At 39.6% G+C, this 72,089-nt stretch overlaps 2 protein-coding genes and 1 non-coding gene across 4 annotated transcripts; 1 reads left to right on the top strand and 2 right to left on the bottom strand.

The window, feature by feature from the left end:
- Positions 1-8,675: 8,675 nt before the first annotated feature.
- Positions 8,676-14,291, bottom strand: LOC112167331. 2 transcript variants are annotated; one of them, XM_024304340.2, is made up of 10 exons: positions 13,431-14,291; positions 12,867-12,997; positions 12,686-12,748; positions 12,459-12,548; positions 12,108-12,273; positions 11,403-11,592; positions 10,170-11,008; positions 9,209-9,823; positions 9,070-9,135; positions 8,676-8,962 (listed from the first exon to the last, which is right to left on the bottom strand). In XM_024304340.2, exons 1-10 carry the CDS (start codon positions 14,001-14,003, stop codon positions 8,855-8,857), a joined length of 2,841 nt encoding a protein of 946 aa, XP_024160108.1. In that variant the 5' UTR covers positions 14,004-14,291; the 3' UTR covers positions 8,676-8,854. The 2 variants fall into 2 exon arrangements, with proteins under 2 accessions (XP_024160108.1, XP_024160109.1); XM_024304341.2 differs by lacking the exon at positions 12,867-12,997 and having other exon boundaries at positions 13,431-13,656.
- A 19,064-nt stretch (positions 14,292-33,355) lies between these two features.
- Positions 33,356-38,436, bottom strand: LOC112166678 (ABC transporter G family member 12). The gene is made up of 9 exons (XM_024303556.2): positions 38,004-38,436; positions 36,809-36,888; positions 36,062-36,523; positions 35,858-35,980; positions 35,314-35,445; positions 34,628-34,912; positions 34,278-34,550; positions 34,070-34,177; positions 33,356-33,964 (listed from the first exon to the last, which is right to left on the bottom strand). Exons 1-9 carry the CDS (start codon positions 38,218-38,220, stop codon positions 33,608-33,610), a joined length of 2,037 nt encoding a protein of 678 aa, XP_024159324.1. The 5' UTR covers positions 38,221-38,436; the 3' UTR covers positions 33,356-33,607.
- TRNAT-AGU lies at positions 36,624-36,697 on the top strand. The gene has a single exon. It is a non-coding gene; the product is annotated as a tRNA-Thr (tRNA).
- Positions 38,437-72,089: the final 33,653 nt, after the last annotated feature.

Below are 72,089 nucleotides of genomic sequence, written 5' to 3'. Positions count from 1 at the left end.
GGAATTCGAGCACTTTCTGGATCTTCAAGGAAGTGAATGTTTTCACTTCTAACAGCACTCTGTTGTGTATGAACTTCTTCAAACTGTGGCATGCCATTTTCATGGAGCTCTTCTGCTTAAGCAAACAGAGCTGAGAACATTATGCCACTGTTTCTTTCTTGAAAGGCAAATAAGATGTTATCTAAGATTGCCTTCTGGTGGTAAGCAAGTCTCCTGCCAGTTCTGAACACAAGATGATCAAATTTTTGAAGTTCATAATTAAAAACATTTATTACTCCAGTTGGAGTTGGTTTGCTTTTTGGCAAAGCAACAGCCATCAACGGTCTTGATGAGCCTTTACCGTATGCCGTTTGAGACGGGCTAGCCAATCCTTTACCCTTAGATTGATCAGTTGTGGCTAGTCCTTTTGGACTTAGCAAAAATCTTTTGAGGACTTTTTCTTTGCGATCCTCAGCAGGTTCATGTTCCTTCCCAGGTCTTCTGCTTCAGGGATTACGACTTTCGTCGTCATCTTTTCGACTGAACATGGCTAGTTCTCTGGTCAAGGCGTCTGGAAGATAGTTCTTGTTTCCTGCAATTAATTCAACATTATAATCATATTGGTTAAGAAATAATTGCGAGTTTGCTAATCTTCCTCTGTCAGCAGCTTTATTAAGTTTAAAATTTTTAAAATTCTTTACTCTAGCACAATCAGTGCGGACAGTAAAGGGTTTTCCAAGAAAAATTGGAGAATTTAAAATCATTTTCTTGACAGCCAAAATTTCTTTTTCCCCTGTGGGATAAGTCAATTTTGCAGGGCTGAATTTGCCACTACAAAATTTACGGATCTTTTCAATGTTAGTTCCAGGCGTTTTTGCTAGAACAACACCGGACAAGTAATTATCACTCGCATCTGTCTAGAGGATAATTTCATCATTTTGCTCTGGTTGTTGTAGAGGAGGGAGGTTTTTGCAAAGACTTTTTATCTGCTTCACAATTTTTTCATCATCTTCTGTGAAGTTCCATTTTCTTTTGGAACGGGTTTTAGGAGATAACATTGCTGTTAGTCCTGAGATTTTGGGAATGAAATCTCTCCCATAATTTATGACTCCTAAGAATCTTTCTAGACTCTTGGCATCAGGAATTTTATCAGGGAATTTCCAAATCTTCTCAAGGATGTGAGGTTGGAGTTTTATTACTCCATTCTTGATGTTTGTTCCTAGGAAATCAACTTCATCGAGGATAAATAAGATTTTCTTTTCTCCTAGGATAATTCCATGCTGAACTATCAGCTTTACAACCTCGTGGAGGTGTTTCATGTGTTCTTCTCTGTTTTTGGAAAAGACGAGGATGTCATCAATGTAGATGACACAGAACTCCGCAACAAATTTGAAGATGTTGTCCATCTTTCTTTGGAAGATTGAGGGAGCTTGCTTTAGACCAAAAGGCATTACTAACCATTCGTAATGGCCTTGTGGTGTTCTGAATGCAGTGAGAGGAACACTCTCAGGATGCATCTTGACTTGCCAGAAACCCGATTTGCATCGAATTTCGAAAAGACTTTAGCTCCTCTGAGTTGGTTGATCAGTACTCTTACTTGAGCAATTTGATAACCGTCTTTGACAGTCTTCTTGTTGACATCTCTGTAGTCAATCACCATTCTAGCTTTTCCTCTGAGGTTTTCTGCGTGGTTTCTCACGTAGAATGCTGGAGCATGATGAGGGCTAGTGGAAGGTTGAATTAATCTCTTGTTCAGGAGATCTTCAATATCTTTTCTGAATTCTTTCTGATCTTCCTCTTTGTACTGAGGAATGGCTTTGACATGACAGATAGCATTCATATCATGTAATCTTAATTCACAGACCACTGGGTCTTTTTCCCAAAACTTCTTAGGGTCTACATCGATATTCTGCTCGAGTAGTTTCTTGATTTTGTCAAGAGTGGGAATTTTCTGAGACTCAAGCTTGTTCTGAAAGTGCTTGAGGTTATGCTCATGTATGAATCTAGCTTCTTCATCTGCGTTAGATATTTCTTCTTCTTCTTTTTCTTCAGAAGAAGATTTTTCAACAAGTAGTTCTTCTTGTTGTTTGATTTGGAGGATGGTTTCAAATTTGGATTTGTAGGGGGTAAGATCACCACTATTCTGTTGCGATCTCTGATATTGTGTAGTAAAGTTTGGACCTACTACACTTTTGGCTTGAGTAAGCCTGTCTGCCTAGAACACCCGTTCTCCTTTTCTGAAGCCTATCACTTCTTCATCCTGGATGAATCTCTGTTGGAGAATAAAGTCATTTCCCAACAAGAAATCTGATCCTTGGCCTTCAGATTGCCAAACGTTGTGGATGATAAATGTTCCTCCACCAATGGTGATGTGAACATTTTTTGCTACTTGATTCATTGTAAGATGGCTTCCATCAAACGTAACACTAGTAGCTGTTCTTTTCTTATCTTCTTTCCAGAGTTCTTCTGGAATTGCAAATCTCTTTGCAACAATGAATCCTGATCCATTGTCTACAAATACATGTAGATGATATTTTTTATGATCAGGGAATTTGAGTCCAATCTCTATGTAGTTGCTGTATCTACTAGTAGAGATGACTTTCGATTGTTGTAGCTCATTTTCTTGAGCTTGTTCCTGAGGTGTGAATGGTTTACATTCTTCTGGAAATTTTTTCTGGTATTTCAACCAGTTCAATGGTTGCATCGAGTTTTCCTTCCTCGATGTTTTCTTCCTTTATTTTTGAGGAAGATGGTTCCATAATTTCTTGGAACTGAATTTCTAATTCTTTCTCTTTCTTCTCAGAGAAATATTCTTCATATTCTTGTTCTACCAATTGGCTGACAAGGCCATTTTTGGTCTTTCTTCTTGCTTCTGCTGTGAAGCATTCTTTGTGATAAGTCTTTTTAGACCTTTCGCAGAATATAGGAAGTCCATTCTTTTCGTGACATAAACAGTAGTCACAAACGAATGTACCAGGGTTCACCTGATAAGAAGACGTTATTACTTCTGTCTTACTTTCTTCCCAGTTTTTGACATGTAGAACATTCATCTGTCTAGATTCCAAGTACTCTACTTCAGAATCTATTTCAGAATCAGATGATTCTTGTTCTTCAGACCAGGCAGAGTATACTGACCTGTCATCATTTTCATCATCAGAATAGGCTAATTCGTAGCCCTTCATGTTTGCTGTTTCTACTATATGCTCATATTCTTCAAATAGAGCAGTAGATCTTTTACCCTTTTCCGGGCATTCATTGGCATAGTGCCCTTCAACTTTACATAACCACCATCTGCAAGCTTTCTTGCATGGTTGAGTATTCTGATGGTTAACTCTATTATTCTTCTTTTTCTTGAAGAATTTCTTCTTAGGATCTTCATCCTGTTATTTTTTGTAGTTGGAACTTTTCTTGAATTTCCAATCTTTTTTTATTACTCTTTTTGAATTTTTTCGAGTAATATTTTTCTTTTCTTTTTCTGTGGAACTTGGATTCATGACATCCCCAGTTGGTTGGCATATCCAGTATTCCATAACAGAAATTTTCAACTCCTTTGAGTTGTTTCTTGGCCATCTTAGCTCTAAGATTGGCTTTGCATTGTTATTTCAGTAATTGCCTGATTCTGTCGGCAATCCCTCCAACTGAAAATCTTTCAATTGGTTTTTCAGCTATGCTTTCTCTCACAGCTGTTCTCCATGGTTCAGGGAGTTTCCTGTGCAACATGTTGACTAGATCAATGTTCTCTAGTTCACCAATTGTACAGTAATATTCTTGAAATTCATTCAAGTATTCTTCAAAATATCTCATGTCACAGATTTTGAGAACATAGATATTTGATTTGGCCGTTTCTGTAGCCTTCTCACTCAAATTTGAGAGATCTCCACAGAATTGATCATACAGGGGTACTGCAAAATCATAAGGAGATTTTGTATTTTTGATTTCTTCAAGCCAGTCTTTCCCTCTGGCAGTCTCTTTAAACGAGAAGTAATACTTTTTTGCCTCTCCGGTGAGAGTAGTTTCATAGTACACCTGAAGATCTGGTGCTTCAAATTTACCAAGGGCTAAGCAGAAACCATCATCAGGCTATCAACCCATTGGTCAAGAGTTTTTCTCTTGTCTAGAGCTTTGTCTAGATTTAGCCAGATACTATGAGTGGAAATTGGTATTCTGGGTATATTGTCCTCTGGGACAAATCTTTGAGAATTTATTTCTCCATTTTTGCCCGTAGGGGCTTTCTGTAAAGGGAGTTTTACTTTTCCCTTTTCTCTTGTGATGAAAGTTTTGGAGCTTTCTCCTTCTTCCATTTCAATATCTTGATAGGGAAGGAGTTTTCTTTCCTTTCCTGGTTTGAACTTTTTCATTTCTTCGATTAGTTTTTCTAATCGTTCAAGATTTTCGCAACATTCTGCTTCTTCATAAAGATCATAGAGCTTTTGTGCTCCAAGCATATTAACTGGTCTGTTCAGATCAGCTTCTAGTTCTTCTTCAGTGATGGACTCTGATGGTTCTTCAGAGTATTTAGTACCACTAACACTAGCTTCTCTAGTGCTGTAGCTTCTTCTAAGAAGAATGTTGTTTATCCTGATATTTTCAGGACAGACGTCACTTTTTCTGTGATCGTCGAATTTTAGACTGATCTCTCCAGTCTTTCTGCTTTCATAAATTGCCGCTTTGGCATTTTCTGCTGGTTTTTTCGGACCAGACAGTTTCCATTCAATAGGAAAAGTTACTTCATTCCAAGTAACCTTGTGAATCTATTGTGAATGGTTCTTCTGGCTAGTGAGGAAACCAGTAGTAAGACCTGGGATATTTGATATCCTGGTTTTAGGTTCTACCGTGGTACTCATCAATTTATAGTATATTCTGTATACTATAGCCAGTTCTTGCATATCTTTTTTCATTGATATGCCATCTGTCTTAACTCTTAGTCTGAGACAGTGAGCTGCATCTTTCAAGCTAGTTGAGAAATTTGGGATGCAGTTGAAATAAGCCACTTGATTGCATACAGATGCTTCAAGGGTTCCAACAGACTAGCTTGAAAATCTGTTAGTCTATTGTCTTGTAAGACATATAGAACTGAACAGTTTATGCCTTCTCGAGGTAGAAGTTTTATGCCTACTTGGACTGCTCCAATATGCATAAATTGATAATTTTTTGTTCTTGCTCGGGCAACTTCTGCAGGAGTGATCATCAGTAGATCGGTTTCTCCTGTTGTGGAGGGGGTTGTAAATTCCAATAATTTGAAGTGGTGGCTGTCCAACACATCAAATTTTCCCCTTTTGTAGATTTGTTTAAAATCTAGCTTTGGAATTGAGGAGTTTTTTACCTCCTGTTCAATTTCGTTGAATTCGAATTCTTCAGCATTGAGGAGTTGCACTCCTTTCTTTTTCCCGAAGATGCTCATCATCTTGACATCTCTTGTATCTTTCGGGTTTTCATACCGAATACTAGTTTGACTAGTAGAAGGTCCAAGAAAAATCATGTTTGGAACAAGATTCTTCTCAGGTTTTTCTAATGGTTTAAGTCCATTAGTTTTCTTTGGTTTTACTGTAGGCACTTTCTTGTCCTTCAGTATATTTTTCAAAGAATCCAGCGTTTTTTGCTGTCCATTGATTTTTCTACTAACATTTGTTAGCTTTTCTTCTTCTGTTTTTGGAAGTTCCTTGATATAATCTATTTTGTTTTCCAATTTTTCTAATTGGTAGATTATAGCAGGTAGTTTTTCTAGATGATCTTGACATCTAGATAATTCTTTCAGCAAGATCTGATGTTTCTCATCAGAGGATTTCAGTAGAGAATTCAACTTCTCTAATATTAAATCAGACATTGTCCCCATTAGGGGGGATTCCCCTTTTGAGCTATTTTACAAGCTCTGATACCAGTGAGGTGTGGATCTAACCAATGCTCAAATAATCAAGAGGTTTTTGTTCCTCTTTAAGAGTATATGAGATATCTTCAATATCTTGTTCAATTTTATAGATTCTTGTTTGCAATTTATAGATGATATCCCATTAGTTGAGAGTTTCTCTGCTAAGATTATCTCTAAAGTTTTTCAACTTTCTCAGCTTCTTTTTTTTTTTTTTTTCAATTCTTTGCTAGTACTGTTACAGATAGCAACTAACTCAAGTCTGTCAAAAATTGGAATTATGAATAGTAAAATTTAACTGCTTACCTTTGAATATAGAGGATGAAGTATAGCTGCAATTATAGTCTAAACAAATAAATTCAAGATGAGCCCACCACGCATTATCAAAATAATAAAGATGTAATAAGAAAAAAAGATGATGGAGAGGGGTATTCGTGGGATGAATAGTAAGTGATTTTGAAAAGTAGGAAGAAAAAGTGGAAAGTTTTGTGTGAGTGGGAATAAAAATAAGTTTGTAGGGTTGTAAACACGGAAATCTGAAAGCAAACAAGATGCAGACACGTGTACAAAAAATAATAATTTTATTAATTTAAGTGTGGGTTACAATATTTGGTAATCCTCTGATTCGATCTCCGACGATGAATTTCACTCAAGGGCTTGACGCTTGTCTTGAGTTGGACGGTGGTCACGAGAGTTGACACGTGACGAACGCTTTAACTTGAGGTTGGTGAGGAATCGGCTATTTGGCAGCTTGATGGTTCTTCACACGAGCTTGGGAGTCTTCAGAAATTTTGAGAGTGTCTTCTTCTCTATTTTTGGCTGAAGTCCTTCTCTTGATTTGAGAGGGGGTATTTATAGTATCGGCGTCTCGATGACATAGCATTAATCACATTCCGTAATTGTGTAATTAAATCAATTAGTTTTAATTGATTGATTTAATTATCTTTTATCTAAGGAATATGACAATCAATTTCGATTTGATTTAATGCCTGATTTCAATCAGAATTAAACAATCTAATCTGATTGATATTTGAATTTAATACTTGATTTCAATCAGAATTAAACAATTTAATCTGATCGATATTTGTATTTAATACTTGATTTTCATCGAGATCAATAAGTTGAATGCGATTGATGCGCTTTAAATACTTAACTCGAGCAACAATCAATCAGCGATAATTTGAAGCTTCCACAATTGATGCTTCCACGTCATTCAATCAATGGACGTGCCAATTTGTAAACACGGAAATCTGAAAGCAAACAAGATGCAGACATGTGTACAAAAAATAATAATTTTATTAATTTAAGTGTGGGTTACAATCTTTGGTAATCCTCTGATTCGATCTTCGACGATGAATTTCACTCAAGGGCTTGACGCTTGATCTTGAGTTGGACGGTGGTCACGAGAGTTGACACATGACGAACGCTTTAACTTGAGGTTGGTGAGGAACCGGCTATTTGGCAGCTTGATGGTTCTTCACACGAGCTTGGGAGTCTTCAGAAATTTTGAGAGTGTCTTCTCTATTTTTGGCCGAAGTCCTTCTCTTGATTTGAGAGGGAGTATTTATAGTATCGGCGTCTCGATGACATAGCATTAATCACATTCCGTAATTGTGTAATTAAATCAATTAGTTTTAATTGATTGATTTAATTATCTTTTATCTAAGGAATATGACAATCAATTTCGATTTGATTTAATGCCCGATTTCAATCAGAATTAAACAATCTAATCTGATTGATATTTGAATTTAATACTTGATTTCAATCAGAATTAAACAATTTAATCTGATCGATATTTGTATTTAATACTTGATTTTCATCGAGATCAATAAGTTGAATGCAATTGATCCGCTTTAAATACTTAACTCGAGCAACAATCAATCAGCGATAATTTGAAGCTTCCACGTCATTCAATCAATGGATCACTCATGTTTTGACATGTGTCATCCTCGAAGCTCACATAATTTTGGTGACATATGAGCCACGTGTGCCTTTTGTAGGACCCATGTGCCAACTAAGCTTGTTTAGTCAAAATTTCAAAGATTGACCGATTTATTTAATGAATTTTATTTTCATTAAATTTCTTGTGTCTACAGGGGTGTATGGGAAGTATATTGCTAGTTTTGGGGGTTATGAGAATTTTCCCTAGATTTTATATTAAAAATTCTTATTTGCCTATTTTTATTGTCTTCCATTGCTGCATAAAAAAACATAAAGACAAAGGCAATTCTTGTGAATAGTATCACTCTTTATGCCTAGAGTTTGATTTTCAACCTATAAGCTGTGCTATTACCAAAAAAAAATTAAAAAAATAAATAGTAGGCTGTGCCTACTACTACATATGCTCTTAGAGCAAGTTCACCCGTTTGGTCACTAGGTTACGTACTATTCACTGCTTTTTTGTGTTTATTTTCACTCTATGGGTAAAGGCACAGTTTCCAATAAGATCTAGGTCACCAGGTCAGCTTGCAGGTCACCAGGGCGACACAGGGTGACCCAAGGAGTGAAGATATACATAAAAAACAGTGAATAATAGGTGACCTGGTGATCCACGAGTGAACTTGCTTTTAGATTTGGTTGGTTGAGGATAGGCTCGACGTCCACGGTGGTGGATTGGTTGAGTTGAATGATTAAGGTCGCCTCGCACGTCGTTGTAGACCATTTATTGGTTTTGAATTGGTTGGGTTAGGTCCAGGCGTCCAGCTAAGCTAGTTCAAAATTATATAGCTATCTGATTACCATCAAAACTATTTTGATGGTTCATCGGTATTCATCTATTAGGTGTTCATTTGTTTGATTATGGCCAGATATACAATTATGGATTTTGCTCAACTTTTAGCAAAGATACTTTTCCAAGGGGCCTAAAATATTATTCTGTCTGCTATGTACAAAAAGGTGGCTAGAAAGCTAAAGCTAACTGGAATTTTTCAGTGATCGTGTGTGTATATGTATATATGGCTTTTATATGTTTTGTAGTGTGATTTTTACAGAAAGTGTACTGTTGCTGCTACTTCATGATGCCAAGGCTGTCCAGTAACTTGCTGTGCATAAGCTCGTTGGAGTGCCTATGATTCGTGACCATAACCAATTTGTGCCCTCAATTTGTCGCATTTCAGCCAACTGCCAAAAAAATCAAATTCAGTAATGGTAATGTCCTTGCTGATTACTGTGATTCTCTATTAGGAAAATGATTAGAATCAGGTGGATAAATGATGGTATATTCTTACTCTGCCATCTTTCAGCTCAAAGATTACTGAATCCTGAGCAAACATAATTGGTCGTATCGGTGCCACCTGTATAAGATTAAACCAAAGATCATTAACTTCACATCAGGCAGTAAAGCCATTACTGCAGCTTGTTACTAACCTCTGGATTACAGTCACTGCTTAGGTGGTTAGCTTTTTCAGAATCCTTCCTTGAACTAGCTGCAAGATCTTCATTGGTGCAGAACTTTTCCTTCTTGTTATTTCCTTCCTCTTGTCTTTCATCTTCAGCAAATGTATTTCCCAGGGATGGGAAACCGCAGTTTTTCCACCTCCATGTCATCTGATCCATATACCTCAAATAAACATGTCCATTTGAGCCAATTAGAAACAGTTGATTACGTTCTAGGGATGGACCTGGTGAACCAACCAACGTGACAACTTTATGTGGAGTTCCATGTTCCACCCAGTTCCATCCATCCATTGCATTCCAGTGATATTCAACTAGTCCACCATCTACTGATAGCATGAACAACGAACCTGTTAGTGAAAGCAATGATGACCTCATTGCAGTTCCAGGTAGTCTTGATAGAACCAAATGCTGAGACTGGTAATGCTCATGCCACAGTTCAGTCACTTTGTTATACTGATATAGTCGACCATTCCTCCCAATGACAAACACTATTTTTTCCCTGAACAGTTCCTGGTCAACTATAGATGCAATCTTGGTATTCGGAGGGTTTCTGCAATCTTTCCATTTGAACTTCCTCAGGGCAACCTACAGAAGACAAGTCAGTTTGTAGCCCACTGGAGAATTTCTAATTATTTATGAAAATTGTAGCTAAAAAACAATTTTTTCTTCTTCTCTGGGCTCTTCTTTCTTTTTAATGGCTAGAAGTGGTTATTTATATTCCAATATACTCGTCATCTATTATACTTCTCTATTACAAAATTTATGATTCCATGAAAAAGCAATTATGAATTTATGTTTCTCTTGCTTCACTGACATCATTGTGTAATACATGCATTCGACTTGAGAGAATAATCTAGCCACAGTCACTATCTTAATACTATCTTAATGATTCAGGCAAAGTGAATTCAAGGTGACTGAACTTTCAACTTACAGTGAACTGAAGTAGTCTGCCATTTCGGCTCACGAAAAAGAGTGCATCCTCTACTGTTGCTTTCATAGATCTACCCGGCATTGCATCCCATGGAGGGCCTCCAACAACTTGCCTTCCTTTCCTCGAGGAAGTGCAGTTGATCCATGCTAGCTCGCTGTCACTCCTTTCCCTTATAAACAAATTTCCGTAAGTGTCAACGACATACAAGCTTCCATTGTAGTTTCCTACTGCACCTTTAATAGCTGTTGAGTGCTCGTGCCTCAGCCATATCCATACATTTTCAGTATAAAGATATTCAAAGGTAAAACCACCATCTGTTATAAGGAAAAAAGATCTGCCTCCATGCATCGCTCTCAAATGGAAATTTGAGTTAATCCAGTTGTCTGGTAAATTGTGTTCTTCCAAAGATTTTGCTCGGCCAGTACTCGATGGCCCTGGAATTAAGTAATGCTGCTGTGGCTGACTTCCTTTTCGCCTTGTCGTCACTGTTCTTGCAATTCCAAGATCATTTCGCTCATCTTTTATCCCTGTGATGCAATTTGTGGGTCCCCACTGTTCTGTGCAGTACTCTGCATTCCAACCTTCAGTCTCTGGGGCATCTAGTATTGACCATACATACTTGACTGTCGCTTTCTTTCGGAACATTACCTGATGAGATGGACCTGAGGTTTCACCACCTAAGCCAGATAGATGCAGTTCTGCAAGTCTTGCATCATCCAGTGGGAATAGAATTCTGCCAAGTTGAATTTGTACACCAGCAATACCTCTGGCAACTTTCGCATGTATGGGATGCATATGGTTCACCCATGCTTCTGGACTCTGGTTCTCTTGAGCGATTCCTACATTAATGTGGAAAACATTTACAATCAAAATTAAGTTGTGTACCTTCATATAGACCACAGTCTCCTTGCAACCTTTGAAGGACCACATTAGCATGAGTGCACTAGAAGATTTAGGTTGACTTTTGAGTTGAAAGTAGTTTATCAGTCCATTCCCAGAATCAATTTAGAAGTTCATGGCCAAGTGTGTTATATAGGTTTTTGGTGCTTGAAAAACAATACAGTATGCAGGGGCAGTCATGTGGTATTTTCTTGAACAACAATACAGGTGGGGAAGAATCCTAGCTCTAGCATGTCAACAACAAAACTTGTCAGATTTAATAAGGGAAAGTAGTCCTCTGTGTGCATGATACAGAAAGTTTTCAGTAATTAACTATTTTCAATCCGCACTCACCTGATTGTTTTGGTATTTGATATTCAAAAACAGATCCAGTAGATGTAGTGAAAAACAGTGAGAATTTTTTTTCATATGCGTCATCATGCAGCACTGGTGTTATAGATGTCAGGTGTTGATCCTTTGGACTTCCAAAGACCACCCATTTCCACTTCCTTTGGTGTAATCGTCTCTCCACCAGTTTACCACCCTGCTTATATGCAAATTTTTGTGAGTTGTGTCAAATTTTAAAAGAAATTAAGAAGACAATGGCACCAGACTAGTAAAGGTTTCCAGATTTGGGTTTATAGGTTAGGTTTGATGACTTGAAGTAAAATCTTTAAGAACTACTAAACATACAGCAGCACTGAGGAAAATTTTCTGCTTTTCTACATAGAAAATAACTGTTATTCAATGAATAGTGTGAGCATGTATTGTAGTCCAATCTGAAGGTAAAAATTCTTTTGGATATTCAAGATTAAAGATGACAGTTGATCATCCTGAGGTTCAATACCCAATTGATAGTTATGACTAATTTTATTCTCGTGAATCATCAGTCGTTCCCAGATAGTTATTGGAGTTTTAGTTAAAGCAATAGAGCAAACTCACCTTGGAATTCTTTTCCCTTCTATACATATTCTTCAAATCTATCTTATTATTTCATTTTAATGAAAGCTGAATCTGTCTTGAAACTTAGAAAATGATAAATATTATAAAATGAAGCACCTTTGTTAGAAGAAACAGTGATATAGAATGGTCTCCATTCAAGCCATGTAATGTACTCCCGGTTAGTGGCATTAGGGAAGCATCTTGAGCTGTTTCTTCTCTCCATATATGCTTCTTCCAAGATGGTTTTGACATCCTGTCGTATTCATAAAGATCACCTGCAGAACTGCATTTTACAGTTACATATTATGCTGCATTTGGTAAATTGTAATATGGGAATAAAACATTCCAGCATTTATGGAACTCATGAAGCGATCATTGAAGGGTACATCAAGTTTCATTGACTTCACTGAGTTTTACAATATTTTGAGTAATGAAAATATGCAGGCACACATCGTAAGAGTTTCTTACCTTATGGTATAAATTACATCTGTTCTAATACTAGCAGCATCGGCTATTGCTGCAACATTTGCTCCAGGGGGTTGTCCATGATTTTCCCATCTGTTCTATGTTTATAGCACAAACGTCCAAGTGAAATTAGAGTCTCCCCATCATCTACAGAATAAATAGAGACTAAAATTCAAACTTAAGACTCAGCATTTGGTGTGATGCTTGTTCTTGGGATATGTGGTTCTCACCTCAGAGGCTCAAGTTCTCCAAGTTCTAACAGAGTCCCGTTTTTTGTGCAGAAATATACTCTCCTGGCAGGAAACGAAGGAGTTATTAGGAGATACTCAACTTTCTAAACTTTTGTGGTGAAGGAATTCGATTATGCTTTCTTAGTATAAATTTTCACTCTAAAAGTGAAATTATACTCACTCTGCAGTATATGAAACAACCCCCGACTTAATTAGGATCGTAGAACTTTGTTCTCCTTCTTTATCTGTGGTTTGACCGAGTGTAGGTGCAAACTCTACCCAAACAGGCTGTGAGCTCTCACTGAGTTGCATCTGAAAAGTAGAGTTTAAAAACTTGTATAAATATATATATATATATATATATATATATATATTTTTAAGCGTGAAAGGTTGATTTAAGATTGTCATCATGAGTTTGTGACGTAAAAGACTCATATTTTTTTAACAAGAATGATATATCTTTATGTTTGCTTATGACATAGGACATAACTAGTGGATCAAATAGTTTGTTGTGATAAAGTTTAAAGAATCATTTCAACTGTAGGCACTACTTGAAAAGATTTTTGATCAAATGTTTTACCAGTTCATGTCTGAAGATTGATCCCCCTCCCTACCTCATTAAAATTTGTAAACAAGCAGGAAGAAGATTACCAATAACAAGGTATATTGGAATTGAATTCAGGAAAATAAGAGTATATCGTATTGAACACGTATGTGAGCATCAGTTGGGTTACATTATTGGTACCTGATAGAGAATTCCTGCTTCAGACAGAGCAAGAATTGTCTGGTTGAATAAGAAGACAGAGATTGCATGAGCTCCAGATATTGGTAAATCATGGGGGGCTATGACCCACTGTAGCCCATTCCAAAACCTCTCATAGATAGACCCACTTTGACCAGTGATCCAGATTGATGCATCATTCATTTTGGTCAATGAAACTCTCTTTCTCAGAGGCAAAGCATCCTCCTTGTCATAGCCATCCACTTTGTTTTTCAAGCTCTCCCTCAATCTTGGAACCTCAGATTGGGTTTCTACAGGTTTTTCTTCTTTTTTGTTGGTTGGACCAATTGAAGCCACTACAGTACAGTTATCATTAACACAAGACACCAGATCATAAGGCAATTCAACTTCAACCCAGCTGTTGGTTTGCTCCTTGAACTCCCAGAACCTATCTGTTTTCTGCTGAAATTGTCTACTGGGTTGTGGGAAATAGTGGTGGTCTTGGCACCATGAAGCAGAAGCAGAGCCAAGACCCACAAAACACTCGACTGTCAAAAGGACCCAGATGAAAAATATCAGATGGAATATTATGGACATGGTGGGGTGGGGTGGGGTGGCTGAGAGCCTTAATTTGAGTGAAGGAAAGAGAAAGAAGTTCAAGATACATGAACACAGAATCAAAGAAAGACTTGAAAACTAAGATACATCTATATATATATGTGGTTGGTGCCAAGGACAAGTTTGGTTGGTTTGAATCTTTTGTGGTGGCGCATATGGACCATATATGAAAAGGCTCATAGCAAATAACTACACAAACGACTACTAACTACCAATTTTGGAAACACAGCCTCCACATAGAAGATAGAGAGAGAGAGAGACAGAGAGAGAGATGGTTGTGGGGGCTCACACATATAGAAGAGATGTAGATTCTTGGAACTCAATGACCTCTATAGCATAACCTCTTCTGCTCATTTGTCAAAGCCTGCAATAGGCTAGTAATTTTTTTTTTTTGATAAGGAATAGGCTATTAATTAATAACTATTTACAAATCAGGTGACGTTACCTAAATGAGTGAAAAACTATTTTCATACCTAATTCTGATTACTTTTTGGTTCAATGATGTGTTATTGCACTAACCACCAGGGAAAATATAGACATGCAGACAAGTCTCTTTGCTTTGCTTTTCCAAAGTCAAAACCTTTTTCTACATACTCGCACCAAGTACTCCACCACAAGGAAGGTAAATCCTCCATTGATGCATCCACAGCTTCCAGTTTCAGACATCTTTCTTCCTGATGAGTGTAGTTCCAAGTTCCAACTCTATTTTGATTTGTTTGATCAATTGTTCTCATAGAAGTTCATTTCAGACATTTCGTCGAATATCTTGTCTGCCTTCGTAGATACATCATAGCCAATTCAACTGCTAGGTAATATCATGTTTACTATATTGGCAGTGGATCCAGTGGCGGAACTAGGAATTTTATTTTGGGGAGGGGGGTCCGAGTCTGACAATAGAGAATTAGATTTATAATTTTAATTATTTATTTTAGTTAACCATACGTTAAATGTAGCATTTTTGTAGATTATTTTTCATCACGGTACTCATAAACAAAGAATTGAATGCTTTAGAAGGCTAAATCTATAAAATCTTATAAAATCATATCTGTTTAATCGAGAATGAATTTTTGAAAATTTAGTTCCACACCATTGTAGTCGCAGACTCGAAATAAAAAGTAGAGGCACAAAATTGACAGAAAACTTCTCATTCAAAACAATTTAAAACCCTAACATCTATTGCATATTATATATTTCGTTTTATTAATCTAACCAATTGTTAATTATTTTTAGTTAACCAATTTCAATTCAAAAAAATATTATATATAGAATAGTAATCAGGGGGACATACTTTCTGTTATTGTTTTCTTTCTCTTACCTAGCAAGTGGCACGTGGTAGTGTGGGATTGGGTTTGGGGGAGGAAGGGAAAGGGATAAAATAATTTTATAAAGCTTTATCAGTGCAACGCTTGGTATTGAGGCAATCTGTCAAAAACTTGAGGGGGGTCCGGACCCCGCCGGACCTGAACATAGTTCTGCCCCTAAGTGGATCCGTCCCCCGAATGAATACAAGGATGAAATCACTACGAGATTGCAATTTGTCTGATATCTTAACTCGATCTGATTCTATATCCAAGTGATTATTAAAAGAGTTTTTCTATTAGAACCACTAAATTAATTTACTCACTTGATCTTCTATGCTTTTTACACCTATTTTCAAATACTAAATTTACTCACTAAATCTCGCTCAAGTTCCTCAAATAACTTCACTCATATAATTTGCAAACAAACTAGACAAAATGATAAATAAATAAAAACTCCATCTTAGGTTAGTAAATGATAAATCAGGTCAAAGTTATTCATTATGTTAGAACAGTCCATAAGTCTATGACTTTATGTTAAATTAATCCACTTAATGACATTTTTTATTTCAATTCTACCCTTGAATCCAATGACTTGGCCGGTGACATGCAATATGGCATGGCCAGTGATAGTAACTTGGTGAATTCAGAAGATACCTGAAACTTAAATTGCTGCAAAAGATCTATAAAAGTAATGTTTCATTAAGGAAAACTAAACATAAAAGTGACACCATACAAATTTAGAGTTCTCTGTTCATCACCAGTTTCACCTTCTCTCCATTCCACGTTTCCTCATTCTTCATCTCCACAAACTAAATTTCCTCTCAAGCCACTAGATTCTTCTTTATCTAGCTAAGTTTTGTTCATTCTTTTTTTGGATGAATTTGACTGTCGTGGCTTCCAGATCTACTTACTTCTCCATCACATCTAGGCAATCTTTCGCCCGTTGGCGGATTTTTGTCCACTTTAAAGAGGTTGTTCAGATTGTCTTAGCAATCACGCCCTCTATGGTTACTTTTCTCTTGGGCGTTCTTGAGCCCTATGTGTGTTCCAATCAGTGGAGGAGGTGGTGCGATATGGCTCTACGATGGTTGCTTCTGTTCAAGAAATGGCTCTAATTTGGTGGTGGGATTTTGTGGCTGCAGATCCCTTGATGGCAGTTTGATATGTGGCTAGGGTTTGCTAGTTTTTTCTTTGGGCTTTTGTCTTGTATCTAGGTTAGACCCATCGTAGGTTTTATTACATGTTTGTTGGGACTTTGTGCCTCATTTGCTGGGCCTATGTGCCTCTAGGCTTATGTGCCTCTTTTGCTGGGGTCTTATACCTCTTGTATTTGGTTTGATCATTTGGATCTTCTAATACAATCAACCATTGATTACAAAAAAAAAATACAAATATACAAAAAGCTGATTGATTTAGTAGGCTAGAGTTTACAATTGGGCAGTGACCTAGCTAGTGACTTGCATCCTAAGCCCTAAACAATTTCTAAAACTCTAAATTTGCATAGATCCAATTGTGTTTATGTTCTGCAAATGTCTTGATTATATGAGCTCTATATTACAAAATATCCTTCTTGCTGAGTTTCTTCAAAATCCACTCCTTCTTCTAGCACCAAATGTTTCCATGTAGTCCCGTTGGTTATTTAGACTAATAGAATCATCGATATCCAGCTCCGCAATCATGTCCACAAAAGAGATAGGTTAGGATGGAGACCCGGGGGGAGGGGGTGCCGGTCTCAAACCCCTCGATGCCTAAGTCAATACTGATGTGATATATAGACAAAGTAACGGCATAGAAAGGTAGAGTTTTGGACTTACCTGATTTGGAAGTATTTGAGCCCTTTTGTAGTGAGATTTGGGAGTTTGGTTTCCCTGATGTCCACTGTGGCACAGTTTGCAAGTCTTCCTCAAGGTATGAGTGACTGTTTGACCATGCCTTGCCGGCTACTATGGGTGGCTCCAGTCGGCATGGCCACTGGGTGTTATACCTGATGGCCGCTTCGGTTGGTCGTCTGGGGGTTCTTAGCTAGTCGACGGTGTGTACCTTTAGGTGGCAATGCATGTGATATGCCTAGTATAAACAGGTACCATAATTGAGTGCATTGGCCCTTAGAAGCTCATCTATCCTTTGATTTAAAGTTGTTTGATTGTGAAGTATTTAGGCTTAACAACTAAGTGGAGTTAATCGTTGTAATGAAGATCATTTGTTCCGCCTTAGAATGCTTGGCTATTGATGTTGGGCACAAATTTTAGTACGTTATATATGTGCCGTTCTAAAATACAAGCCATATATATCTCAAAGGTTTGCTAGCCATAGTTTTGATTTGAATAATTGAATGCTCATATTAGTTGGTATTAATTGGTTTGCTCATGCTCCAAATTTCATCTTGCATGCCCTCCATTACAATTGTATATGTATATGAGTAAATAAAGGTATCTCATTAAAGAATAAATTGTAAACCCAACGGTGAAACAAAATCAAAATCATAATCTCCATTCCAACTAAATAGTAAAAAGAAAGCCAGAACTCCTGTCTATAATATTATTAAGGATTAATTTCAGTTTACCCCCCTAAGGTTTAGGGGTGTCATCGTTTCATCCCCTCTATTTTTAATTTTTAATTTTTACCTCCCAAACTTTCTAATTTTAGTCTTCCGTGTCCAATGTCTCATTCTCCGTCCAATTTGGATGTTAAGTCTGACAAAGGGGCCCACTTTAGGGGCTAAAATTGTCATTTCAGGGAAAAAAAACACCACAACAAAGATCAACCAAATCTTCTTCTTGTTCGACCTGATCTTCTTCTTCTTGTTCGACCTGATCTTCTTCTTCTTCGATCTCTGGCTACCAAAATCACTGCCTCCCTCAAATCCAAGTTTTCTGCTAGCCTCCATAAACCCATACCTACCCACCATCTTCTCTTCTCTCTCTAAGCTCGCACAAACCCAAATCGCTTGGCTCCGGAGTCGCCAAGAAGGCCACCTCCCGCAACACCAAAGCTGGCCTCTAATTCCTCGTCGGCCGTATTGCTCGCTTCCTCAAATCCGACAAATGTGGTGGCATTTCTATCTTGATCGAATCCATTTGATCCAAGACTCCGGCGATGCAGACCCACTCGGTTGGCGCCATTAGAACCCTGCGCTCGAGTCATGTCATCTTCAACCTTGTTCCTAATTCAATTGACCGAGTTCATAAAGCAGAGTAACTCAATCCTCTAGCAAATATCAGTTTCTCCAAATCCCAGTGATTGCGTAGCCGGAGGGCGAGGATAGTCAGTCGTGGACGCGGAAGATTAAGGCTGGTGGAGGGGATGTGCGGGTTAGGTTGCTGGTTGGGTCGGCTGGGTGGCCTAGAAGGAGGTGAGATCGGAGTTGCTTATGAAGGCTTCCATGAGAGACGTATTGTCGTCTGTCCAAAGATTTATGGTGGGAGGTATCCGGTAGTCCGTCATGTGATGAAATGCACCATTTTTGGGTTTTGGTGGGATAGGCGAACTGGGTTTTTGGAATTTTGGGGGTGCATGAAGAAATGGGGAGAAGATGGGGTGGTGGTGGGTATGTGGGGTTTGGGGAAGAAGAAGAAATAGGGTTTTGAGATTTATTTGTTTTCTTGCGAGTCTATCAATCTATATACGGTTATTAGTCAAGCTCATGGAGTCACAAAAACCGGAAGAATCGCCGTCGCAAGCCCTTGGGGAGGAAGATCAGAGGAGGAAGAACTGAAGAAGAAGAAGAAGATTAATTTTTTTTTTGTCGTGGTGTTTTTTTTCTTTATTGAAATGAAAATTTTAACCCCTAAAATGGGCTCCTTTGTCAGACTTAACGTCCAAATTGGATGGAGAATGAGACATTGGACATGGAAGACTAAAATTGAAAAGTTTTGAGGGTAAAAATTTAAAATTGAGAGTAGATGGGGTGAAATGATGACACCCCCAAACCTCAGGGGGATAAACTGAAATTAATCCTATTATTAAAACAAAGTGAGAAATATCATGTGACCAAACAATTTTTTTTCAACAAAAGGTAATATGCATTTCCGTTTTTCACCACATTTCATAGGGTTACATTTTGTGGGCAGGCGTTCTTACAATTCTCGTTAAAAAAAACAATCTCCATGCTATCCGTTGTTGCAATCTCACTTTGGAATCAAAATCAATAGTATATTCTGGGGATATTAAGACTAGACCTGCCAAATTTGCACCTTAATGGATTGTGAAGGTCAACCGTTTACTTACTTTGACCACATGTTATTCGTCTCAAACAAAAGGTAAAAATTTTCTCCTTCTTTGCCGGTTTGTGATGTAGACATACCTAAATCTAGAAACTGATTGTACATGCAAGAAAATACTGAAGGGCAAATGAGTCTCTAAAATTACAACAATTCTTGCTCCGATTGCCTCAAACGTTTCCGATTTATGAAGCACCACAATACCATTCTCTCTCTACTTGAAAAATGAAAAACCGTGACTAAATTGAAACGATTACATGGGCCAGTGGTCACTACCTCAGTCTTAACAATGTCATACCATTGAGCAGGCTCATTGATTTATATGCAAACTCCAAGGCTGGAGACCTTAAACATGCAAAGTTATTTTTTCACCGAATTCATCACACCACGACAAATATGGTAGTGGCATGTGAAGTTCTAATGTGGTTGAACGGTTTTGCACTACACCACTCCATTCATTTTCCCTAGCTCCACACTCTTGACGGGAAAATCTAATGCATCAACCCATTAAATTGATTTTCTGGATCAACTGTCATAATCTCAAAATATTAAATCAGGTTCAGTCAAATATTGAGATGGAAAAAGAGAAAATATTTGTGAGTGAGAATTCTTCAATATTATTCACAATTGTGTAAGGGATATATACAACCCTATTGTACTACACATTAGTACGATCTAGTATAGGAAACTAATTCCTATAAGGAAACTATTGAATACACATATTCTCTAAATGACTCACGCTTCAACTAATAATGACTGACGTGTCAACATAATCACTCACACGTCAACACTCCCCCTCAAGTTGGGGCATAAACATCTCGAAGACCCAACTTGCCTAGTGAGTCATAGAACAACTTGCTAGATACAGCTTTGGTGAGTATATCTGCTAATTGTTCCTCAGTGGGAACAAAAGGAAAGGTAATCAACTTTGCATCCAGCTTTTCCTTAATGAAGTGTCGATCAACTTCCACATGCTTCGTTCGATCATGTTGCACAGGATTCTGAGAAATTTCAATTGCAACTTTGTTGTCACAATACAGCTGCATAGCTGACTTAGGCTTAAAACCCAAATCTCGGAGAAGATTATGTAACCACAAGAGTTCACACACTCCATGTGCCATACCTCGATATTCAGTTTCAGCACTTGACCTTGCAACAACCTTATGTTTCTTGCTCCTCCAGGTAACAAGGTTTCCTCCCACAAATGTAAAGTAGCCAGATTTAGACTTCCGGTCTGTGATACAACCAGCCCAATCAGCATCTGTATACCCACTAACATCAAGGTGTTGACGTTTTGAGAACATTAAACCTTTTCCTAGTGCAGACTTCAAATACCTCAAGATCCTCACTACAGCATCCATGTGTCTTTCACTTGGATTGTGCATAAACTGACTCATAACACTAACTGCATATGCTACATCAGGTCTAGTATGTGATAAGTAAATCAGACATCCCACTAACCTTTGGTACTGAGGTCTGTCAGTTGGAACTTGATCAGGTTATTTTGCCAGTTTGTGGTTTTGCTCAATTGGAGTATCAATTGGGCAACAATCTAACATGCCTGTTTATACCAAGAGGTCCAGCACATACTTTCTTTGACATAAGAAGATACCATCTCTCCCCCTGGCGACCTCTATCCCCAAGAAATACTTTAAGTCACCTAGATTCTTCATCTCAAATTCGGATGATAACTTTTCCTCAAGGCTTTCAATTTCTGCTAGATCATTCCCTGTAATCACCATATCATCCACATATATGATGAGCACAGTCACCTTCCCCTTTTGGTGTTTCAAGAACAAGGTGTGATCAGAATTGCTTTGCTTATATCCAAAGCGTCTCATGGATTGAGTAAACCTGCCAAACCATGCATGGGGTTACTATTTCAGTCCATAAAGAGACTTCTTCAACCTACACACAATATCACCTGGTATGTCAGGTATATAACCAGGAGGTAAGTTCATGTAAACTTCTTTAGTTAGCTCTCCATGAAGGAAAGCATTCTTAACATCAAACTGATGGAGTGGCCAATTCAGGTTTGCTGCCAGTGACAATAACACTCTAACAGTATTCATCTAGGCTACTGGAGCAAAAGTCTCATCATAGTCAATCCCGTACGTCTGAGTAAATCCTTTAGCCACCAACCTTGCCTTATACCTACTTATTGTGCCATCTGCATTATGTTTCATAGTGAAGACCCACCTACATCCAACCGGGTTTTTTCCATGGGGTAGTGGTACAATTCGTTCCCAAGTGTGATTCTTCTCTAATGCCTCCATTTCTTCCTCCATTGCCTTGGCCTACTCTGGGTCTCCCATAGCCTCCTGCACTTTGTTAGGTACAGATACAAAGGATATTTGATTCACAAATGATGCATAAGGTTTGGATTACCTATGGTGTGACACAAAGTTAACTACTGGATATTTGGCATTAGCAGTTATGGAAGGTTCATACCTTTTTGCTGGTTGATTGTGGGTGGTTCTATTAGGTAACACATATGTAGAAGAGACAGACTCTATTGGATTACCATATGAAGATACTGGACATACCTGAGTTGGAGCTTCTTGACCAGAGATTTCAGCATTAGGGGGTGAAGTATCAGGTAAGGGGAAAGCCTATATAGAATCTTCTTCAAGTATAGTCATTTTTCATGTCACGCCCCGAATTTTGAATAAAGAAATTCAAATCCGAAACGCGAGAACAAACACACGAAAACACACATAGAAATTTTTTCAATTAAATTAAGTAACTAAACAAACTGAGCTCACAATGTCAATACCGACTCATTCTTTAGAGTCACATATTACATTACAGATAGTTTACAAATTAAACTGAATGACAATTCAATAAGTAAACACACCCACCACAACTCACTACACAGCGGAAGACTTAAAACTAAGAGCACCCTTCCACGTCCACGCTATCGAACGTACACCTCAGCTTTGATAATGATCACTCGATATTCTAACCTGCACAATAAACCCTACACCATAGAATAGTGCACCGGGATTGAACAAAACAAACCCAGTAAGCTTTTTAAGCTTGATGAGTAAACTCAAATAAAGTGACTCACATCACGCATGCTTATAATTTCTCAATTCGTGAGATGAAAAAGCAACAATATTTAATTCCACAACACAACCAAACATCAAGTTCATATGATCTCAATGACAAATCACACTCACTTCCCCTCAACATAAAGCGTTTGTCACAATGATGACCTCACAACTCATTCACAACTCACTATAAGTCTCAAACCACAACCGCTCTTACAATTGAATTAAGTAAAATCAGTAATCCCTGCATGGAAACTTAGTTCAGGATGGGGTGACCCGAGAGGGGGGTCCCACAGCGCCGCGACTCCGAGCCAATGAGGAATCGACATGTCACGAATGACATCTCGATAGCTCATCAACCCGAAACCGCAAGGCCTTTTGAGTCTAGGTTGTTGGTTTACAAAACACTTTCATGGACAAAAGTCACAAAACAATCTAGCAACCGAACAACATATTTTCGCAAGTGGAATTTTAAAGTGAGCTAAAAGATTTGGGCTTACAATCGGAGTCCAATTTGGAAAATAACAAATCACGAAGTGAAAACAAGTATGAGAGACGCGCCCCAGGGTTACGGGTCTCTCGAAATTTTTGGTAAGCGAGTAGGAAATAAATAAATAAATAAATAAATTAGTAAGAAAGTAAACAAATAAGTTACTTCAAAATCCGATAAGGGACCAAAACCTTCCTTTTGATAAAACTAAAGAGAAATGCGCCAAGCCGGGCCATGTGCCTCCCCTGTACGCTTCCCGACCACATGCTCGAAACCTGCACACTATAGTAGGGGTGAGCTTTCGTCCTCGCATGCCCAATAGGGGCCGACCAACCATGCTAGGTTTGAAAATAATAATATACTTGAAAATATTTACTACATAATATTGTGCACGTTTCTCAAAAAATACTTTTAATAAGAGGCAACCACAAACATTTATTTCTTTTATAAAGCACATGCAGTATGCTTCACACAATTTGGAGCTCCGAGATACTTACCTGCCGGCTAAACTCAAACACAACGGTGACCGACTCGGTTCGTCATCCTTCGAGAACCGGCCAACTACTCTATAGTACTTCCGACTACAAGTAGCGAAAGTGTCCATTTCCTAGCCCTGAGTCTCTTATGACTGGTTCACTGTCTGTACTCACTCTTCCTCGACAAACATAGGAGCACGGCCCCCTCCAGAGGTTCACGGTTATCGACACCGTGGGATTCCTAGGAATCTACGCGTCTAGGTCCCATTCACTTTCAAGTCACAAGTATAAACATACAAGGGTACGGTATCTCAACATGCAAGTCTAGCCTCGGTTTTCGCAATTAGCAATTATCAGTTCTGAAAACACATGTATCACTAGGCATCGACTAATGAACAATCAAAAACGCACTTGCAGGCAACATACTATCTTAGTATAGCATTCCACATATATCGAAAACCTCTAACAAGGAAGGGACAGCTCACCCTACCTGGAATTGGAGTGCCCATCCACAATTAGGTTCGTTCTCGACTTTCGACACTTTGTCCACTTCCAAAGGCACACGCACGAGTCCTTTATAATAAAAGTAAACCAATAAGTAACTTGACGTCATTAACTTAATCAATCGAGCACCTAAGGCATTCACTTAATTTCCTTAAAGTCCACTAAATTAACCTTTAACATAAAAATCTACTATCCATTCCCAAATAATCCAAATGATATTGCATTTGAACCGTTTGGGATATGGTGATCATGCTTCTTTGTATAATATGCTTCGGATTAAATAGGTGGTACCTTTGTCTAGCATTCCTTTCTTAAGCAACAAATACACTTACCATTCCCGAATAATCCAAATGATCGATATAGCATTTGAATTATTCGTGATATGGCGATTATACTTGGCACTTTCACTTTCCTTTATTTAGCATTTTACTTTAAGAAAACAAGGGGTTATTTACCATTCTCGAATGATTTAGCTTACATGTTCATTCCGAGATATGATACCACTTGAGTACTTCCATTTGTGAATTGTTTCATGAACTTTAATCCAATACCCTAATTTAACTCAATCAAGCAAAATCCACCATTTTCATTTCCGAAGCCCACTCAACATTGATAATTACTCAAGTTCCTCATTTTCTTTTTCAACAACCACTTACTGTACAATATGACAATTTAAACTCCGTCATCGTTTTAACTAACAACCCTAATCTTCTCCACACATTTATTCATTTCAAGCTTGTCCACAGTATACTTTATTGTAAATGATAACTTTAAGAGGCATTAACCAATCAAGCAATTTACCGGGTTCCAACCATTTAATCTACAACAATTCAAACTCAATGCTTTCAATCGATAAGCCACAGTTACAACCATTTGAACATCACCACACCAACAGTACTCGGTAACTAGAGACCCAGACCCTTACCAATTCTTCTGTCCAAAACTGGAAGTCGATTTAACATGGCTGCACCAAAACACCATCACCCACTCGAACCCCTAACAGGTAGAACAAAATCAACAGTCAACCATCACCAACTTTCGTATCCAAAACAGGAACTGCAGAGTGTCCTTACCATTTCTTCTTCAAGGGTCACTCAATCGAAACCTCAACTCCAGGCTGTCCTCTTCAAACCCAAAAACGCAGACTCTCCAAACCTCACACAATCCAATATGAGCAACAGAAATTAGGGGTTTAATCTAAATCGAGTTGGAGGCTTCAACCCAGACTAGGATAACGTAAATTACCTAACAGAGACGATCCAGCGGTCGCGAGCGGCGGAGCTACGGTGGTTGACGCGCCAGCGGCGGCGCGTGTAGCGCGTACGGTGGCCCTAATTGGCATCGGAAGTCAGCGTCTCGGGAACAGGTGGGTAGTGAGGTGCTGATCACATCTAGGGAGGTAGTCCAGCTCGATTTGGACTGGAGGTTGGAGAACGAGGGCATGCAGAGCTAGCTACGAGTTCCGGCGAGCTCGTACGGCGGTTTTCCGACTTTGGTGGGTGGCGGAACTTCTGCGTTTTGCTCCTTGTTGCTTGCTGAGACGGATGGTGGTGTCGAAGTGGCGAGATTATGGACGGAAATCAAGGAAAGCCGACGAACAGTGGTGTTGCTGCTTCGAGAAACCCAGTGCGGAGGTTGGAGGTGATGCATGTCGACGGTGAGGCTCCAGTTTTGGTCGGGTTTCTGGTGCCGCGTCGACTGGTGGAGGAGATGTGTTGAGGTGGTGGCCGGAGCTGGAGTCTCCGGCGAAGGCAGAGAGCGAAGATGAGAAAGAGAGGTCGGGCTTGGGTCGGATTTGGGTGCTTGATCGATTTGTGGGGACGGTTTTGCGAGGTGGTGGCCGGAGAGGGAGTTTTCCGGTGCTACAGTGGGAGGACGAGAAAGAGAGAGAGAACGGGGGAGAGAGAGTGATGCGGCCGAGAGGGGAGAGAGGAAGAGAATGAGATTTTAGGGTTTCCTAGATTTCTATTTATACTCACGTATGAGAAATGTCAAATTTGCCCCTTCGACGAACTACACAATTCTCCTAGCTGATTCCTTTCGGGTTTTGGGCTCGTAACTTTTCTTTTTCTCGTTTTTCGTCGGAAACCTCCTAATTTATTTCGCAACTTCGCCCTAGGCCCGAATGGAAGAACTTTGGCCCAAACCTAAATTGTCGGCCCAATTGGTGGTCTCGACACCAAATTAATCTCCAAAGTTAATTCCTTCACTTAAATCACCTTGCGAAAAATCGTATTGGCGAAAAATTACCTTCTACAAATTAAATAAAATTTTCGGGGGCTCACACAGGAGATCACATTAAAAACAAACATAGAAATCATATAAATCCTTGCATAGAGTTTAGTTCAGGAACTTACATTAAAGCAAACAATTCAAAAGGCAGTAATCCCTGCATATAACTTAGTTAAGGAGATTACTGATTCCTTCAACTTAAGAAAAACATGCAACCATGATTCCTTCTAACCTTCCATATCCTTTCCACCGAAAGGACAACATAAGTCACCGCTGTAACAATGTTCTATTTGCTAACTTAACCATCAAGAAGCAATTCAAGTCTCGTCTAGATAATCAAAGAAGAATACTCTCGGAACTCTCCTTTAAACTACATACTTATGAGTCTCCAGCAACCTCGACTGTTACCCCCATAAGCTATAATGGCAGACAGACTAGAACTCTGACTGAAATTGTAACTACTCGTCCGTCCAAGGACGTGATTACCCATTCCTACCTTGGTCACCATCTGCGACCTGTCACCATCTATGACAAGATCATATGAATTGAAACTCTGACAATTCAATATGTAATTCCCAAAATCACAACAAAAGTCACACCGTGACAAAATCATAATAATTGAAACTCAGACAATTAAATATGATACACAAGTCCTCCCCGGACATTTAAAAGAAAGAATCCCTAAAAATCCCTTTTAAAACACGAACTCATGAGCATCAGATAGCTCCCCGCTAACCCCCATGATGTACAATGACAACAGACTAGAGCTATAACTGAACGTAGCGACTCGTCCGGCCAAAGGCGTGATTCCCCAATTCCTTGCCTCGGTCACCATCTGCGACCTGTCACCATCTGTGACATCTGATCTTCAGACCCCGTCTGGTCTTAGAATCAACCGTTAAGTAGGTCACACCCGACCTAGAAACGTTACAAACATCTAGTTTCGGCTTTCCCAATCCCTGCTCACCATCTGTGACCCTTGGTACAAGGACCAACACATTTAAAATGAGTCACGCTTAACTCAAAAATGTAACATCAAGCTCAATACTTTTCAAACAATAGAAAACATCTTTTTCCACAATATTGTTTCCTGAAAAGTCACATTTAACAATAATATGAACATCATCGGACATATTATTCATCGCACATCACTCACAAGAATATATATATTTCACGTAAAAAAAAAAAATCTATATATATATATATATATATATACATATACGTAGTCATTCGCTCAGGAATGCCTACTAATACCAACTATAGTTTGCAGTTAAATAAATAACGCCAAAACAATAATGGTAACTCCGTTCGTAAATGAACCTTGTGAGATTACTCACCTCGAATCTCCCGCTGCATCTTCAATACATAACAAAGTAGGCAACCCACAAAACGATCATCCACGAATACTTCGTCAAGTACCTAATTACAATCGGTTTCCACTTAGTAACAATTCACAAAAGATTTAAGTCTGAAACCCATGTTTTGAACTAAAATCCCCAACGCTACCCCAATCGAGGCGAAACCACTTTTGAGACCACCCAATGTCTCTGGAATACTTCTACGATCGATATGTCCAAACCACAAGTCGATCGGACGCTTGGATCCTCATGGATCGAAGCATCAAACGGTCTGAAACCGTAAAAATCACAATATATGCATACGATCCCCAAAAATTTCGTATTATATATCAAAACGCTCGTATCGACGAGTAGATGATATACAATACCAGAAACTAACCATTCCATGGCCGGAAGGCCACCATAACGCCACCACAGTCGGCGGTGCAACCACCACAACCACCACCTGCCAAAAGCCCAAAACTCAAAACCACAACAATCAAGCGATCCAGAAATGTTCATCACGAAGAGTAGAGCAACTTTCATACCTGAAGCTAAGTCTGGTTCGGCCTAGATCGTACTAGATCAAGCTTGCAAGATCGGTCAATCGCTGCAGTCTAATTAAGCCCCAGATTAGTTGTGCACCGCTGATTCTCAAACCTTGATCTTTCATTCCACACACAAAATCGTCCCTCAAGGCGGATATAGGGATGATCAAGAGGAGGAGGAGATTCCAAAACCACGAAGGATCGGCCGAGACGTTGCCGGAAAAGTGTACTTCCGACCGGGTCCCGATCGCGTCGATTGTAGCTGCTCCGATCTCCACTTTCCGGTTGTTTCCGTCACTTTCGAGCACCAAAGGGAGGACGGCGAGACTTCGGCGACCACATCTGCGTTGGTCTCGTCGCCGATGAACGTCGGAAAAAGCTGGAAAACTCGGGTCGGATCACCCGGGTCTGGGTCGGGTCGCGCTGGGTGAGGAGAGAGAACGGAGAGAAGGAACCTTCCAGAAATGGAAATATGAATTATGAAATGATTTTCGGAAATTCCTTATTTATACCAAAATGGAAACTTCTTCCAATGGCCATAACGTTTTCATACAAACTCCAATTTTCGCGTTCCACATGTCCACGAACTCGTATCGACGCGCTCTACAACTTTCTTGAAGGAAGTTTTCGGAGAATCCCAACGAATAAAAAGTCAACCTTTGCGCCCCCCTAATGATGCTTCCTGAATTATTATTCGCCCGAAACACTTCCGCTCCATCAACGAGCCACAAAACCGTCCAATAATCATAAATTAGATTCCAGAAATTCCTCGGAAATAATTACGAATTTCTGGGGCATCACAAAGAGACAATGATGTACTCCGTTGGCTTATGGATAAAACTTTGAGTTCTTTTCATTATGACTCAATTTTTATTCTGAGCATATTACTTTGTGACTACGATGGCTGGGTCATCAGTATTAATTCAAGGACATGGAATAGCCCAAGTTCCCCCTGCCAAATGACACCTTGATTACTATCATAGAAACTCTCTACGCTCCTAGGGAAACGGAAATGAGTTCATTTGCAATACCTCTAACGATTGCGAACAAAGGCGCATCTTAGAGAAGTTTATGTGTCTCTCTAGTGGACTCTATGACACTATTCATGCTATTAAATCCAATGAAGTTATGAGAGAAGATCTCTTGGATTTAGACACATATTGGCTTTGTCACGACAGAATAGGTCATCCTGGTCATGATATGATGATCCGTCTACTAAAGAATTCACATGGACATCCTTTCTCGAGCAAAATGAAGTATGAATCAAAAGTTGATTCCTGAACTAAGTGTGACCGACGCTGCTGCCTAGGGCACCTCCTCCGTCCACCACCAGCCTAGGGCTGGCACAGTCCCTATCCATGACGCCATGGATGGCGTCCATCATGGTGATGGCGCCCCAGGTGATGTTGCAATCACCAACTTACTTCAAATAGCGTTTCAGACGCTCACCCCAACCAAAATCCTCATTGGTTTCTTCTAAAGCCTTTTGCTAGTTTTACAAAGCTCGTTCCTTAGGTAAATTAGATTGAGACCGTCCTATGCAAAGGATATAAAAATACTCATTATGTTCTTACATAAAATCTGTGGGGATTCTGTGAACTAGTTCAACCAACTTGCGGACATTTAAATATCTCATGATGTTGATTGACACGCAAACACACTGGTCATGTGTTATGCCATTGTCCACTTGTAATGCTGCTTATGCTACACTCCTAGTACATATCATACAACAACGGGCTCACTTCCCGGATCATCATATTCTGTCAATTGGACTTGACGACGCTAGAAAGTTTACATTGAAGACTTTCGATGGTTATTGCATTGGGACTGATGTTGGACATTATATTCCCATGAACACACCCAAATGGTCTCGCGGAAACGACTACGATGGTAGTCCGGACATTGGTAATGCTTACCAAGCTCCTTATATCCGCTTGGGGTGATGCAATATCGCATGCAGCTATGCTAATTCGTCTACGACCCACTGCCACTCAATCTACCTCTGCGTTACAGCTAGTGACTGGGTACAAATATCGTACTTTTGCATATTTGAGTGTGCCATTTATGTGCCAATTGCACTGCCACACCGCTCTATGATGTGTCCTTACAGACGAATGGGCAACTCAGTTGGATTTGAGACTTCAACAATCATCCACCACTTAATGCCCTTGCAAGGCGATCTCCTTACCGCTAGATTTGCGGCTATCACTTTGATGAGACAGTCTTTCCGTCTTTAGGGGGAGATAAGAACACAGATGTTCAGCAGGAACGACAAGAATTGTCGTGGTCTGTCTCCACTATGTCTCAGACAGGAATTGTCATGGTCTATCCCCACTATGTCTCATCTCGATCCCTACTAAATTGACGAGATCACACATCTGCTGCAAATATGCCTGCAAGGAAGTACATCCCTACGAGAGGACGTAGCGTCACCCTACACGAAGGTAGGCATGACGCCAATGCCAAAGAGAGTGGCACTCTGGCGTTACAGGCCATGACCCCAGCTAGGATACGTGGGAGGCCTGTGGGTTCGAAGGATTCTTCGGCACATTCCAATCCTCTGATCATCAAGACTCAAAATCAATCTCATGAGAATCTTTCGGATTATGGTTATCGTTGGGGAACGCCTCAACGTCAGAACCTATTCCTGAGAATATAGAGCTCTATGAAAATTACACTAGTGTACATGAGATGTGGGATAGAAACTCCATCATAATGGATGATGTAGTTCCGCATGAGTTTGTTGAGTCCGATGATATCGAACCACTCTCCGTTGATGAATGAATGCCAACGTAGAGAAATCTGGCCTAAATGGAAAGATGCGATCCAGGTTAAGTTGGATTCTCTAACGAAGAGGTAGGTTTTTGAGCCAGTGATGCCAACACCTCCTAACATAAAACCTATTGACTAATGGGTCTTCGTTAGAAAGCGTGATGGGAAAACGAGATGACAATCTTGCCTTATGGCGTAAGGCTTCTCTCAAAACGCCCTGGAATCGACTATGATGAGATATATTCTCTCATAATGGATGTCATTGCACTCCACTACCCTGTCAGTTTGGTAGTTTCCAAATAACTGATCATGTAGCTTACGAATGTGGTCACTACGTATCTCTATGGGGATCTAGATACGGAATATACATGAAGGTTCATGGTGAACTTCATTTACCCAAGTCAAGTGGCTCTAGACCACGGAGCTCATTTGCAATAAGATTGAAACACTCACTAAAGTGACTACTTGATTGGGAAGGGATATGCTCGCTCGTTTCCATAACAAGTTTCGGATTCTATCGCAGTTCATGTTGGACATGATCTTCATTAGAAGCCCTTAAAAAGTTAAGGGAAACCGCTGAACACTTGAAATCCGAGTTTGAGATGAAGGATTTTGGGTGAACACGATTATGTCTCGGTTTGGAACTTGAGCATCGTGTTGATAGATGCTTTGGTATTTTGACAAGGTCAACCCTTCAAGCACCCCCATGATCGTCCGTAGTCTTGATCCTGAAATGGATCCTCTTCGTCTGAAGGATAATGACGAAGATACGCTAGGGGCAGAAGTACCTTGCTTCAGTACAATAGGCGCATTATTGTACTTAGCTCAATGCACAAGATCGGATACCTCATTTGCAGTGAACTTGTTAGCTAAGGTATAGCTTTGCACCAACGAGTCGCCATTGGATTGGTGTAAAAGATATCTTTCTGTACATAAGATATACAATTGATATGGCTTGTTCTATCCCTATAGAGAGATGATGGATTCGGACCCATCACACACCAGGAAGGCCGCCAACACTGGCCTGCGTTCACTATCCCCATCCTAAAATGATAAATGTTTTGGAAAGGTTTTGCTGATATTGGGTATCTCTCTAACCCACACAAAGGTCATTCCCAAACTGGTTAAGTGTCACCATGGGTAAAAATAATGATATCTTGGAGGTCTACAGAACAGACCCTAGTCGCTATATCTTCGAATAATGCAAAGATCATTGCTCTTCACGAAGTGGTTCGTGAATGTGTATGGATTGGATCCATAATTATGCATGTTCGAAAAATTGTGGTTTGAAGTCTACCACAGATGAGCCTACGAGCATTTAGGATAATGCTGCTTATTTTGAACAAATGAAGCAAGGCTACATCAAAAGCGACAACTCTAAGGATAATCAGCGACAACAGACTCTCCTCAAGATCAAAGTGAACTAGGTTCGATCTGAGGACAGTGTGACAGACTTGCTCACCAAGTCATTGCCTAAATTCCACTTTCGAGAAACATGTTGGTAGCATCGTTTGTTGAAATTATCCGAACTCCCATGACCGTAGTCATCAGGGGGAGATGTCTACATGTATGGTTTCAAAACGTGAATGGTGTGTTGTGCTCTTTTTCCCCTTTGACCAAGGTTATTTTTGTCCCACAGGGTTTTTGTTACTCGGCAAGGTTTTTAAATGAGGCAACGAGATGAGCACCACGTTTGGGCGACACAAGAAAGAGTGTTCGAGTAAATCCATAATATGTGTCTGACCCAAACTCGAGGTTACTTGCTCTAGTTGAAATATGGTTTATATTAGAGATATTCTCGGAGAATCTTAGGAGATATCCAATCAATGTACGATTATGTTTCCATGTATAACTCTATCTCTATACTTGTAATCCTCTATATAAAGAGGCCCCTATTATCAATGAAATGACGACTCAATTCTCTCCCAATTTTGGTTTTTCTTAAACAAATTTTATATTTTATTCTTATGACTTACCAAACACTACAATAGGAATGAAAAATAAATTCCATAATTTAATTTCCAGTAATGTTTCAAACACCCACATGTAAATACCAAAAGCTATTCAATTCCATATCGGTTTGAAAAGGAAAATAAATTATTTTCCTATTTTGACATCCTAACAACCAATCGGGGTCTTAATGTTGACAAAGTAGTGAAAGAAAATAAGAAAATATTATATCAATGTGTTAGACCTTGAGAGAGGCTAGTTAGGAATGGCTGACCATATATTGTCTTCCAAATCTTATCCTTTGAATTGAGCTCAATGAACTCATTTGGACAAAAACAAATATATATTGTAAAATATAATGTGGTAAAGAATGATGACATGGGTGTGACATGGATTGCCAGATGTGACTGAGGCCACAAAATTAATCCTTAATTGAGTCCGAACATCATTTTCCATATAAATATCCCATGTATTGTGTTATTCCTTATATGATATCAATCACATTTAAAAAAAAAAAAAGATTAATAAACAGTTTCTGCAAATAAAACTCCACCAGAAACTTCCTATTTTGTTCGAAACGAACTTTCCTAAGCCAAAGTGACTAATTACATAAACTGCATGTTCGAAGAGATTACACTGCAATAGAGGCAAAGCATATATTGTTGCATATAAACCTCTCAGTATTACTTATAAGCTGCTTCTAATTGAGTGGAGAGTTGAGACCTTCTTGAGAAGATAGTGAGTGAAGAGGTTGGTGCCTGTTGGATGGGAATGGGGGATTTTTTCTGAAGGAAGGCCGCTTATCAAGATGGTGTAGTGTTCTCTTTGCATAGAGTGTCTGAAACAATGGGGATGCACTCTCCTTGAACTTGAGAATTAAGAAAAAGAGAACCCGGTACGTTACAAGAATAGCAACAATAGCAGCCAAGTCCCACCACTTGGAATGCTCCAATGGAATACCAAATATATGTGTGACCACATACTCGCCCGACAATTTTGGTTGGCTAGGGAGCATGGGCTCGAACTCAAGGCCAAGGAAGTCGTTCTTATAGGCTCCCTGTCAAATCATTTCAACAGATTATACATCAGATGACATATCAGACCACGATGGTATGGTGCCTTGTGGAAATCTTTTGCAAATACACGGTAAACAAGGAATTACCTGAATTGACCATGAGCCATAACTGAGAAATGAAATCGGGTAGCGCCAGAATGGCTTGGGAAGATCCGGCAGTAAGCGGAAGAAACCAGCAGTCATCATCAGGATGCCCTGCATACACAACCATTCAGTTGGAAAAGGATGCTTAGACTTGATGATGGAAACAGAAACGGAAAATAGGATCAAAATTTGAGTTCATGTATCTACTTACCATGATTCCAGCTCCTGTTATGATGCCCATGAGGAAGTTGGGAACCAGAGAAGCTACCACCATCATGAGGCTCTCTACCACAGAAATGCAGAGAAATATATTGAGACTGAAGAAGACATAATGAGAAAATTCCGTCCGAAATTTCACTAAATAGTAAGTGATAGTCCCAGTAGAGAGAGTAATTGCAGCCAAGAACGGGAATGAAGACAGGTAGTTGGATATGATGAACACCGAAACTCCATAATACCCATTGAGCCTTTCTCGATAAAATACCTGTTACAAGAATAAACAAAGTATGAGAAAACGCTCCAAGTAACTACAGAAGTATTCCTGTGTCTATATTAGCCTACCTTCATTTCTTCTATAAAGGATGGGAAACCTCCAATAGACATGAATGTCATGAAGCCTGTTATGAATGCACCACAAGCTGCCCGTGCAAAGATTGCAGTATAGCCGGTGCCAACGTGGAAATAGATAGTACCAACACATACTGATACGACTATATAGATGCATATCCTTAACCAGTAATAGCCGACATCTCTAGACATGTTCAAAGATGATCTTCGGAGCAAGGTTGAAAGTTGCCTCCACCAGCTTGCTTGACTTCCACTTTTCATGTCATCTACATGATCTTGCTGCAGAATATGGACTAGTTCATATACGCTTAAATGTAATTTCATTACTATTAGAAGTTAAAACTATAACTTCTGGCATTCTAATTGTAAGATAGAGTTTGCTAAAGCCAAAATGAACATAATTGCGCAACCTGCTACATTGGTATTTCGTGAATAGTATGTTTAAAATGTTCATCTAGACATTTATTAAGAAAAATTCAAGGACATCGAAAGAAGTTTAAATTGTTTATATCTAGAAAATTCTAATTTCACTTTCAATTAAAACAAACTGAAGAAAGTTCCATTTTTAAAACACAGCATCAAACTTTGATTTGTAATAGCAGAAAACAAGCAGAAGCAAGGGATTGCATTTTGATGAGGGTCTTCTAAGTTCTAACATCATGAAATGCATCGAGACTTACAATTGCTGATATTTCCTGCATCCTAGCTTTCGCCCTATGTGCGTACTTTGAACGCCTGTATTTCTCAACAAGTCTAGCTTTGATCTCTGCCGTTGCCAAATTCATGAGGGGGTCTGCTGATGTCGGGACATCCTAATACAAGTCAATCACAAATTGACCTTAAAGTATGAAAAAAAAGATATAAAAAATATTGGAAAAAAATGCGCAAACCAATGGAAGAGAGAAAACAAAACCACAAACTAAATGGCTTGCATTGGTGGCTACTGGGTGGGAAAGTGACAAACAGTGACATCATTCTAACACAATCAGGTCAATTGATAATGTTTTTCAAATTGTGGGGTTCTTGTTTGTAAAATTCAATTTTAGTGTTTCTGGATGTGGTTCTTTTTACATTCTCTGTTTGTAAACTTCATTGTTACTACTGAAGTATAAAATTGATAACCCTGAGAATCAATGAAGGATTTACTGCATATTATTTCATTTGAAATGTGGAAAGTTATAGGTGGTGGTGATACAAAAATGGTGCTTTAGAAATAATGCTTACACGAATTCTTTGAGATCCTTTCAGTGTGGCAGTTACAATGTCAAAGTCTGAGTTTATGCAGCGTAGGAAGTGATCAGAGGGATTTCTTCTACTAGGACATGGGACACCCGCTTCAGCAAAGAACTACAAAACGAAAATGAAATCAACAAGAATCACCAAGATCAAGAATTTGCGTTGAGAGTCAAGCTAGATTTGCCATCTTACATCTATAGCCGTCTTTGCATCTCCGAAATAAACAGTTTCACCACCAGATAGTAAGAAGAGGTCATCAAAAAGTGCAAATACTTCACTACTTGGCTGGTGAACTGATGAAACAACTGTTCTCCCATCACGAGCAATGCTTCTGAGTGTTTGAATAACAAAGAAAGCCGAGGCACTATCCAGACCACTAGTAGGTTCATCAAGGAACAATATGCGAGGCCTTGTCAGAATTTCAAGTGCAATGCTCACTCTTTTCTTCTCACCACCACTAATGCCTCTTAAGTGCCAGTTTCCAATAGAGCGATCTGCGCAGTCAAGGAGGCCCATTTCATTGATTGTTCCTTCCACAATGCTCTTGACCTCTTCTCTGGTAAAACTAGTTGGAAGCCTCAAGTATGCTGAGTATGTAATGGTTTCTCTAACTGTCAGTGTTCCTAACAATACATCCTCTTGTGTGACATAAGCCTGGAATTGCAGAGAGTTTATGAGTTAATTAAGAAGTGATTTTTCTATCTTGAATCTCACTGAAACATTTAATATTAAGAAATAAAGAATTTGCCAATTCGCTCTCGTAGCTCAGTTGGTTAGAGCACCCGTTTAGTAAGCGGGAGGTCTTGAGTTCGACTCTCAACGAGAGCAAATTTTGTATATTTTTCATTTTTCTCACACAAAATAAATTCTTTTTCTTATCATAAATATAAATAAATATATATATTTATTTATTTCTTAAGATTTAGAATTAATACTTACAACAGCACCATAGGCTAGTCTTTTCTTCTTCCCATTGAAAAGTATACTTCCAGTCATGACCACATTTCTTGACAGCCTACCTGTTTTAGTACCACAAAATAAAAATTAAAAAATTAAAAAATTATAACCATTTAGTTAGTGATAGTTGGTAGTTCTATATTGAGAGAATAGTTACTATATTCAACCAAAAAACGAAAGAAAAACCATAACAAAATCTGAAGTTGGTCAAGTGCCACCTTCATCACCATTAAAATGGGCAGCTCAGAAGCCCATGTTAGCATTTAGGAATGGGAGAGAATGGTCCCTGCTAGTTAAACCAGTCATTCAGCATTCAATTTTGTCGTCGTCTCTGTCTCTGCTTCCAATCCTTGTTAAATGAATTATAAGAGTTGTACAATAAGCCAACAAGTTTGGTGGAATTGGTAAAAGGCTTTTTACCATTCAGTCAAACTGTGCCTTGTTTGGATTGAAATACTTCTACTTTGTATATCTAATCTAATTTATTGCTTACAGGTGGATCTTGATGGCAGTAGCATAAATGTGGGACAAGATTAATGCCTCAAGCCTCAAATTGGACAAAACCAGGAATAGGGGATAATCTTACTCCTTGCCAAACTTTTTCTTACTGATATGTCAACATCCAGATCCAAAATATATCTAAAACACACTAACAACATAATTTCTGGAAAAAGTGCCAAATTCATGAAAAAATAATTTCTTAATCACCAAATTAATTTAAACAATTTTTTTCTTTTTCTTTTTACAAAGGCAGGATTTTCACCTACAGTGTGTGTATATACCCAAATCCTATTTGGATCTCAGTTCTCATTGCCATTGTACTTGAGGGAGCTTGACTAAAGCTCTGTTTTAATAAAAATTACTTCAAATTTTTTTTTTTTCAAAAAAAAGAAAAAAAAAGTTTGTTTTTAATGTTGTCCCAAACCATTCCAGAAAATTTGGGCGCTCCTTTGATTAAAGACACCAAAATAACTCCATGGTTATGTGTTCTAACCCAACCCCATAACCATTCCAAAGAAAAAGAAAAAAATTATTTGATAGGCAAAGGCATTACACCTTTGATATAATAAACACCAGAGGTAAACAGTTGAATTCCATAGGTGAATCGGTAATCCATATAATAACTACATGTGCAGTGTTTGTGGACAGTGAGAGAAGAGTGAGAGAGATGAAGAACCTGCTAGAGTATCAAGGAGTGTTGATTTTCCAGAGCCAGAAGGACCCATAATAGCCATGATCCTACCAGGCTCAGCAAACCCACTAAGACCATCGAGCAACCTCTTTGTTGGTCCATTGTTTGAAAAATTTGGTAGCACCACGCTTAAATCTTCCCAGACCAAGTAGGCACCTCTTCCGCCTCCACCCCCACCGCCTCTCGCCGCCTCAATCTCCATATCAGATTACTCCCCGATCAATTATGAGCTAACTAAAAGAGGATTAAGCCCAAAAGAGGAAGGGAAAATGGAGAGTGAGGTTAAGAAGGAAGATTTGGAGACGTCTCCATGTAAATGTGGTTGAAGCTAACTCACACTAATTAACAGACAACAAACAACTAAAACTATCAATGCTAGCTGGTAATATATAATATCAAAGGGGAAAGAGGGGGCATGAGGAATCAATGAGGGGAGAGAAAGATGACGATGCAGTTAATGGGTTTGCTGTGTGATTCAAGATTGAAAAGACCGGGTTCGTTCAAACAGTTGGATGGAAAGTGATGGAAATAAATGTGACCATTATTATGAGCATGACACTCATCCTTTCCCTTGTGTATATGTGTGTGTCCACACCTAAATTAGCTAAGCTGGTACAGTAAATAGAGCGGTTCTAATGTTCAAGTCATGGCACTTTTGTGAAAGTTTTCATCTTTTCTATCTTCCAACTAATAACTAGATAATTGTGATAGGTGGTAGGACTGGGTTTAAGATAGGTGCATGTGTGCTGCATTTTTAGTACATCTGGAGGCATGAGTTTGACCCATTCTTACGTGTAATTATTCGTATATTGCTCGCATTATCGTCAAATCGGGACAAACATGCAACATGCAAGCTATATTCTATATGGAAGCAAGCACCAAAATTGGATTAGTGAATAGTAATTAAAAATGAATTCTCTTTTTCACTCATCAAAAACTATAATTTCAAAATGAGGACTAAGAGCAAATAGAAGGCCGAAAAATAAAAGGACACTGCACGCTAGATTTACGACTCGTAACTCCTTCCCTTCGGTTACTCCATACGAATCGAATGGTTTTGCAAATGTGGGAAATTAGCAAAAAGTATAAGTATCTTTTTTTTTCTTTTTTTTTTTGAAATAAATTTATGAAAAATTTTAAATACACATCCCTAATATAAATTCATATTATTTTATATTTCAAATAAAATTGTATAGGTAAGTTAAATGATCAAAACAGACATCTATGTATTAGAAGAAATAAATTATTTTCCTTATATCATTCTTTATTTAATTATTTATGTATTAAAATAGTTAGATAAACACAACAAATTTCTATACATGACTTTGAATTAATATTTATGACCAATCGCCCTATCTCTCTCTAGGCGGGTGGAGAGCAAAACCCTAAGGTCGGCGGCGGATTTAGACCAGGAGATCGCCCTCGTCCAGCAACAACCTGGGCATTTAGGCTGGCCTTTGGCCTTGCCGACTCTGCATGGTCTGCTGTCGGTCGGGGATGCATACTAGCGTTTTCAGGGAGCTCCTATGAGGGGTATTGCTTGAGGTTTTTGCAGGTTGGTCTTGGCTTCAGGTTTGGCGTGAAATCTCCATGATGCGGTAGCTACGCGGGCGGGATCAGGACCTCAATTTGCTGCTTTCTAGATCTGCGACCTTCTGGGAATGACAACCTTTCTACGACGGCGTGGATTGCAGGCGCTGGATCTAGGCAAGTTGTGGTGATGCTGGGTGTGTGATTGGACGAATATTTCATATGTTTTTAGTGCATTTCTCTCTACATTTTACTTAATTATTCTCTTAACATTATCATGTCTAACTTAGTTTTTGTTTTTAGGTACTTTTGAGTCGAAAATGAAGGCAATGAGGAAATGAGGTGCAGAAATGGAGAAATGAAGTTTTCCCAGTTCTAATAGGAAAAAGAATCTCAGTTGAAGTAGGAATCCTAATGCAACTAGGAGTGAGCTCGGAAAAATAATGTTCGGAAATGAAGAAATGACAGAGTCCCAGTTGGACTAGGAAACCTGATCACACTAGGAGTCCTGATGCTACTAGGATACCTGGTGGTGAAAGGAGATGTTGTGGCTTCAAGATGACTCAAGATAGCTCAAGGATGTTCTAGAATGCACAAGGAATTTCTGCAATTGAAGAATGGGGTTTGAAATTGTCCAATTGAGAAGTCTGGCCCAAAGATTGAAGCATGTGACTTGCACTTGAGTTTCTAGACCCTTCTTGATGTCTTGGATGAATCCTAAATTGATTATAGTTGGGTTTTGCCGTGAAAAATAAAGAAGATTCAAGAAGATTTCGGAAATCCCAAAAAGGGAGAGTTTTTAGGAATCTGCCTGCGCAGATCAGTCAAATTCGACAGAGCCCTGAGAGCAACTCAGAATGAACTAAATTACGATGTTTATATGGTTGGAAAGCTATGGATGTCTGGTTTCCAGAGCTTTTTATGTTTTGTCAATAAAAATTTTCTAGAAGAAGTTATGGCCGATTTAGTGCACGGAGGTCAATCTGCCCGGAAATCAGTTTTGTGCGAATAAGGAGAGTTTGGACGTGAATATCTTTTGGGACGAGTTTGGGAAGGTCTCTACTCCATATTTGATTTGATTTTGAGGATATATTGTAACTATGATGATGTGGACCAATGAGAAAATTAAAGAAGAAATCTACATCAACACAAAGAAGGAAGGATAATCAGAATTGAAGACGGAGAGCTAGGGTTTGACGTCTAGAGCTTCTCTATATATACACACCTATGTTGGACATTTTTGAAATCTTCCTTCACTCCATTCAGCCATCTCTCTCCCTCCATGCACGTTCATCTCTTCCACAACACAAAAATATCATGAAACCCTGAATCAAAATCGCAATTCCTCCCCTTCACTCTCAAAATTTCGATACCTCTCCAATTGTTCAAGACTTGAAGCCGTGAAGCAAGCTCTATCATCTCCAACACATCCTTGCCGTGAGCCTCATCACCCTCCACCACCTTTGAAGACCTTCTTGCATTCCATGACCTCTATTCTTTTGTTTTCGGTTTTATGTTCTTGTAACCATGTAAACAATTTCACTTGCGTTCTTGGATTTTGTTTTAATTGGATGTTTCGACTTTTTGTTAGAATAAATAGCATGTTTTGATGTTTAGTTTTCGAATACTATGAAGCATGAAAACGTTTTAGGATTTTGATATAATAATTTGCGATTTCTTTATGTGTTATTGGATGTTTGTTGATTTTGTGCTTCAATCCCACCTTTTATGTGTTTATCTTAGTTGGTTCGCAACAATTAGGGTTTGCATGTAATTGAATCCAAATTAAGATTTTCTAGCGTTCTAGGTCTTAATTGCTTAAGTGGAAAACCTACAATTCCTTAGGTAAATCAACAAAGAGATTTGCATGCTTGATTAGCGTTCTAACTTGTGTGTTCTTCTTAAATCAATCAAACTTCCACATGTTCTTAATGCATTGATTGTGTTTTGTTAGGGAATTCACTAGCTTTGCATGATTAATAGAGTTAATTATGGTGCGTTCATCTAGTTAATCTAATCAAGGGAAGTAATAAGGACTTTATATGCGTTCATCTTTGTTCTTGATTGATTTCTTTCAATTACATGTTTTGATTCATGAATTATTTTTTGGTGTTCTGTTTTCGTGTTAATAGTGGTTGACTACATCATGCATCTTTGCCGTCCCCTTTATCTCTTCTTGATTCATGGATTGATTGATCATTTTAAATTGGTTAATTTAGTTTAGTAAATAAAACAAATCTCGAAACCCCCCTTTTAATTCTTTGTAATTTTCGTAAATATTGTATACATGTGATTAATATTCTTTACTTTGACGTTTAAATGACAGGAGAACCCTCAATCCCCGGCTAGAACGATACCTTACTTACTCATACTAGAATTTGAGCAGGGTTTTAAATTGACACTCACTTTGAGTGTATCAGTGTGGTGGCGTGTTCCAGGTGATTTGGGTCGTGGCGATTACGTTGTGGCGGTGGGATCATGCCAGAGCAGGCGTAGCATGGTCGGACGAGCAAGGCTTGAACTGTTCGCTGGCTAGGTGTGTGGAGATGAAGGCTTGGCCTGGACCCGATGGGGCCTGTTGGGGTTTTCGTGGGCTCCTCATTAGATCTGCCTTGAACTAAATAAGTTGGGCTAGAGTTTTTTGGCCCTAGGCCCATCCCTATGTTAATTGGTTTTGTCTAATTACAATAATTTCCTTTATATTAGGAAGCTAAGCACTTGTGTGGACTCTATGTATTTTTAGCGCCTCTGGAGCAGTACCAAAGGAGAGTCTCCGCTACCTCTATGAATTTAAATGTATAATGAGTAGGGCTATATGTACGTACCACTTGTGGGTACTGCCACTAGCTTCTTGTCTGTCTATGCTTTTAAATGATAGCAGAATGGTATGTAACGACTTATTCTGGCTTGCGATGAGTATACATTTTCCCTGATTTAAAAAAAAATGGCTTTGAATATTTTTAAAATAAGTCTCTTTACTCCCACTTTTTTAGTTTTTTTTTTTCATTCTAAAAGTTATGATTAGTTAATTTATTATCTAATATAAAACATCATAGGTAAAAAACTTTATGGATTTCCCAGTATCTAACACAAGTAATTAGTAGGGTCATTTACAAAACATCAATATGCTAATATTGACTAATTATATTAAATAGTAGCCTTAATACAGTCAAATAATAGGATACTTCATAGTTTTTGAGATTAAGGATATTTTAGGTACTTTGGGTTGTGTATTTAGTAAAATATTAAAACGAAAAATTAAATAGGTGGTGTATTCAGTAAGGAGTGTGTATTCAGTAATTAGAGGTGTGTATTTAAAACTACTCTAAATTTATATATTTTAAATCAATAGCCATTACCTAGAGTCTAACATGCATTTAAACAAGACTAGCAACGTACCCGTGTTTCTCGCTAATGATATTGTGAAGTTAATGAAATGGGTCGACTAAAAAGAATAGTAATTTTTTTTTTTGGGATATATAATAGTTGTGGTTTAGTTACTTTTTTCATTTACACTTTTGTTTATTTATATTTTATTGATTTGATAATTATGTTATGTAAGGGTATTACGGGTACTTCAAAATTTGATGAAACCCTTTGACACCAAAAGAGCGCATCTATTTATATTAGTAGAGATAACAGGCAAGAAAATTAAAAAATCCTATCTGCGCAAATGCTACACATTCCACAGGACATCGACAATCTCCTTGATGCATTAGAGAATTCCATCTGCTTTTTCCTGATCATGCGGATCAGTGGGTAAATTGTCCAGACTAGTCCTCATAATACTTTCGGTTCTTCAGATCGGTACTTCATTGTTGTGAGACACTCTCAGGGTCGACCTAATGTTTCTTTTTTTTTTAATCGAATGAGGTCAGTCAAATTTATAATTCAAAAACAGTACCAGAAATGACACATCCCTGAGGGGCCGACAGAAAGAGTCGTCCTTTAGGACATAGAAAAGACCTATTCTAAGAAAAATAGAATCTCGCACTCCCAAGTACACCCACCTTTTAAGGACAATTAAGTACCTTTATTCTAACAAAACCTAGAAATTCAGAAGCAGAGTAAATAAAAGTACAACCGAGCAACTAGATCTTGCGACCCAAGGGGAAATTAAATTGTACTAAGGGCCCTAGAGCCCCAATCCAACCAACCCCACACCAAAGGGGTAGAGCAAAACAAAAGCCCATGAAGCCGCCAACTCATCAAGTTCAAGGCCCAACCACTCCTAGGCCCCAAGCCCAAAACAGAAAGCCAAAGCAAAGCCCAACCCCAATTAGGGTTTGCCATTGCAGCCAACCCAACAGAGCCATCAACTTTGCCACCACTGACACCTGCACCATAAGCACCCCTCGCCGCCGCCATCAGAAAACCATTGTTGTCGAAACAAAATCCACCCCAATTGCCATTGTTGCCGCCACACCTGGTATAACCAGCGCACAAGTAACCATAGTAAAGCAAAATTGATTCCAACTCTGGTAAGGGGCAAGCGAACACTTGCTCCACCCCAATCATCAAAATCAAATCCCATGCTGTGACGTCCCGAACCCGAATTCACCAGTTTACTAGTCACTTGGACGGTGAACGATCTTTACTTTCACTTTTACTATCGTTTTAGTGCTTTTAGTGGTCCTAAAAGTTGGCTTTTTGTTCGGGTCAAAATTTGAGAAAATATTCTTCATGAAAGTTGTAGAGGATGTTAAACCGAGCGCGTGCATATGTGGTACGTAAAAATCGGAGTTCGTATGCGAAAATTATGGCCAAAATACTAAAGTTACTGTTCATGATCAGTTTCTATAAATATAAAAAGTTACTGTGGTAAGTTGCCATTTTTGGAAACTTACCCAGTTTTCTCTCTATTCTTCCCCGATCTTTTCTCCTCTTAGGTCCGATTCTTCCTCCTCCGATTTCTTCCTTCTCCGGCCGACCCATGACGGAATCCGGGCACCAGCAGGCTCGCCTCTTCATCCTTGTCACGTCTATGGTGGTGTTTTGCAGTGATTCGACCGGAGGAGCTTGATTTTGAGCTGTGAAGTTTACTGTAGCAGATCGGGATTTTCATCGATTTCCGGCGATTCCGGCCGTCTTCGGCCACCAAACTGGTGTCGAAGGTTTGGTTTTTGCCAAGGATCATTTCGCCCCTACCCTTGATCCATGATTTCAAGTGTGGAGGTCGAATCGACGATTTTCTGGAAAAACTTCACCGGCCATTTTCGATCACCTACAGGTAAAATTGGAACTTGTTGTAGTTGTGAAAAATGCTTGGACTGTTGAGTAGGTGGTGCTGCCAAAATTTGGTGACCATCGGAGGTGGTGGCTATCGGCGCGTGGGCCCCACGCGCCGCCACTGTGGATGGCGCGTGGAGTTGGTTTTTAATTCCTGTTTTAGCCCAATTAAATCCTATAAATGTTGAGTAGCTTGTATGTGAAGTTTGGTGGAAATTGAAGGAGTTTTGTATTGATTGTGTAATTCCGAAGTTTAGATTGTCAATCATTGAATTACGAGAATCCGACAGCCAGATTTCTCTTGGTTCTGCCCTAGAACCTTCAATTAAAGAATTGGTACAAATGATAAAGTTTTGGTTTAATCAGAGAAGAAATAGAAATGTTAATTTATGAGGATTTGATGTGGGAATCGTATTTAAATTCCGGATTGTTATTCACGAATTATAATTGTATACAGGGCGACGTGCCGAGCTACTGCTCGACGTAGGAAACCGGTAGCGTGGTCGCCTAAATAGTACTATGAGTGGACATTTATTTTAAATTAAATGTGCATGCAGTATATTATTATTTTCCGATTGAGGTTTAATTTATTATTTGAATTATTGAGTATTATGATTTTATGAGCTTGATTTCTTGAGATTTATTACGCTCTATGAGTTACGGGATTTTTAGTGGATTTCCTTCCCGAGGGCTTTCAATAGATTTTCAAGCTAATTATTTGTGAGTTATTGAGTTGGGAAATGATTTTCGGGAAGTGATTGATTCAGAAAATATTTGAGAATTATTGATTTCGAATATCAGTTTTTATGAGGATTTACGAGTACGAAGGATTTAGCAAATATTTGAGCGTGATTGAATTATTGAGTTTTCTTTCTGAAATCATTTATTGATTTACAGAGTATTTGATTTATGCTTTCGAGGATTTATTGAGATATTGAGATTTGAGTTAGCGAGATAATCCTGAGTTATGCTTTCGGTGAATTGTTAATGATTTATTGAAGTAATATCGAGTTTCTTTCCGAAGGCAAGTAATTGAAAGAGGTTGTTTCCAGTTTATTGAGGAGGCTATCAGTTAGCGCATGCATGCATTACCTAGTTGGCAGTCCCTTCTAGGTAATAATCTGGTTGGCAGTCCCTTCCAGACTACATCCCAGTTGGCAGTCCCTTCCGATGCGTCACCTAGTTGGCAGTCCCTTCCAGATGACATGAGGTAGTTAGTTGGCAGTCCCTTCTAACTACCTGTGGTTAGTTGGCAGTCCCTTCTATCCACCGCCTCCTGTTCCGGTTGGCAGTCCCTTCCGATGCGTCATTTGGGTGGCAGTCTCTCCGAGATGGCATGAGATGACTAGACAGCAGTCCTTTCTAGTCATCAAACGAACCTCTTGAAAATGATGTTTTAAAAAGGATTGAGGATGAGATTTTAAGAGGTTGCAGTAAAGATGATGATTAAAAGTATTTCCAAGATTGTTACTGCATGCGAGATTTTAGAGAATAACTTGGGAAAGCATTAAGTTTTACTTATACATTCGAAAGTACTTATTTTTCGTCCACTCACTCTAACGGTTTTTAAATATTTTTCCCCTGGGCCCTTCGGTTTTAAATGCCCAGTTTGCAGGCCAGTTTAGCTTGAGGTCGAGCGTACTTGGGGTTGAGGAATAGCTGTCATAGCTTCCGCATTATAAAAGTATTGGTCGTTTATCTTGTATTCTACCTTCTTGTAAGCCTAAGAAATAGATTGCTCTGATAACTCTTGAGATTAATATTCTTAAGTTCAGAATTGTTTGTGAAATGGGAGATGTTGTGATATAGGGAGCAGGGTGGCTCCAGGAGAATAAGGATGGATGATTTAAAAGTTTAAATGTTTTTCTACAGGTTTTGGGTTGTCCATTTTTAGGGGAAGTTCTGTCAAATTTCTGGTAGAATTTCTTCTAAGGTGGGCCCCGCAGGGCCTCTTCAGATTTCAGGGTGAAATCCGGGGCAGGTCCTGTCACATGCAACCTTCAAGAGTAGCCTCCACCGAACAATGGATCATCCAAGGATCGAGTTCGCCCAATCCAACCCCATTGAGTCGAGCCTTCAACGATGGAGATCCTGGCGCCTTCGACAACGCCGCCATATCTCCGACCCACACCCAGCCAGCCATCTCCCTCTCCTAGATGAAATCTGAGACTCCCATCACACCTTCAGATCGAACGAACTCCACCCCCAGAGCCTCCCCAACGATAAAGAGCACTACCCAGAAGGAGGTGGCAAGAAACAAAGCCAGGCGGACTGACTTCAAAGCAGCCATTAGACGACGACCAGGTAGAGTAGAAAGGTTGAGCCATCTACCAAACCCTAGAAGAGCACTCTCGGTCAATTAGTCTATTCCTAATGTGAGCCCTAGAAAATTTTGTTTAATTTTTAGAAGGTAATTTTTTATTTTATTTTTCGAAAATAAGATTTTTGCACAAGGTGATTTAAGAGAAGGAATCGTTTTTGGAGATTGTTTTGGTGTCGAGACCACCTATTGGGCCTTATGATTTAAGTTTGGGCCGAAATTCTTTCATTTGGGCCTAGAAGGTTACGAAAGTTTAGTGAGGCGACCGTTTGTTGAAGTTTCGAGGACGATACATCGAGTTGTGACAAAGTTTTGGATTTTGAGTTTTTACGAAATCGTGTATTGGGCCTAAGACGAAGTTGAGAAGTGACTTAGAAAGGTTACAACGAAAAATGAATAAAAGAAAAGTTACGAGCCCAAAACCGAAAGCATTTAGCTAGGAGAGTTCTATAATTTGTCGTAAGGGTGAAATAGTCATTCCACACTCATGAGTATAAATAGATAGTTGGCAACTAGAAAACCCTAGAAGCCCACACTCTCTCCCTCAGCCGAACTCTCTCTCTCCCCGACCTCTCGCACTCCTTCTCTCTTCTTCCTCTGCAGCCGCCAGAAATGCCATCTCCGGCCACCCGTTCTTGTCACCACGACCACCAATCGACCCAGCATCCAAATCCAACCCAAGCCTGAATCTTATTGTCTACATGCATCGCCGACAGCCTCCCCGCGCGACAACCCAAGGCTGCGACGCCACTGTTGCTCGACCTTCATCGATTTCTGACCATCACCTTGCCACAACGATGCCACCGCCTGACTCAGCAAGCAACGAGGAGCAAAACACAGAAGTTTCGCCACCCATCGAAGCCAGAAAATTTAAGTACGAGTTTCGCCGGAACCCAAGGCCTTGCATGTCGTCGTTTTTCAATTTCCAGCCATGCCTGGGCTACCCGACCTCCATGGATGTAGTAAGTGCCTAAATGTCTAGAATAGCCCCTCACCTAGACCTCTGATTTCAACCGGAGCCACCCAGCACCGCCGTGAGAGCCACCGGCTTACCTTTTTCGTCTGGTAAGCTATATTTCGTCCTCTACCTTTGGATAATGCCATTAGTCTTTGTGAATCGAAAAGCCTAATTCACTGCTCTCTGATTTGGAATGTGAGGTTTGTGGAATCTGGAAAATTGAAGCTTTGGAGGAGAGAGAGCTGCTGGGTTAATTTCAGTTGAAACTAGGAAGGTAAGGATTCAAGAACTCTATTTTGGGATGAATTTGGTTAAGAGTTGGACTGTTGATCTTATTGTATCCGTAGGGTATCCAAAACAATTGTTGGAGCTGGATTGCAGGAATGGCGAACTGGCTTCTAGTTTGGGAAAGAAGGCTTGGTAAGGGCTTGGGTTAATTGGAAAGTAGGGATGTTATGTTCGAAATGGTTATCAATGAGTTGATTGAGTTTGAAACTGAAATGGGGTTGTTTTGGTGATCTTATGATTATTGTGTTCCATATATTATAAACTTTGATTGTTGGTGACCTTGGTATGTGCTGAACGTGATGAAATTAGAATGAAGTTACTTTGGTTAACATAACTTTGGAAAGAAAACGATGTTGATGAAATAGTGAAGGGTTTGTTCAAAGCCATATGTTTTAGTAATGCGAGGCATAAATGTTGTCTTGGTTAATCAAGTTATGGAAATAGATAATTTGGTTATTGTTAAAGAAAGTGCAAATAAATTGATTTGTCAAGTGCGCCAAATTTGATAAGGTACAATTTAAAATATCCTAATCTTATCATATCCCGGAATGACTTAAAGTGGCAAAGTTATTCGGGAATGGTAATTATCATTTGTTTCCTTAAAGTAGAAATGTTAAACAAATGAAGGTCAATGTGTCAAGTATGGTCACCATATTCCAAATGATTTAAATGCTATATCATTTGGATTATTTGAGAATAGTGGTTGATATTTAATTGCTTAAGGTTTAAAAGCTAAATAAAATGAGGTCAAACCGGTTGATCGAAATTTTAACATGGAAAGAAGTGTGATCACCATCTCTCGAATGAGCTTACTGCGTTAAGTGAACTGTTCAGGAATGGTTGCAATTAATTATTGGTTAGAGATAAATTGGTGACTCATAAAGAAATTGAGCAAATGAGTTATGAATTGAGTACTTATTGGATTTAGTTTTTGTTAAAGGACTCGAGCGTGTGCACATGAAATTGGATGAAGTATCGAAAGTCGGAAACAAAGCTAAGTTTGGGAAAGCACTCCATATCCAGGTAGGGTGAGCTGTCCCTTCCTTGTTAGAGGGTTTTCTATGTGTCGAATGCACTAGTAAAATAGTATGTTGCCTATAAATACGTTTTTGGTTGTTCATTAGTCGATGCCTCGTGATACCTATGTTTTCATCACTGATACTTGTTGATTACGAAAATCGAGGCTAGACTTGTTTGTTGAGATACTGTACCCCATTGTATGTTTGTACTTGTGACCTTAGAGTGAATGGGACCTAGACGCGTAGATTCCTAGGGATCCCACGGTGTCGATAACCGTGAACCTCCGGAGGGGGCCGTGCTCCTATGTTTGTCGAGGAAGAGTGAGTACAGACAATGAACCAGTCATAGGAGACTCAGGGCCAGGAAATGGACACTTTTGCTACTTGTAGTCACAAGGACTATAGAGTAGTTGGCCGGTTCTCGAAGGATGAAGAACCAGGTCGGTCACCGATTTATTTGAGTTTAGCCGGCAGGTAAGTATCTCGGAGCTCCAAATTGTGTGAAACATACTGCATATGTTTTATAAAAGAGATAAATGTTTGTGGTTGCCTCTTTTTAAAGTATTTTCGATAAACGTGCACAATATTATGTAGTAAATATTTTCGTTTATTATTACTATTTTTCAAACCTAGCATGGTTGGGTCGGCCCCTACTGGGCATGCGAGGATGAATGCTCACCCCTACAATAGTGTGCAGGTTTCGAGTATGTGGTCGGGGAGCATACAGAGGAGGCACATGGCTCGGCTTGGCAGATTTCTTTTTGACTTTATCAAGAAATGGTTTTGGTCCTTTACCAGATTTTGAAGTAACTTGTTTATTTACTTTCTCACTAATTTACTTGTTTGTTTATTTCCTACTCGTTTACAAAATCTCGGGAGACCTACAACCCTGGAGCGCGTCTCTCATACTTGTATTTACTTAGTGATTTGTGATTCTCCAAATTGGGCTCTGATTGCAAGCCCAAAACTCTTAGCCCATTTCAAATTCCGCTTTTGAAAATGTGTTGTTTGGTTGCTAGAACGACTCGTCCAAGAAAGTGTTTTGTGAACCAACAGTCTAAACCCAAAAGGCCTTGTGATTTCGGGTTGATGAGTTATCGAGATGTCATTCGTGACATGTCGGTTTCTCAGTGGCTGGGGGTCGCGGCGTTGTGGGACCCCTCTCTCGGGTCACCACACCTAAGATTAACACTGTTGTGGGAATTCAGTGATCATGATCCTTGGTTCTCCTTTTCTTTCTTAAAAGTAGTAAATATGAAGAATATGTGAATATGAAGAATAGTGGCGACCTAATGTTTCTTGTTGATAAAGAGTTATTCTGAAATAAATACCCGAATAGAATTAAATATCCACATCTACCAGGCAACATAATGTCATCATATAAGTAATTATTTCATTTCATAATAGATTACTTAAAATAGACATCCAGCTATAATTGGTTGATGAAAGTATTAATGATGTAGTTAAGTAGCAATAAAAGTCTCCTTAATTGGTTTTTTTTTTAAAGTAATTGTTTTCTTTTTTAGAGAAAAAGAATCTATAATTAATTACTAATGATTTAACTTTGGGGTAAATCCGTTACCACATTTTAAATGTTTTGGACCATTGGATATATTATTAATCCAGTGGTCCAAAATATGCACCAAAATAGATGTATGCCAAACACTAAAGCACTTAAAAAATTTTCAATTATTAAAAACCCTAGCCGCACAAGGTTTTTTTCTCTGGCGTTCAGAGCCATCCCAGCGGCTCTTGTTGCTAGCATAACAATGCTTGTCGCCACCCTTGGGCCGTGAGCCGAATCCAGCGACACGAGTCTTCTAGTTGTCATCCTTAATAACAACGTGAGTTATCCCAGCTGCGTTCTTGTTTCAATTTCAGCGGCGTAGTTGTTCTTCCCTGCAGTGACAATCATCATTTTCTTGGTGGTTCTTAGTCCTTCCTAGCAGAGGACTTGGTGGTTGAAGTCCAACCTCGTTGTCGATCACAGCAGCGGTGTTCTAAGCTCATCGGACATCGCCCGCGACGTAGATTCCGTCGCGCGCGATGTCCTGTAGGGGAGGAAGACCTCCCAACGAGGTGATGGTGCTTATAGGTTGCTTCTCCTTCTCCCATCTCTAGGCTTGGGCTCTTGGACTTTGCTTTGTAAATGGGTTACAAGGAGATTGTGGGGTCTTTGACCCATTTGTTAGTTGGGCCTATATTGAGGGTGCTTTGACACCCTCATCCATTACTTAGCAGCTTGGCAATTAGGGGTGGAGGTCCCTCTAATCCTCCGTGCCTAACACTAGAAGTATAGTTTTTTACTAGCATCTTAGTTCCTCTAGTTGTACACCAATTGAGATCTTTAGGTGACTAGGTTACTGTTCAAAGGGAGGTAGGTAGTAAGGATCTGTTTTCTTTGTTTTAGGCTCAATAATAGAGCGTATGTATTAACAGTGAGGATCATCTGTCTTTTGCTTGACGGCTTGTGCCATTTATGATTTTGGTATAAGAAAGCATCTGATGTACATGTCTTCTGACTATGGATAAGTAATGAAATTATCTATTCTTAAAAAAAAAATCAATTATTTATTAATAATAAAGGGCTTGACCTCCTATTCCCTAAAAAAAAAAAAAAAAAAAAAAATTAATAATAGAGAGTTGTCATCATGAAAATATCTACACCTTGGCTCATTGGCTGTTGCCCAGGTCAAAGGCGATAGTGACTCCTTGCACATGTTATGTCTTCGACAGATAGAGAAACAAGTTGCACAGATTTTTAGAGCATAACACCACGTCATGAACTCAAGACTGAAAACTCATCATCATGAAGATGCATACTTCTTTAAAACGCAGGAACAAGCTGGTATATATAATCTAGCCTTCATTTGACAGATCTATGTAAAGTTTTATGAACAGGGACTAGGTATAGGTCAGGCAACAGAAAAGTGCATGTTCATCTGATATAGTTGGCAGATAGGTGAAGGGTTTGATCACTTCTTCCGAGCCACCGCTGCAGCAATTCCACCAGCAATCAGTCGAACAACAGTTGCAGCAACACCTATCCCTAATCACAGCATCTACGTTCCAATCAAATGGGAATATAATTGGCATGAGTGGCTGAGCATTACTCAGAACTTTAAAACACTCTCAAGGAATTTAGGGAAGCAAAAACAACGATGACACTTGAGGTATGATTTTTTTTATATTAGGGATCAACTACATACAACTCCATAAGCAGTTAATGTAATCATTTATATCTAGAGAAAGCCAAATCAATTAATACTCTGATAAAGAAAGAGATCCCGCAGTCAGTTTTCGCAACTACATGAATCAAATTTATTTTCAACATTTTTGCAAGGCTCAAATTGGCGTTTGACACCCATAGCTGATCTCCTTCTTACTTTATGTTAATTTTTTTTTTTTAAATAAAGATCGATCTCACATACGAAGAGCAAGTGATCGAGGTTTCAAAGTACATATTCATATTCATGCAGTATGTTACGTAATCAAATCAAGTATCTAAATACCATATATACCATCAAACACTGTTCAAGAGCTTCCCTAATCTTAGAATAATCGCCACTACTGTAATACCCAACAGCAAGTAGATATAGTTGGGTATTATTAGTTCACATCAACACCTAATTTTAAAACTCTAACAAATTAGCTATTTGATGCTAACGTCCTTAGTTTTCTCTTCTTTTCCTCCGTCTCCTTGTCTCTGCTTATTTTTCTTTTCATCTTCTCCCCTCCAGAAATTTTAACCTCCCCATGTCAGGTCACTCTTCTTCATACGGGTCTGATGATTAAATGACTTTAAATGATTGTGTCAATCAAGCATGAACCAAATAATTGCTTCAATGACTTTACTTTTGGGTAGGAATTGTATGATTAGCTGAAATACTTCTGTCAATGAAGGCCTCTGTATTTTTGTCATCTGGGATGGTTTCTTAAAGTAATGGGATGAAAGCCATATGGCGGAAAAAGGAGAACCAAATGTAGCTGGGTTTCATTTTTGTTTCAATTCCTGATTCTAGCTGCTCGATTCAATCACAGATATATAGCTTCAATTTTATCAATTCCTACTGCAACAGTAACACCAAAAAGCATGTTCTTCAATGACAGCTTCAATTGTACAGTAAGTCTTCTTCACAGTTGAAGCTATATATGGATTCGTCACAATTGATCCTCCGAAGACCAAATGCAGAAGCTGAAATATGCTTTTTGAATCCCAGAAAATACCAAAACTAATCGCAACCAACAATTCGGAAGAAGAAATAATCTGATTGCAATATGGATCCATAATCCCAAAATTAAAGAAACAAAAGCGTTGATGATGAGGATTGAGAGTATAGACCAGACATATGTCTATCATCTGGTTTTTTTTTTGAATTCAACCCATTCATTTATCTTATACTCTAGCGGCATCAGAATTACCCAGATCATATAACTGATTCGATTTTAGAGTTGCATTTGGAATTGGGGACATAAATGACGACGTAATAGCTGCTGATTGAATCTTCCCATGAACACAAACCGTGGAGGCAAAGATCGTAAAGAAGTACAGATGAATTGACGAAGGCAATGACTAAAATATCGAGTATCGAGGAAATATCGATAGTTCGGAAAATGGAAATTTCGATGGAAATATCGAGAAAGTTTCGATATCGATAAATTTTTGAAAAAATGATGGAAATTTGGGAGAATATCATTGAAATTTTAAGTGAAACATTGTGAACTACTTATTTGATCAATTATCTATTATATTGGGAAGAAAGAAAAAAAAAAAACGGTGACCAAGCTTCATTTCATAGTGAATTATAGTAATTTAGAATAAATGTTTGAAGTTGCCGGTATAATATTTGGTACTTTTAGAATATATAATTCTAATTAGAAATTTTATAAAGTTGTAAAGCTATTCAATCAATAAATACAAATGAATTAATATTTCTACAACATGTCAAAAGTATTTAGGAATGTTAGATTCAAAAAAATAAAAATCTATAATTGTTAAAACTATATCTTAGAAGTTAGAGGTTTACATTAATTGTCTAAAGAAATTAGTAAATTTATTCTATTAAAACGACTATTAATAATAAAAAAAAAGCATAGATGAACTAAAATGAATCCCAGTCGAGTTGGCTAGGGTGTTTTTGCACTTGATACTGGGGGAGACAGGTTCGAATCCCAACTTTGTCAAGCTTTTCCTTGTATTTTGTTTGAGGAATATTCGCGAATATTCCCTAAAATTTCGGATATATCGCATATTTTCTAAAATATCGCGATATATCGCGAATTTTCGAAAATATCGGACGAAATATTAATGGAAGTCATCCAAAATATCGAAGCCTCAAAAAAACGATAATTTCGCCGAAATATCGGCGAAATTTTCGATTTTTTAGTCTATGGACGAAGGGGAAAAGGGGATGAATTAACGTTTAAACACCAAAACAAACGCTGGTTATGGGTGCTATCCTCTTAAATGATTTAAGCTATTTTGCTGAGGTGTCATTGTATGACCCTTTGGATTTGTAATTATGGTTCATAATTAAAGTCAAGGCGTCCTTGGACAAGCCTAAGCCAAGGAGAGGATATGGATCCAACAAACAAATCACACCACACTCTCACTCACACTAATAAAAGAAGCAAGAATAACAAAGCAAAGGAAGAGAGAAATTGGAAGACTTGCTACTGCTATCTTATTAGAGAGGATTGTATGCACTGACGCTTATTTTAATCTCTAAAAAAATAACAGTCACTCATCTAATCAACTCCTTTATATATTTTTACATCCACTCATATTACAAGTACTCATACACTGACAGTGCATGAAATACACCGATGAACTCTTAAATGAGTTAATTGTGATGATCTTCGACGTACTACTTGATCCCTTATACAGGGATAATCTTACGACATAGCTGTCAGACAAGCACTTAATGCATGCTTTGTCTCTTGACCAATACAATCTGCATATGAGAATGTAGTAAATTTGCAATATTAAAAATCAAATCAAGTTTGCAACATGGCTAGCTACATGAATAGCCCACAATAGGTAGTAAAAAATGAAAAACGTGGTGGTCATCTAGAAACCCACCAAACCAATAGTTTGATCATTTATTTGATTTGCTATTTCGACTCTCTCAATTTCGCAATTAGCATTACTCACATAACCTGCAAAAGTACAAATCACCAGTATTAAGTCAAAACAATGAAACAAATAATCCTTATTCTCAGCACCAATAAGGAGGTGCACTGCCTAAGTAAAGATACCAAATACACAACGAAAGCTTCAAAAGTTCACTAAGCAGGAAGAGAACCTTCAAGCATTGCTATCCCACGCGGCACATCTTCTGAATGCCTCGAATGAACAAGAGACGACCATGACAGTCGCGTAAGACATTCTTTGAAAAATTCATCAGATGAACCTTTGAGCCTCAGATGAACCTTTCTGAACCTCAGAAACTTCTCTTTCACATCGCTATATCATAGCATACATTCAGAAACATGCAATCACATGAAAACATGCATCTTATTAGTGCAGTATTTAGCATGACCTTGTACTTCCTAATATGAGGTTGTCAGGACCCACCCCGGAATTTCCCCCTAAACTCCAAGATGGACCTGCGGGGCCTACTTTTCAGAAAAATTATACGCCTTGCTTCCCAAACAAACAACCCACAATTTACCGAGCATAAAAGTCTAAGTGCATAATCATAAGGACTTATATATTACAACCCAACAGCTCTAATCTTTCCACTTCTTCGAAATTACACAAACTCCGACACATTCCATAATTATACAAATATTTAAATAAAGCCTCCCAAGGTCATCAAAGCAATCTATGGAAAATAAAATGTAATACATAAGGTAGGTTAATAAATAACCTACAGAGGATACGTGGCAATGATGGTGCTAAGCCTCAACTCCTACGCCAGATAGCAACACTGCGAACTGGGCATTTGAAACCAAAGTTCAAATGCCCAGGGGAAAGTAGGTAAATAAAACGTTAGTGTGAGTGGACAAAAGAATGCAATAAGGCATGCAATAAGGCAAAAACAATAATTATCTTAAATTCGAGCATCTTGTAAAACCAAGCCAGCCCCGCTGGATAAGTGAAAACCGGACTAGCCCCGCTAGTCAATGATAAATAAAGAGTATGGGGAAAGCGTTATCACCATACGATAAAAAGGGAGCCTCCCAGGCTCGGGTCGGAGCATCCCACACTCTTGAGCATCCCATGCTCTGCTCTACTCACCCACAAACACATAGTAAGCGGGGAGGAGTACTAATAGGCTAGTTAGCAATAACTATGACGACCCAGGTATGGTGGGTTTTGAAAATCGAAAACAGAAGGGCTTCCCCATTATCTCACAAGAAGAAAATATAGTATCCAATGGTATGACCCCGCACACCCAAAAATATTCTCAATTCACAAATCAATATGTGAGCTTAAAGTAAATCCATAAATCCCAACGAAAATCCCATTTTCGAAGATTTCTTGGGAAACTCAAAATTGACTAATAAATTTTGCTTTCAATTCCGGAAATCACCTCGGAAAACAATTCATCGAAAATTATTCCAAATAATGAGTTTAAAATGGAGCATAACAACTTCCAATCCGAAATCCAAACGACAAATAATTCCATATTTAAAAATCGGATAATATGCTCAATAAGTAAAAGGGTAATTTAAATCAATTCTTAACTTAAAAAAATTTAATTGCATGCATTATTTAAAATCAAACGTCCATTCATAGTGTACGGCTAAGCCTGCCGTCAATCCGAACCCTCCTCGTGGGAATCCTCCTCCTGTCCTTGAAACAGGTGAAACCGGCCGGTGAAGAAAAACCCAGAAATTTCAAACCCTAGGTTTGAAATTTCCTTCAATTCATCCTCCACACTGTAAATTGGAGCTAGAAGCTTGAGGGAAAATGATCACCAGCTCATGGCGCCCCGAATTGACTTGGTTTTATGGTCGGATATGGCCGGAAATGGAGGAATTGCCGAAAGAAGACAAACTGTAACTGTGATTATTTTTGCTTCGATTCGAGGTTTCTCGGCCAAATCACCATAACCTAAGGCTACTAGGGTGCAAAGGGGGGAGAGGCGCTCCTGTGGTGGCCGGTTGCACATCGATTGGTGGCCGGACGGCGTGGAATCGAAGGGAGGAAGAAGAAGCCGAAAGGGAAAGGAGAGAGTTCGGGGAAGTGGAGAGAGGGAGAGGTGGGTTTCCGGTTTTTGGAAACCTACCACAGTAAAATCTCTTATTTATACCCCATTTTTAACATGAACAGTAACTTTCGTATTTCTCTCATAACTTTCACATACGAACTCCAATTTTTAAGTGCCATATATACACGCGCTCGGTTTAAAGTTCTCTACAACTTTCATGAAGAAAACTTCCTCAAAAACTGGCCCGAACAAAAGTTGACCTTTTTGGGGCCACTAAATAAAATATCAGAATGGAGTAAAAATTAAAAGTAAACGACATTTACCGTCTAAATGGTTAGTAAACCGATAAATCTAGGTTCGGGACGAAACAGAGGTATTATGCTAAGAACCAGTCCATGACAGAACCCGACCCAAGTTTCACCCCGAAACCCGGATACGAGCCTGCGGGGCCACGTTAGGTGAAATCCTACTGAAAAATCGGCAAAACCTCCCCTAAAATGGACTACCCAAGAGTTTACAAAACCTGGAAATGGTTAAAACTAAACTTGTACTCTTATATACATTCTTATATACATTCCAAAAGTAAAATTCCAATATCACTCCATCAACACAACAACTTCTCAAACACCAACGTACACCAAAATGAAAGGGTTATCAGAGCAATTCTATGTAATTAAGCTGATATCATACAAGGTAGGTTAACTAATAACCTACGAAAAAAACGGAAAAGCTGATTCCTATGCCTCGAGTTCCCAGACGCGATCTCAGCAAATCTGAAATCTGGGCATTTGAAAAACAAAGGGCCCAGAGGAAAACATTTAAAATCCGTTAAAGTGAGTGGACAAAACTGAAACACGTTATGAAACAATTAATTGAATGCTTCCCCATTTCTCTTGTTAACAAAATCGACATGCAGCGAGATTTCACAATGTTTCTAGCTCAATCATTTTCAAGAAAACTCATTTGATGACTAGAAAGGACTGTTGTCTAGTCATCTCATGCCATCTGGGAGGGACTGCCACCCAGATGACGCATCGGAAGGGACTGCCAACTAACCACAGGTAGTTAGAAGGGACTGCCAACTAACTACCTCATGTCATCTGGAAGGGACTACCACCCAGGTGACTCACCGGAAGGGACTGCCAATGGGGATGTAGTCTGGAAGGGACTGCCAACCAGACTATTACCTAGAAGGGACTGCCAACTAGGTAATATACTCATGCGCCAAAGATAGCCTCCTTGCCAACTCTTTCCTTTAAATCCATTTCTTTCTTGAAACCACATGAACTTAAATAGTATTCCAATAAAAACTTAACACCATGCTGCATGCATTATTTAAATAAAATAAAAGTCCACTCACAGGTGAGTCTCGCAGCTAATCCTGCTGCCTGCCGTGTCCTCCTCACTCGAGGGCTCAGTATGTCCTGTAGTAAATGGGCATGATATAATTAACCATAATGAGGAAACAATCTCAAAATCAAAACTCATTCCTTCTGGAATTAGTATTCATTACTCATAAATTCTATTAAAAATCCCACTCTTCAATTTGGAATTTACATTCTTGAATACGGAAATTTCCTTACAATTCAACGCCCTCGCTTAATCTTTAAACTTCACAAGGAGTCAAGGACCGTTTCGATAATTAATCAATTTAATTTCGATTCCTTAATCATAATTGATCACCAAATTATAACATAATTTCCTTTCAAAAATTTCCAAATTCTTTCTTAACTTTTCCTCTTTTCAATTCACAATTCCATCTCTAATTTTACCACCAACAATTAGTCAACAAAGTAAAGAAAAAATATATTTGACGAAGTGGTGTTAGTTCAGTGGTTAGAGCACCCACTACCTATGTACAAAGTCATGAGTTCGAGTCACCATGGGGACATGAATGAAACCCTTTGATCCTCTTTTTTCATAAAAAGAGAGAGAGAAAATATATATATATATATTTTCTTCCAAAATAACAATTTCTCTTAACATTCTAAAATCCATTTTTATTTCTCCAATCTCTCAACGATCTCAACTCACCACGAAAATTATGACAACAAGTTCTCAACCCAAATTTATAACCTTAATCACCCTAAAAACCACATCCAACATCAAAATATGCAAAAACAGTGGTAACCAAGGGCTTCCAACAATAAATGTAGTTCAACAACTAAAACAAAACATTTTTAATGAACTAATGGAGCCTCCACACGCCACCAACAGTGGCTGCGCGTGGCTTCACGCGCCATCACTCCAAACCCCAAATCCGGCCAACCTATCTTGCCCAAAATCATCACCATAACAAACCCAACAATCTTTATACCTGCAATAATTAACAACCAAAACTAAGTAGAAGTGGTCAGAAATTCACTCCAAAATCGGAAAATCTGATGGCTACTGTTCATCATCAATCCAACTTCCTCCGGCCAAATCAAGCTACAACAAGGTTGGAAATATGTTTAACACTTCACAGAGAACCAAAATCACAAGGATTTCCAGCCGGAGACCGCCGGAAATCGAAAACCCAATCAAAAAATTCCCAAACCCGTTCGGCATTCCTCCCCAAATTGGTTCAAATCAAGGCTACCCAATGCAAATCATGTACCTGAGATGAAGCAGGATGAAGAGAGGAAGCTTCGATGGCCGGCGACGAGTCCAACAAGGTCTGGCTGTGGTGATTTCGCCGGAATTTGGGTTCGGTCTGAGGAGAAGAGAAAAGAAACAGGGGAGGGCTCTCTGTCCCTATTTTTCACACTCTCTCTCCTCTTATTTACCACTTTCCTCTTTTAGAAGCCAGTAAATAAATTTTAAAAAATAATTAGTAACTTCAATCATTAAATCAAAACTTCCCCGTAATAACTCCGATCTAGACAAACTACATGTCCACGAACTCGATTTTTCGTAACCTACGACATTCACAAAGAATTTCCTAATTTACCGGGGGAAAGTAAGAATCACTCCTTGGACAACCATGGTTAAATGTAACTGGTAAAAGAATTTAAGGTATGGGGCATTACAGTCTGTACTCAAGAACTCCAGCTTCTGACCAACTGGAAGACGTAATATTAATCAGCCACGCATCATAAGCCAGATTTTCTCATTAGCCACCGATTTATGTTAGTATGCTGGTAGCCATCTACACAACTAGTTTCATTCATCTCCAAGTATTCAAAGATCTAGACTATAGAGGCAATAAACTAGAATGGTAACACACAAATTGGGGGGAGATCTAGATTTCTGCGTTTCTGATACGGTACATATATATCCCATTGCTGTGTTTCTAGTACATAGCAACAAGTGAAAATATAAAAGAAATTCACGGAGCTCATCAAGATGTGGTCAGTAGACTTGAATCTAAATTGCTTATATACAGCAGTAAAAGACAACCATGTAGAGTTGATTCTTATTTCTCAGAGCCTGTAACTAATTGTTAGCAATGACATTCTAGTTGTTTTCCTATAACTGTATAAGTCGTTAACAACCTATTCTTAGTTGTTTGGCAACATAATTGCTTCTTAGTTGTTTGGCAACTGAATTGCTAAAAGTGTCACGCCCCAAAATTTGGAGGTGAAAACTATACTTCTCTTAAGTCAAAATGATATAAAGAAAAGCTTCAAAATACAGTACTTTAGTTAAATTGAAAATAAAATATTAAAATAAAATAAAAAGTAACGGAAGCTCAACTCTAAAGTTTAGAACAATCTTAAACAAGAAACTAAAACTTTTATTCTAAGGGATGCCGACACAACCACTAGCTGCCACCAAGTTTTCTAAGCATTTAATTCCTCTTCAGTACCTGGAACCATAACAAATTACTAATGAGATATAAACTCAGTAAGTAACTATAACACATCACGTATAACAAATAGGAAGCATTCCACACTTATATACTATATAGTAAAATGCATAATACATGGAGTGCACTCAAAACAAATCAAACTGAACTTTCTAGGTTCCTCTAGACACACAATACTAGTGAGACCCAAATTTATCAAAGGTGGGAGACAGACGTCACCCGTCGATGACGAACCCACTATGTGGGCCATATAACAGACAATGCAGAACCTGCAAAGACAGAACAATGCATAACTTGCACTTACAGAATAGATTTCTCCCCAGACAGCCTACTGGTATTGATATGCCAAGAGAGTACCTAGTGAAAATCTCTTTCAAAACTTATCACATTTTGCATGATGCACATGTACTAGTATAAGCCAAAGCAATCACAACAGAAACAAAAATGTTGCACTCAAAGCATAAGCGTATAATAAATATGGTAACATAGCATCCATAATATATTTATCATGGTTCCAGAGCAAACAAAAGTTACTTACCTCAACTACGCGAGCTATGCAAGCAACTGGTACAACGTCCTAAGTTGCGGTTTCTTGGCCTAAAACAAACAAAAACTCAAAATAAGACACGAACTAGAACCTTATAACCTATGGTAAAAGCAATCTGGCAGGACCTACGTCTAAAGGAAAAATCTCACTTACTACAATCATTAAAAAAAAACCCTTGAAAAATTTACAGGATTAAACTAGACATGCTCAAGTATCTACAGTACAAATATTAAGCCAAGTAGCTGCCAGGAAACAGAACCTTCACCAACAATGACTCTTCCAAAAATTCTACGGGATTCAATATGAACTGAAACTCGTTGAAATTTTAGAAGTCTATTTAAGGCTCAATATTTAGCATATGATAAAAATTTGGAAGCAAAATCAGTTTTTTCAGAACCCCAAAAGCTGTCTTCAAAATAGAACCCAAAATAAGCCTCTCCACCTAAACAGCTAGGTTCCGATGGTTAACGAATTTTATAAAAATAACTACAAATGATAAATTCATTAAACTTTTACCCCAGAAAGAAGACACAAAGAGAAATTTTTCAGAAAATATATGACGGCTAAAAAAAAGCATTTGGCTTTTCAAACAATGACTGTTACACGTTCCTAACTTCTGTCAGCAGAAAACCTGTTTCCTCTATGTCAACTTTGAAAAATCTCCATAAATTCGATTCTTAATGTTTTTCTATGAAATCAGCGCCAAATAACCCTTGATAAGTCTAATTTCAAGTAATGAAAGAACCATAATCGTTTAGACTTCTAAGTAAACACAACCTCTTTGTAACAGCTATTTTAAAATTCCTATTTTCCTTTTTACTAAAATAACTAATTAACCTTAAAACTAACTGTACAAAATAAATAAATAAATAAAGTCTCATAAAAATATAATATGATTCAACAAAAAAATATTTCACAATACCAAAATAAATAAGGTCTGCAAACAATAAGGTCACAAAACAAACCAAGTAAATTGGTGGATATCACAAAAAGTTCCTCTGAGAGAGGCAATTAACAAATTTATTATTGATACAAAATCCAACTGATGATGACAAATTTATTATTGTTACATTATCAAGCCTTTTATCTGTGTGTTCCCGGGGGATATTAGTCACTATTTCAGGTTCTTTTTGTTTTTGGTTGAGTAACAAAGTTTCACCTAAAGTTGGCAAAAGAGAATAACCAATTGTGGCTTCAAATCTTCTTTCATAACATTACCTTTGCTTGTATTGATGTCTGAATCTTTTTGGTTCATTTTTGACTGCTTTAGTTCTCATCTTCATTTGTATTGTTGCAACTAACTTGGTATCCTGTTCCATGTGCTACTGTTTTTTTTTCTTCTTGTTGTTGCTTATACAACAACAGTTGTTGTTGCTTATACAACAACAGTTGTTGTTGCAAGTCTCCTCTGTTTTCATCTTTTATCCTATTTACTAAACTGATAAGGGCTTCCTTCCATTTCCACAATGAGGACTTCCCATGTTACTGTCCTTTTTTTCTCTTAACTCTAGTTTTTTATTGGTTTGCAGGTCAGCCTATCACTGAGGAAAAGAACTGAAGCATAACTCTGAGGACTTTCTTAGGTTATTTATTATAATATAATGAATATGTAGCTTGTTAAAACATGAGTAAGGAATTCTTATATTTCTATATGCAATCTAGTTACGAACATTCTATTCTGTCCCTTAATTAATGGGGGGAATGAACTTGTCAATTGATAAATATTAGAGCTTGGTGTAAAAGAAATCTTATTATTTAGTCCTTCTAGTTATTATTATTATTGTTTTTTTTTTTAAGGAAGCAAAATAAAGGCTAACTTCTCAACTTTATTTTGTTTAAGAATATGGTATGCAGAGAGAATAGTAGAGAGAATTGGGAGGATAGTTGTATCTTTCATTGATAATAGGAGTCTATATATAGAGGATAGAAGTACGTAACCATGTTTTTTTTTTAAAGAACAGAATTCATTGAATTAGCGATAGAAATCGCTCAAGAGGGCATCCCATATGAGATTGGGAGCATACAAAAGTCAAATTCGGCTTGACTATAGAGCTAAATGAGAACAAACCAGAAGGTGTACTACACCAATAATTTGTCATTTTACAATAAAACATTGCTCTGAAGCACCAATAGAGAACTTAGCAAAAACTGAAGATAAAATCCCAGCCTCCTCAAGATAATTACCAAGAATAGCACCATTGTCATGACCTTGAGATTTGTAGAGGAAATCATCAATATCGGCAATTCGGCTATGCAAGGAATTGGTAAACAAGTCAAAACTAAATTCATCCTAGCCTAAAACATACTACATGCCAAGCACTCAATTGTGGTACTCACAGCGTGATTGTACTGAGACTCTTCATAAAATGTAGCAATGATCAATTTAACCAAGAGTAAACGCAGAACACCCAAAATATTACAAGTAGTAAAACTTAACCAGCAACTAGGTAGAAGGTCTCCTGGGTCCCAAATCCAAACCCATAGGAAATGTAGGCCCAATTTATGGGCTCGGATTTTGGCCCAAACCATATTGATCTTGACACCCAAGAACAGGGCACCCCGATACAGATCCCCACTGTCTCCGGCGGCCTCTTCAACTCTAACAACTGCAGCAAGCCTAGGCTGATAAACCACCGAATGTTCGACCAATCCAACGGCACTGCCGGTGTCTGCAGAACCAGAGCACCTGCAAATCCTAAATCCAGCATCACTACCAACACAATCAATTGCAGAGCTATCTCAATGCCATTGTCAAATGTCAGCCAAGCCCGACGAGATGAAAGGTGTCTACTTACCTTGATCCAAACTTTCCACCCTAGAAAACAGGATTGGCCAAGAAGCCTTCCCCGTCTTGGTCGAGGCCGGAAGCTGCACAAACCTACAATCGCAGCCAAGGCTGCCAAGCAACTCACAATCCACCATCCCTCACAACAAGAATGGAAGAAATCTGAATGGCACGTTCATCTAGACGAGCGATGATGTGGAGGGATGAGGACCTCCCTGAAAGCAGCCTAGAGAAGGCTGCATTAGGGTTTTGAGAGACATCGCTCTTAACTTGCATTTTTCCGGTTTGCTTATTTTTACAAGTACGTAACCATTGCGTATAAGGAATCCTATTCTAATTAAGACTAGGAATCTAGAACAATCTTCTCCTATTACAACAACGAAAAGTAATCCTAGTTTGGTAAGGCACACATAAATTGAATATCCTTCAACATTCCCCCTTGTGCCGTCCAAACATGATGTCACCTTGACATCTTGGCACTTCTAGCATTGCCTCATTAAAAACCTTGCCTGAGTAATAAAAAACCTATGCTGCAAAAATAACCTCGGGAAGGAGAAAAGGAGTACAACATGCCCTTCACTATTCAAGATCAAACATGTAGACATCACCCCCTGATGTCGAGATCTCCCCGTAACTACAATAATCAAGGGATTTCAGATAATTTATGCATTCTAATACTGTTAACGTTTGGATCCGTTGGGGATCTCTAGTTAGCTTAAGAGAGAGAGAGAGAGAGAGAGAGAGAGAGAGAGTGATACGAGATGTATAGTGGTTCGTCTCCCGCCTTAGGGGGAAACTACGTCCACTTGAATGTGTACTAGTGTGTCGAGCCTTACGGCCTAACAAGATTACAAGAGATGTAATGGGATGTGGAGTAAGTGGGAAGGAGTCTCCTTTTATAGGGGAAGGAGGCTCCCTCATTTACATTTTCTTAGATGTGGGACTCAAAGTTACTATTCTAGTCTAGAAAAGCATATTGTGGAGGCAACTTGGCGAGGCCGGGAAGGTGGCAACCCGGCGACGGATTTGCGATTTCCGGATACCGTAGCGTAGCTTGAACATAGGGCTACAAGTCCCCGAACTCTGTAAGCAAGAAGGGACTCGTAAACCTGCACAACAAAGACAAAAAACAGGCATATGTAGAATGCTCGTTGCATTGGGCAACAAATGTGGGTTGCATTGATATGCGTTGGCATATATGAACGTAATAGTGCGCATATGGTCGTGTGAGCAAATGAATTGCATATGATAAATGCGTGACGCGCGCAAGGAGACGAACGAGGTCGAGTTTGACGGGGTTATGCTCGCGAGATGCAAGTTGCATGAGCGCCGCGAAGGTATGCATTTGTAACTCATGAACGATGACCGCGCGTACGGTTGTGTTTGTTTGGTTGTCGCTCGTATTAATGGAACGCGAAAAGAATTTGATTTGTCGCAATCGGTGAACGACAAATGGTAGAAAAATTCAATGTTCCATTAACGTGTAGTGTGTCGAGTAGACATGAGTGTAAAGCTCCAGGATTGCCGGGAAGGCATGAGCAGCAAGCTCGGGGGTGCCGGGAAGTCATGAGCGGGAGCTCAGGGGTTCCGGGAAGGCATGAGCGGAAGCTCGGGGGTTGCTGGGAAGGCATGAGCGGGAAGCTCGGGGGTACCGGGAAGGCATGAGCGGGAAGCTCGGGGGTGCCGGGAAGGCATGAGCGGGAAGCTCGGGGGTGCCGGGAAGGCATGAGCGGAAGCTCGGGGTGCCGGGAAGTCATGAGCGGAAGCTCGGGGGTTGCCGGGAAGGCATGAGCGGGAAGCTCGGGGGTTGCCGGGAAGGCATGAGCGGGAAGCTCGGGGTTGCTGGGAAGGCATGAGCGGGAAGCTCGGGGTTGCCGGGAAGGCATGAGCGGAAGCTCAAGGGTGTCGCGAAGGTGTGAGCGGTAAGCTCGTGAGCGGAAAGCTCATGAGAGAATCTCAAGGGTGCCGCGAAGGCGTGAGCGGTAAGCTCGTGAGCGGAAGCTCAAGGGTGCCGCGAAGGCGTGAGTGGTAAGAGCTCGTGAGCGGAAGCTCAAGGGTGCCGCGAAGGCGTGAGGGGAAGCTCAAGGGTGCCGCGAAGGCGTGAGCATGACATCTCGGCGGTACCGCTGCGGCGAGAGCTTGAGAGCTCGAGGATGCCGCTGAGGCTTTAACGGGTAGCTCGAAGGTGATGCCCTGAGGTATGAGCGTGACCGTTGCTAATTATGCTAGGCTGTATGTACAAGTCCCCGAAGTCCCCAGTCAAGGAGGGTGTTCTCGCGGGTTGATACCAAAGCGTAGCTTTGTGCCGTATATCAAGCATAATTAGTGCGAGTGCTTCGTCCATCTAGAATTGGTTGGAGCGAACGCTTTTGCCCTTTCGGGTGGGCCCCTGCTAGGCCCGCCAGGGAGTCCCCCACTCCCCAGCCACGATGGACCTCCAGATGGTCAGTAAATTGTTTGTTGAGGGGGAGCTGCACGGAGCAGAGGGTGTTGGGTAGCGAGCCCAATCTTTGGTACCCAAGCGTCGGGGTTAACTGCCGGATCAATGGCTGCCGTAGGCTGTGTTAACTAGTCCCTTTACTATTTCTCGGAGGAGAAACTTGACTGCAATGCCGCGTAGCGGTCACTGTCATTATGAGTCGTTGCCCTACCGCTTGGCGGTGACCATAGACTCGTAAAGTTTGTACTTGTATGAAACATGACAAACAAATAGAGCAAGTAATAAAATTTTGTTTGAGTGACCCATATTTATTTAATTGGGTTGCAATTAAAATAGAAACATGGCATATGTGTATAGCATGTACTTATAGTAAAGTTGCTAATAACATTTTGTATTTTCGTAGGCATGCTTAAGGATCATTGAGATTAAATATTTAAAGCATGGAGTTGCATGTAAGGCATAGCAAGTGGTTTTGCTAAATCTACAAAGTGTTATAGGCATGCTTAAGGGTCATGGAGACATGTAAAAGCATATCAAGTGTGATAGATTGTAGGCATGCTTTAGAAGTAGTAAAAGCATGGCATTGGCATGGCACTAGCTCAAATTGAAAGAGCGTAAAGGAAGATATAGTTACTTATCTTATGCCAATTTGGAGCGAGTTGGAGTTGGAATTGATTAAGTGCCCAAATATGTTGGAGTTGTCCTAGCATCGCTAGCAGAGGAATATGTCGCCGCCGGATACGCTGGAGGAAGATGTCGCCGCCAGACTCACTTAGCGGAAAATGTCACCGCCGGACTCACTTAGCAGAAAATGTCGCCGCCGGACACGCTAACGGAAAATGTCGCTGCTGGACACGCTGGCGGAAGATGTCGCTGCCGGACTCGCTTAGCGGAAAATGTCGCCGCTGGACCTGCTAGAGGAAAATGTCGCCGCTGGACACGCTAGCGGAAAATGTCGCCTCTGGACACGCTGGCGGAAGATGTCGCCGCCGGACATGCTAGCCTTGCTGGAGGAATATGTCGCCGCGGACACGCTGGCCGAAGATGTCGCCGCCGGACTCGCTTAGAGGAAAATGTCGCCGCTGGACCTGCTAGAGGAAAATGTCGCCGCTGGACACGCTAGCGGAAAATGTCGCCTCTGGACACGCTAACGGAAAATGTCGCTGCCGGACACGCTGGCGAAAGATGTCGCCGCCTGACACTCTAACGGAAAATGTCGCTGCCGGACACGCTGGCGGAAGATGTCGCCGCCGGACTGGCTTAGAGGAAAATGTCGCCGCTGGACCTGCATGCAGAAAATATCGCCGCTAGACATGCTGGCAGAAGATGTCACCGCCGGACTCGCTTAGCGGAAAATGTCGCCGCCGGACACGCTGGAAGAAAATGTTGCCGCTGGACACGCTAAGGGAAAATGTCGCTGCCGGACATGCTGGCGGAAGATGTCGCCGTCGGACACGCCACCCTCGCTGGAGGAATATGTCGCCGCGGACACGCTGGCGGAAGATGTCGCCGCCGGACTCGCTTAGGGGAAAATGTCGCCGCTGAACCTGCTAAAGGAAAATGTCGCCGCTGGACACGCTAGCGGATAATGTCGCCTCTGGACACGCTAACGGAAAATGTCGCTGCCGGACACGCTGGAGGAAGATGTCGCCGCCGGACACGCCACCCTCGCTGGAGGAATATGTCGCCGCAGACACGCTGGCGGTAGATGTCGCTGCCGGACCCGCTAGCGGAAAATCTCGTCGCTGGATAAGCTGGCGGAAGATGTCACCGCCGGACACGCTAGCGGAAAATGTCGCCGCTGGACACGCTAACGGAAAATGTCGCTACCGAACACACTGGCGGAAGATGTCGCCGTCGGACACGCCACCCTCGCTGGAGGAATATGTCACCGTGGACACGCTGGAGGTAGATGTCGCCGCCGGACTTGCTTAGCGGAAAATGTCACCGCCGGATCCGCTAGCGGAAAATCTCGTCGCTGGATAAGTCGGCGGAAGATGTCACGGCCGGACCCGCTAGCGGAAAATGTCGCCGCCGGACATGCTAGCCTCGCTGGAGGAATATGTCGCCGCGGACACTCTGTTCTGTTGACTGATGTTGACTAGAGATGGTTGGCGTTGACCGGTGTTTGATCAGCGTTGACCAGGCCTTGACCGTCCCATATGTTGGTGTTTTGATCAGCTCCTTACCGCTGAGGTGATGTTGATCATGTTTTGGCAAAAGTTGCCGCCAAGCAGCATTAATTCAAACATAAACTCAAAGAAGGAAGAAATCTCTTCAAGCTCCGCTAAGCAGACTTAGCTCATGAAAGGTGACGAAGCCAATGTGTTGACTTCCCACAGACGGCGCCAATGTTAACGTTTGGATCCGTTGGGGATCTCTAGTTAGCTTAAGAGAGAGAGAGAGAGAGAGTGACACGAGATGTATAGTGGTTCGTCTCCCGCCTTAGCGGGAAACTACGTCCACTTGAATGTGTACTAGTGTGTCGAACCTTACGGCCTAACAAGATTACAAGAGATGTAATGGGATGTGGAGTAAGTGGGAAGGAGTCTCCTTTTATAGGGGAAGGAGGCTCCCTCATTTACATTTTCTTAGATGTGGGACTCAAAGTTACTATTCTAGTCTAGAAAAGCATATTGTGGAGGCAACTTGGCGAGGCCGGGAAGGTGGCTTCCCGGCGACGGATTTGCGATTTCCGGATACCGTAGCGTAGCTTGAACATAGGGGTACAAGATGCATGTCTCGGTTGGGCCTCACCATGGCTTGTGGGTGTCCCAAAGAGGGTGTTACTTATGCTTAGTGAGATAGCAAACTAGTCTTACTAGTAGAGGTATCTACAAATACTCTTCACATGTTTCTTGAAAGTGGACTTAGGCAATGACTTAGTAAATAAGTTAGCCATATTATCCTCAAATCGAATTTCAGAAGTGTTTGTTGTTGCTGATTGTGGAAGAACTTAGGCGATGTATTCTTGTTGTTGTCGCCGTTGATGAAACTTTGCTTCATTTGTTCAATGCAAGCTTCATTATCCTTGTAAATGCACATAGATTCATCTGTAGTTGACCTCAAACCACAAATTCTTTGAATATGTGAAATTATGGATCTTAACCATATACATTCATGAACTGCTTCATGAAAAGCAATAATCTCTGCATGATTCAAAAAAGTAGTGACAAGGGTCTATTTCGTAGACCTCCAAGATATCGTGGTGCTCCTCATAGTAAAGAAATAACTAGTTTGGGAATGATCTTTGTGCAAGTTAGAGAGATACCCGGCCTCAGCAAAACTCATCAAAACATCACCGCGATTTTGATGGAGTGAGGAAGGACGTCGCCCACCTGTGGAGGTGGTGGCGGTACTGGCACTGGCAGTACCATTCATGTTGGTAGCGACGGCCTTATGGCCTATGGAGTCCGATTCCATCTTGTTGTCCTTTTTTTTTCTCTCTATAGGGATAGAACAAGCCTAAAATATTGTACCTTTTAAGTATTGAAAGATTGTGTTTACACCAAGTCAATGGAGTCGAGTTGGCCCAGGGCTATTTCTGGCCAACAAGTTCACAGCAAATGAGGTGTCCAGTCTTACATTGTGCTAAGTACAAAATGCGCCTATTGTACTCAGGTAAGCACTACTGCTACTAACACATCTTTGTCATCATCCTTGTGACGAAATGGATCCCTCTTAGGATCAAGACAATGAACGACCATGGGATGCTTACAGGCTTGAATTTATCAAAATGCACAAGCATCCATTGACACGGTGCTCAAGTTCCAAACCAAGACAAACTATGTTTTCCCAAGGTCCTTCATCTCAAACTCGGATTCCAAATGTTCAGCGGTTTCCCTTAACTCATCAAGGGTTCCAATTATGTTCGTCAACAAAAACCACGACAATTGCAAATCCAGAACTTGTTATGAAACATGCAGGCATAGTTCATCATATCCCTTCCAAATCAAGTAGTCACTTAGTGAGTGTTTTAACTTCATTGCAAATGCACGTCGTGATCTGCAGTCACTTGATTTAGGTAAATGATGTCCATCAGGAACCTTCATGTATATTTTCATATCTAGATCCTCATAAAGATATGTAATGACCACATTCGTAAGTTGTATGTTTAGTTATTTGGAAACTACCAAACTGACAAGGTAGTGGAGTGCAATGACATCTATTACGGGAGAATATGTCTCCTCATAGTTGATTCCAGGGTGTTGTGAGAAGCCTCTTGTGCCATGAAGCGAGTATATAATCTGTTTTTTCTCATCACACTTTTTAACATCTCAGGCCCTAAATCCTTCCTCTTCGTTGCTAAATCCAATTCAATCTGAATCGCATCTTTCTATTTAGGCCAACTTTCTCTACGTTGGCATTTTTCAATTGAGCAAGGTTTGATGTTATTGGTCTTAATATCCCATGTTTCATGTGCACTCGTGTAGTTTTATAGATCTTTATATTCTCTGGAATTGGTTCTAACATTGAAGCGCCCCCAACGATGTCTCTTGGACATAACCACAATCCAGAATATTCTCATGAGAAGGATTTTGAGTATCAATGATCAATGGATCAGGTTATGCCAAATTCGCTCTTTTTTTAGGGCAAGAATCCATCGAACCTATAGGTCTCCCACACTCCCTAGGGGAACCCACGACCTGTGATGCTATTATGCCACCTTGTGGCATCACCATGCCACTATCCATAGCGGTGGCGCCGTGCCCAGCTCCTCTGGGTGGAGCCAAGTCCTCTTGGTGGGACATCAATCCTTGCAGGTATGTTTGCACCAGGTATATGAGACTGTCTAATCACCATATAGTGGGGACAGGCCGCGACAATTCCTATCATTCTGTTGAACGTTGACGTTCTAATCTCCCCCTAATGATGGGAAGACTGTCTGATCAAAGTGAAATCCGCATATATATATATATATATATATATATATGCATTCGTTGCTTATGACCCATTTTGATGCGCTATGGCGGTGCGATTGGCACATAAACTATGCTCACAAATAT

The sequence above is a fragment of the Rosa chinensis genome, chromosome 5, assembly GCF_002994745.2.
Source record: "Rosa chinensis cultivar Old Blush chromosome 5, RchiOBHm-V2, whole genome shotgun sequence".
Classification (NCBI taxonomy): Eukaryota; Viridiplantae; Streptophyta; class Magnoliopsida; order Rosales; family Rosaceae; genus Rosa; species Rosa chinensis.
This window is presented reverse-complemented; position numbering and strand designations above follow the sequence as displayed.

Coding starts and splice junctions, on each gene's coding strand:
- LOC112166678 (XM_024303556.2), bottom strand. CDS start 38,220: ATGGAGATTGAGGCGGCGAGAGGCGGTGGGGGTGGAGGCGGAAGAGGT. Junction 36,524..36,808: donor GACTAGCCTATGGTGCTGTT/GTAAGTATTAAT, acceptor CTGCAATTCCAG/GCTTATGTCACACAAGAGGA. Junction 34,551..34,627: donor CCTTTATAGAAGAAATGAAG/GTAGGCTAATAT, acceptor TTCTTGTAACAG/GTATTTTATCGAGAAAGGCT.
- LOC112167331 (XM_024304340.2), bottom strand. CDS start 14,003: ATGTCCATAATATTCCATCTGATATTTTTCATCTGGGTCCTTTTGACA. Junction 9,824..10,169: donor GCAGACTACTTCAGTTCACT/GTAAGTTGAAAG, acceptor TGTCTTCTGTAG/GTTGCCCTGAGGAAGTTCAA. Junction 8,963..9,069: donor TTGAGCTGAAAGATGGCAGA/GTAAGAATATAC, acceptor TTTTTTTGGCAG/TTGGCTGAAATGCGACAAAT.